Source organism: Protopterus annectens, chromosome 4.part1 (assembly GCF_019279795.1).
Source record: "Protopterus annectens isolate FY-2018-M chromosome 4.part1, PAN1.0, whole genome shotgun sequence".
NCBI lineage: Eukaryota > Metazoa > Chordata > Ceratodontiformes > Protopteridae > Protopterus > Protopterus annectens.
In genome coordinates this window covers 450,946,959-451,019,047 of record NC_056734.1, presented here as the reverse complement: position 1 = coordinate 451,019,047, position 72,089 = coordinate 450,946,959, and positions in this window count along the sequence as shown.

Genomic DNA, 72,089 nt, shown 5'->3' with positions numbered 1-72,089 from the left:
ATGTGCAATGCCCAAGGCATTATCAACAATGTGTGTGCTAGCAGCCCTGGCAGTTATCACGACTCCCATACCTGGCATGCATTGCAGCTGTACCAGATGTTTGCTAAGTGGGGACATCCGGCACGGCCATTTATTGGGGGATTCTGGCACTGGAATTGTGGATGATGACACCCATCAGAAATGCAAACACACCCATGGAAGAACTCCATAATGAGGCACACGCACAAACTAGGAACATCATAGAGCATGTGTTTGGGCTGCTGAAGTCATGGTTCTGATGCCTTGATTTTTCTGGTGGAGCCCTGCAGTACGCTCAAGCCACATGTGCACAGGTGTTCACAGTATGTGCCATGCTACTCAATAATGATCCTGTTCAAACAGCTGCAGCAGGATCAGCAAAGGTAAGTGATATTCAGTCCTCCACCACTCCCTAGGTCCTCACAGCCACAGGAGGACTCAGGGGAGGAACCCCATGATGATGTCCCTTTAGGCAGACGTAGGTGCACCTAGTATGCCCTGGCCTTGGCCAAGAGACAACGCATAGCACATGCACTGACAACCTAGTGTCGTAGGGACTGATACCTTACTCCAACTTGCATGTATATAGTTAAAATGATACCAGCCAGCCCAGACAACCTGTACCTAACCTTGTATTGGCTGCGTACTGCATGCATCAGACAGAGTCAGCACCAAACTGCAGGTCTGTCAACTGCTGCATTCACAAGATAAGTCACTTACCTATACACCACTTGTAGGGAGTACTAGAATATGGTAGCATATGTATGGACCTGCATCATGTATGCAAAGGAATATAGTGGGCTACTGGGCCACATGGGACAACAGGTACCCAGTCGAATAGTATGTGCTCCATAATATTCACTAGGCTGCATGACTGGAATATCCACTACATTAGTGAAGAGAGATGGTAAACAGTAGGGTCACAGGGCAGTCACACAACTGTTTATACCAGCAGATCATGGCCTGCTCATCCCCCACCCACATCACATCAGTGTTTCCATACAATTGCTGTAACAGCATGTCAGCAATGATATATCAGCAGACCAGCTAACCTCAGGGCTGTGACATAGAAGCTGGGTACACGTTGGATGTCACATGTAATGCAGGAATGATAATGTATGTCTGTATGCTGTTGATTGTGTGATGAATGACACATCCCTATCTGGTGGCCTGTGTGGCTCATTGTGCTAGGGATGTTAGCATGGGTGATGGTGTTGAGGGTTTGAATCTGACATTATCCACATCTTTTGCACATGAGGTAGTCGTATGGTGGTATTCCCACAGACTGTCATACCCCTTCAATCTGCTAATGCAAGAAAGCTGAACAAAGTCAGAGACAATGGGGAGATAAAGGGCCATAACTGCAGACAGACATTACACATGCTCTGATTAACCTAGATGGTGGCTAGTAAAACAGCTGGTTGCATCACAGCAGAATATTTGCAGGATGTAAAGTATGTCACTCAAATGTGTCTGTAGGTAGTACTATTCAGTGACTAAATTATAAAATAAGTCACCGGAACATGACTAATGTATGAGGAACAGACCAGACATATGGAGCAAAATGCTGGACTTTCTGCAAAAACATGTACAGTGAAAGGCATGCAGACTGTCACCCTGTGTGTGGTGTTACATTATGTACCCCAGTCACATATTAAGTAAAGCAAGCAGTTGGGGAATGCCGTGGACAGGTTGAGGGAAGTGATGTACTGTGGAAACAGGTGCAGCTGCCATTGTCTGTAGCACACAAAATCCTGAACTGGAGTACAGGTAGCTCTGGCCTGGAGTCACCTTGTAAGTACTGACAGTCCCACTGGGCATGCTCTTACACTTAGCAAACTTGAGTGCAATTCTGTTGCCTCTCCATCACAAAGACCTGCTATGTGGAAATATGCCTGTACATACAGACAGCTACATATACGTTCTGTCAGTCCCTATCCCCCACTCATATGAGTAGTGTATCTAGCAGTATGTATCTCTGATATATATAATATATATATATATATATATATATATATATATATATATATATTTAAATATATTACAGTGATCCATAGACTCTCTACATGTATCAATATAATACATATACATAACGTACATATGCAGTGACATTTATAGAGATATCCCTGTTATACATATTTAAATAGATACATGTGGGGATATATGAATTCTGCATATACCTTATGAAAGCTGTGGTTATTTGTACTCCCACATCAATGCAGTTACCCAGAGGAACAAAACCAAGGCTGCAACAGTATATATTCCACTCACCCTCAGACCCCTGTGCCTGCGGAATATCACCCATGTAGACAGACACAGGTGAGCAGGTGGAAAAGTGTCCCTGGCCACATGTTTGCCTATATAACTGCAACCAGCCACACCACACTTGCTGTCCAACACAAGCCTACTTTGTGCATTCCACAAGTACACTGCCTGCAATCACATATTCAACTAATATAATCTGTGGTGGATGCTGTAAGTATTGAGAGCTATAGTCTTCTTCTCTTTTGGCTGTTCCCATTAAGAGTCATGACAGCGGATCATCTGTTTCCATTTCTTCCTATCCTCTGCATCTTGCTCTGTCACACCAACTACCTGCATGTCTTCTCTCACCACATCCATAAACCTTATCTTAGGTCTTCCTCTTTTTCTCTTACCTGGCAGCTCCATCCTTAGCATCCTTCTCCCAATATACCCAGCAACCCTTCTCAGCACATGTCCAAACCAATGCAATTTCACCTCAATGAATTTGTCTTTAAACCGTCCAACCTGAACTGACCCTCTAATATACTGATTCCTAATCTTGTCCATCCTTGTCACACCCAATGCAAATCTTAACATCTTTAACTCTGCCACTTCCAGCTCTGACTTCTGCCTTTTTGTCAATGCCACCGTCTCCAACCCATACAACATAGCTGGTCTCACTACCCTCTTGTAGACCTTCGCTTTCACTCTTACTGGTATCTGTCTGTCACAAATCACTCCTGACACTCTTCTCCACCCATTCCACCCTGCCTGTATTGTCTTCTTCACCTCTCTTTCACACTCACCATTACTCTGACTGTTGATCCCAAGTACTTAAACTCATCGACCTTCACCAGCTCTACTCCCTGCATCCTCACCATTCCTCTATCCTCCCTCTCATTCACACACATATATTCGTAGTCCTGCTGACCTTCATTCCTCTCCTCAATAGAGCATATCTCCACCTCTCCAGTGTCTCCTCAATCTGGTCCCTACTCTCACTACAGATCACAATGTCATCTGCAAACATCATAGTTCATGGGGCCTCCTGTTTGATCTCGTCTGTCAACCTGTCCATCACCATTGCAAATAAGAAAGGACTCAGAGTTGATTGTTGATGTAATCCCACCTCCACCTTAAACGCATCTGTCACTCCCACTGCAGACATCACCACTGTCACACTACCCTTGTACATATCCTGTACAACTCTTACATACTTCTCTGCCACACCCGATTTCCTCACACAATAACACAACTCCTCTCTAGGCACCCTATCATATGCTTCTCCAAGTTGACAAAGACACAATGCAACTCCTTCTGACCTTCTCTATATTTCTCCATCAACACTCTCAGAACAAACATCACATTTGTAGTGCTCTTTCCTGGCATGAAGCCATACTGCTGATCACTAATCATCACCTCCCTTCTTAACCTATAGTGTGTAACAGTAATAGGTACATGTTCTAATCTCACAGCAGACAACTCAATATGTGTGTGTGTGTGTGTGTGTGTGTGTGTGTGTGTGTGTGTGTGTGTGTGTGTGTGTGTGTGTGTGTTTAAATATATCCCCTTGCAGCACAATGGACATGCCCTCATGGGCTATCCCCGTGTAATGCTTATTCAATTTTTGGCCCTGTAATTAGCTGCTGCCCTCTAAATTCCCCTTCTGTACATGACCCGCTGATGACATCCACTTTAAGAGTGCTGGCTGACAGTTCAATGTCAGATAAACTTTGTGGCACATGCGATAAATCCTACAAGCTCTGTTGCCTAAGAGTAGATAGATAGGGGTTCTAATCTCAGCAGCCAACTCAGTGTGTGTATCCATATGTGCACATGGATAGAGTTTTGCATAATTGTACTGGTTGTAGGTGATGCGGCCTCCCAAATGAATGACCACAACATGGCCTGCTTATAACAACAAGCATTATGTGTCCTACATAGATAGTACTAGCAGACATGAGGCATGGTGTGTATATCCAGTATTGTCCTCTGTACTGTGTACCACTACATGAGTAAGTCTTCCACTATGCATGCAGCCAACATGCACTATGTGTGTGCCGTGGCATGTCCTGCATGCAGTGAGTGGAAGTGCTGCTAGCCTGAATGTGCCCATGTGTGCATGTCAGACTGTGACAGCATTGTATATCATATCAGAGAACAATAGGAGATGTGCACATCACTAGTATGATGGCCATACAGTCATCACAATTGGTGACATCACTACCCCTCAACACAGGAACAGCACATATTGCCCAAGTCCACAGGAGATGAAGCAACACCCCCAGTGTTGAGATAACATCTGCCACGCCAATCACACAGATGACATGTGCAAATGTGCACTGAGGTGTTTTCTGTACTGTACCAGTATGGAGGGTCTGTGTTAAGGGTGTGTTACATCTGCCACACAAATGTCACAAACAAGCATCTACTACTAATGTCACATAGTGGCTTAATGTCCTTAGGGTGACTAATCCATCTACTATACTTCCTAGAGATAGGCAGAATATACAATCAAGCAGGGTCACACCTTGTCCTGTATGCACAGCACAGATTATCTATGAGTATGCTGAATGGCACAGGGGGCACTGACATGCATTGCAAATGAACAGTGGTGAGCACATATTGATGATGTGATAGGAGGGGCTATACTGTTATCTGCATGTGCCAAAACAGTTTGGAAATTATGTCAACACATGACCATTGTAGTCAGATAGTGACATGATGAGGGAGGAGTAGATGGGGGTATGGGTATGTCACCTACTGGTAACTGTGACTACAGCTATCCCATATGAATCCTGCCATACCATAGTACAGGCATGTTGATGTGTAGAACATAAGCTGTACACATGTGGCTGGCTCTGAGTGACTACCCCTATGTATGCACATCATATGTAGGGACTACTGTGCTACTAACCGGGAACATAGGTATCTCTGATGGCAAGGATTCGATTGGGGTTTATGGTCATCACTATGTCACTAGGTATGTATTTGTAATACTGTCATGCAAGACATTGACATAACAGAGTGACTGAATGAGTGCTCACAAGTACCATACAGCAGCCAACATTGTTAGCCACAGTCAGTCAGAACCCATGTATACTGTGGAGACATGCAGTCCAAGCAGTAGAGGACCCACAACTGTGCACTATTGAGCACTGTTGCTTACAGAACAGATATTGGAGCTGGATGCCCCTATGTTGTGTATGTCTGCCATTAGTGGGCCATTTAGTGATCCCCACATTGACAGTATCGTAGATGCCTAAGTGGGTGCTTTGCACATTTTGCCTGAACAGGCAGTACAGTGAGATGGCTTGGCTCAGTCTGGGTGTTGTATACCCTGATGTACCCCCACCCATGTCTCTGCTGACTGCCATTACAAGGTATATGGCAATAGTAGGGCAGCAGGGCATGCTGCCAAATGTGTACGCCATGTACGGACTGTTATGTCAGCTGGTGTATACTCAAGTGTCTGAGAGTCAAACCCTGGGAACATAACATCCGGACACAGGATACTTGTAGATGTGTTAACTCCATCACCGCATCTTGTAGATATAAGTTCAGAGAGCCCAAGTGATATGTATCAAGGGTAGCAGACCTTATCATAAAGTATGAATGCATGATTACACAGATCCATTGTCCCTGTTAAACTGTTACAAACCTATGCACCTATTGAGCCATGCACATATACTGCCATACCTTGCAAACATCATATTTCTACTGTGCTGCCATGCCATCTTATGGTGCTGTATTGCTGCCATGTATCCATAGTTTATTCCCTCAGACTCCTAGAATAGAAACATACACAGTTCTGTGAGGCACATGTCACCATATAACACTACCACCGGTACAACATCATACAACATAACATACACAATGTTTGGTGCATAGTCATGACACACTCCAGCATACAGTATCTGTTGTGTACCCCAGCAAGTGGGATGGCAAAATAATAGTGTGTTACACACATACATGTCAAGTAATGTAGTCATCCTATGCGTTAGACACATAGCTTCATTTCCCTGCATCGACGGCAAATATGACAGGGATGTGGCACAGGTATCATCACATGCACAGGGTGTGGTGTGGGGGTGCTGGAGACCTAGGGTATGCCAACAGTTGACAGCATGTGCGCGAGTCAAGAAGGGGTAGGGATTAGATGGGCCATGGAGAGGTGCTGTGTGTATCTGTAGGTGTCCTGCATGTGACAGTGGTGTTTGAGTGTGTGCATGTACATAGTCAAGCCCAGAGCTAGCCCTACACATGTGTATGTAGGACAGCTGTGAACCATACATGATAGAGTGGGCAGTTCACCATCTCCAGCCATGAACATGGGAACTGGCTCTGGCAGGGGTTGCACTGGCAGCACCATGTCTGGTCAGAAGTGGTTTTTAGTACCTGACAGTGACTGCTGTCTGCTGGGTCTGTGTCCCCTGTGGGACTGCCCAGGACCACAAGCCCATGGTCTGCCATATCATAGTGTGGACAGCACATGTCCATATGTAGCTCTGGAGGTACTGTCACTATGGGACCATAACTACTCATGGCCATGTGGACTCTCAGCAGTTGGTGTTGCTGACCTACATGCACTGGTCCGATGTCCAACACCGGCCAGACGTTACAGTACAGACAATATGTGGCCCAAGACAGTCACTTTCTCAGCCCACCATCTGTCCACTGCATAAGTGAACTGATCCAGGGTGCCCCCATTGTGGTGGAAGCAGTGACGGATGTCAGACTGTGCTGCATCCATAACCCTAATCATACATCTGGTGTTCCATTCAGAATGTGCCTGTGCCTCCATGATGGCCTAAAATATATGTTGAGTGACTCAAGATGTGACACCAGTAAAAGGTGGTGGACAGACAGCAGGCCTCCTACAAGCACCCTGTCAATTTGCCTGTGTGGGATGTCATTAGATCTCTGGCTATGGCTAGTGTCTACACTCACTGGAGCCATAGTTGTAACATTTTCTTGTTCAATGTGTCCACCCTCCGACTGTCCAGTATCTGTGACCTCTGGGGAATGGAGCAGAAGAGGGATGTCATCCTCTGGGACAGATTTAGCCACCAACAACCCCATCTGTGCCTCACTATGGTCACTACCATCATCAGAGTCCAATGAGACACTGACAGCAGGTTGCAATGTGGCAGACTCCAACCTCCCTGGTCACCTATGAAAACCAAGACAAAAGCAGTACATTACTACCTGCACTTTCATGTATGGTAATCCACTCAGCCTCATACAAATGAGGATCCACAACTGCATTACCAGTCTTACATCTTCTCATCTCTGCTCCCATGCACAACAGACATCCTCACAACAACGTACACATACATGTCAAAGCATTTATAACATACACATCAGCTACATTCAGTTAAAGTTGCCAGTACAATTTACCTGTAAGGCATGCAATATGACACTATACATGATATGACTGCAGATTAAACCCAGTGCACCTATCCTGAGAATGATATGCCAGTACTAGTGTCACTGCCTCAGATATGTAACATCTACCTTTTGTGTTTTAACAGGCATCTTAGATTACTTGCCTCATGTGTACCAGGCTGTGTTATTCACTCATAACTATAAGGACAAATGTGTTAATGTTCATTCAAATACACACCTGTGATTACCCAGTCTATGAACTGTAGTCAACTGTTCCAGATTGGTACATACAAATATTCTAATCTGGCTTAATATAACATTTGTACATAGTGCAGTATAGCAGCCCTTAACTTTCATAGGGTATATATAATCCATAAAACAAGAGTATTATACTTATCAAGTACAGGACCATGGGCTTGGGTAACTCCTGATGGACCTATGAAAGGGAGAGGGAGAGGTATTGTAAGCACCACCATATTTTGCAGCACTACAGGGTAATATGTGTATATATCCACTTGTACAGTAGCACTGTTACTGGCAGCATTGCTGAGAATGAGAGTATGTGTGCACAACTGTGATTAAACCTCAGCCCCCCAATGCAGAGAGACCTGACACACATGTATAGGTATGTACAGCCTGCCACAATGACTTATAAAGTATTAAAGTGGTGGACACAGTAAGCTTACCTGGACGATCTTCTGCTGGGGGCACTGTGGCACCCACCTCCACGATGTATTGTGTGATAGGTGCCTGGGAGGTGTCATGTGTTCCTAGGTTTGCCAGGAATTCTTCTATGGCTGAGAGTGGCTGTACCACTGCAAGCCCTCCACTGGTGGCAGAATGATCACTGGCAACATCAGCTGCCCTTCTTCATGCAGCATTCACCATATCTGTGGCTCTGTGTTGCACGTGCTCATAGGTCCTTTTTTGCTGGCCAATCTGATTGACATCCTGCACAAGGTCTTCCCACAATGCTGCCCCTTATTCATGATCGTACCCCTGGACAACAACATCCGATGATGCTGCCTTGGTGCATTCACTATTACCTCATTCTCTGCTTTGTAGAAGGGGGCATGTCATCTGCAATACATGGTTCCTGAAAGACAACAAAAGGGGAACACATTACAGGACCTGATACATGGATGTCCACTGTGTATAGATTCAGCATGCCCATAATGGCCCGCACTACCCACTGCTCCCACACACATCATACCCCACAGTCTGGCAACATACTATGTGTGTGGATTCCAGCAAGATAGTAGCACTATAGGGTATGTCTCTGTGTGCTGTGACAGATTATGCTGTATGTTGCTACACCCAACACTGCAGTGTTACTGAGTCACTGCTGTAGCAGGAGTATTTGCAAGGTATATGTGCAGACATATAGGCTGTGACACACATTGTCTGCATCCATCAGTATGTGCATGGCTTTCTTTGGCTGTATTTTTGCACCAGGGTCCAAGTTGAACATGTTCTTTGCCATTGATGCCTTAGCAGCTGTCTTTCTACATGTTGTTGAATCAAGGGCACATCCATTTTTATGTCTTTCACTGTCTAGTGGTGTATTTTTGCACCAGAGTCCAAGGTACACTCCCATTTTTCCCATTCAGTTTTAATTCCAGTTTGTGCGGTGCAGTGTGGTGCACAGCTGCGCTGAGACATGCCTAATGATTGTATATGGCAATCACTATGTTTTGATGAAAATACCTGCTTAATTAAGATCTGTGTTGTCTGGTGGGTTAGGGCTGTGGGTTTGAAGGACTAGGGTTTGAAACATGTCAGAGGTGTCTATTTTATTACACTTGTTTAACAATGTTAGAAACACATTTATTCTTTAAAGCTTTATTTAGCAGAGCTAAGTGAAGCTGCTTGGTGCGGAGCACTGTGCATCTCTGTGCTAAAATAAATATAAAGAAAAAAGTGGAGATATGAAAGTGATGAAATGGGGGCAAGCAGGGGGAAAAGCATAGTGAAAGGCAGGTAGGGATGTGCAGGAAGGGTGCAGGAAAGAACTATAGCTATCCATTTCTTGTACTACTGTATTTTCAAGATATGTTAATATACACCTATAACTGTGCACTTTGACAGATTTTGTAGAAGAATTTGGACTCAAACCCCAGAGAGAGGGGTGAGAACAATAACTGCATTGTCAAGCCAATTGGACCAAATTACTTGTGTCCAATGGACATGTGTGCAAAATGGAGAGCTAAGTATGGGGCAATTTTTTTTGGGACAGGTGCCTATTTTTTTTTTTATTAAGGTAAGAGTGGAATGTTGGGGAAGGGACATAGGTACATGTGGGGAGGTAAGTTGGGTAGGAGAGGATGCATTCACAGACAGGCAAGACAGATAATACAGCAAACAGGGGCGGTGTGTGACACATGAGGTGGGTGAACACCTTGGATGGGGAGGGTGTTGTGTAATCCAAGTCGCACATGCCTCCAGATGGCACCACCATGACTCATGTCCCCACCCAAGGGACTAGTTGCCACTGCTCCTTCATTGACCCGAAGGTGGCTGTGCTGGAGGCTGGCCACCAGGGTGAGGCTTCCCCACCAGGTCATCCAGAGTGCTCTCAATCTGGTGCAGGTGGCATTCATAGCTGCGATGTACAATCCTTTGCACCAATGAATGGCAGTTGATCCTAGGTGATAATGGCCCCTCTGCCAACACTCTAAGGGGGAGGCTGGGCCCCATCTCCTGATGTGGTCCCACTCAATGTTTCAAGCGGTACAGGGGCAATGGAGGTGGCACCACCGGTCTGGGTCCCAGACGTGCCAGGATCTGGTGCCATGACCAGTTGAGGCAAGGTAGGTGGATCAGAAGGAACCATCCTACTCTGATGTGCTGTAGTAATGGAGGTATAGCAATAGGTATAGGTCGGTTGTGAACAAATCATTGTTAGTAATAACTGCATGGCAGAACACTGAAAATAAGCCAGTTACATATCAATGCACATTATGTGAAACAAAAACAATAAATAACAGAATAGTCAGTATATTAACAGCATGCCAGCAACAGTTACAGCATAATACCAACAAAATAGGTAATTTAACAAGATATGTTAATATGCAACCATTATAATATAAAACAATAATAAAACACGTCCCAAAATGCAGTTAATGTAACAACATATGTTAACAGTAAACCATAACCAATGAATAACAATAAGAAATAAATGAAGATAGGGGGTGGGGATAGAGAGAGAGAGTGAAAAACAGTCCATTAGTAACATTTCAGGTTATTTCGTTGACAACAGTACTACTATCTACTCTACAGGTCTGTATTTTCTTTATGTGTATAATGACTACAAGTCTCCTATAGCTGATGTAGCACTTACACACCTCTCAAGCTATTTTCATGGGACACTATGGGCCAAGCAGTAACAACTTCAGGTACACAATTACACAGAACACTTGCACATCAGTTGGACCTATATAACTACCAAGGTATTCTGTGGGCTGATTTGGTGATACTTTGCAATCTAGGTAATCATTTCCATGATAATCTTGTGACAGACGGATTATGCACTACTAATTACATAATGTGGAATAATGACACTTGAGAGACATGTATGTGTACAGTACAGATACTAAACAGCTGTCATGCCTTTGTTGGCAGGCATGGGAATAGAACCTAATAGCAGTGACTACAGGGGACATTTGCATAGAATATATTAATTGACTGAAGCAACTTTTAAAAGACAGTCCAGGCATACAGCCATACCGGGATTATACATTTTATTTCTGACAGAACATTACTGATGAATATATTCTTGCTAATGTTTTTAACAGTTTGTGACATCTAAACACACAATTATCTACTATTAATATGGGCTACCTCACCCATTTACCTGTAGTTGCTGTGGAGAGAGAAATTGTGAGCATTACATGACTGTTACTATAATATTTACTTCTACATACCACTGTATTAGAACCCTGGATTGTGTGTGGCAAAATGTAGTATATACAGAGCATTTAACAAACTGAGCTACTGAGTCATTGCTGATTACTGACTGACTGAGTGATATTTACCTAGACCTCACCTAGAACCAAAATCTGACCTGGTAGTACTACTACGGTGTTATACTAGATTGTAGTGACAGTAGAATGCACATGCATGAAATACAAGCATAACACAGATAGTAGGTAAGCTATATTTCAGTATCATATCTGTGAAGTGAACAAACAATAGCTCATGGAGTGGGTTACCTCACCCATATACCTTTATTACCTGGTGTCTGTGGAAAACAGAGCATTATGTGACCAATACTGGCCTAGAGACAGCCTTGAACAGTACTATATGAGTTAACAATACAATTTGCAGCCATTAGATTTGCATTCTACAGTTATTACAGTGTTATACTTGACTGCAGCTCCTTACCTTACAGTCTCAATGCATACAGCTCTACTGCAATGGTGACAACACAATCCTGATGTACACCATTTTCCTTGGTGTTATTGATATTGTTTCATGTTTTTATTGAACTATAGTTGATGTTATTCATTTATTGCACTACAGCACTAATTCCACATTTATTGCACTACAGACTTTATCATATATACTTTAATGCAGTTATTGGTATTGTGTCATGTTTTATTGCACTACAGTTGGCATTATTCATTTATTGCAATACAGCTTGAATTCCACATTTATTGCACTACAGACTTTACTGCTTATACTTTAATGCAGTTATTGGTTCATGTTTTTATTGCATTACAATTGGTATTATTCATTTATAGCACTACAGCTTTATGTCCATATTTATTGCACTACAAACTTTACTGCATATACTTTATTGTAGTTAATGCTTTACTCTTTCTTGCTTATTTCACTACAGTTAGCATAATACATCCGTACTCACCACACTCACAGCACAACCTGGCCAAGTGCCCAGCATGTGACTCAACATTGCAAGCCCTCCCACCTGCAACTGTTGGGACAGAAGCACACCATTATGCATACCAGTTTTGCAGACATTCAGTTTACATATTGGTAACATTACTTACATACTTGTGGAGCATTCCCTGTCTTTGCTTCTTGGATCCAGGTGTCCAAGGTTCCCCTCTTTTACCTTTTCAGGTCATCATGGTGGTGACAACACTGCTCACCTGTGCAGTAGATACCAGCAACATTGGTGAGTTCTCTGACCAGCTGGCCCCAGGCCTCTGCCTTATACTTTGAGCCCTGGAAATTTCCCTGCAGCAGCATGTCATCATGTTTTGTTATGAGGAGCCCAACCATGACCTCAGACACCAGAATGCCACAACACTAAACTCAAAAGGGCGCACTTTACCAATACCACTAGCCATATTATACCTTCAGTTGACAGAATGCCAATGGATTCTGCTGTATTCCTGCCTATTGGGCTTAATATAAGCTGTTTTCCTGCCCTTACATATCATTGGGCTACATACAAAAAAAGCACCGCATCACTTAGCACCGTGCAAACCAGCGCAGCTGAGTTGAGAAGCATGAACACTGGTAGAACTGTAGGCTTACCAGAGCTTAGCAGCACGCAAACCAGCCAAGCAGTGCACAAACACTGGCAGCTGTTACCATGTTTATGCAATGCTTAGCTGGTCTAAGCACAGTTGAGCGGAGTTTAGCAGTGTGCAGCAGGGCCATCTTTTAATATTGTCTGCATAATATGTATATCAAAGTTAAATACATATTTTCCCTTCCATGTATTCAAATCTTGGCCCTACTGGGCATGGAGCCATAACTATACCCATTTAGCTATGTGGATATTAAAAAATCCAGTATACCTTCACATACACCACTGAGCTACATATAAGCAGTGCTGAGCACCGAGCAGTGCCATGCAAACATGCTTAGACACGCTTAAACACACCTTTAAATAAATAATTAATTACATCCGGTTTCTATTTCAAGATGTCTGGCAGGTGTCTTCTATCTTATATGTGAGCACAGCTTGGCATTGCTGCATTCCATGCCACACCATGTAAACACACTTTTAAAAAAATAAATAAATAAATATAAATAAAGCAAAAGGACATTGCAGGGAGCCTCATACTCATCTGCAGCCATGGTTAGCACTACACCTGTCCCTACACTGATTCAATAGCCATGTTCCTTGGATCTCCTTTGGCAATGTGCCATTACTAATATGCATGGTGCATTGCTGAGGGGGATCCATGACCACAAACACAGATACATTCTATGTAGGCTCTGCATGGTGCCTACACGGATTTTATTAAATCCTGGGGATAATGTTACAGGAAAATGAGAAGCAGCATGCTCTCATTATATTACTGCAGTTTATGTTTGTGTCCTGCTTGAGAAACCAGTATACAATAATGCAATCCAATTGAAACAATACACAAGAGCAGGCAAAAGAATCAATGAATACCATATTTGTAAAATGACTTTTATACTCAGTCATTTTATAATTTCATACCTCTCATCTGTCCAGGTATTTGCTTCATAAATTTATTCTGTTCCTCATAACATTTGTGGTTTTCTGGCAAATTATTGAAGACTGATGTCACTAAATGATGACATACATTTCAGTTTCAGACTTCATATCCTTCAGAAAATGCATGCCAAAATAACACTTTTTATTTTAGCAACTTTCTAAGTTTATCAGATTGATATTTAAAGTTTGGTCTTATTGTTGGGCTTTTGTCACTTTGTTTTCTGCTTTGCCTAGATTTCTTCTGCCAAGAGGTTGAGAGGTTTATATAATTGTGCTGAAAAGACATAGTATATATAACCCGCCCTTACACTATGATATAACTAATTTCAAAAGCACCCTTATTAAAAGAGTTAGAAATGAATACAACTACAACAGGAATCGATACGATAGTAACCTAACTGATGAAGAAAATAAATTACTTGAACTTAGAAGAAATGAAAGAATTCGAGTGATGAAACCAGACAAAGGTGGGGGGGTGGTCCTTTTGGACAAATGGGATTTTACAAACAAAATGCTTGAAATACTCAACAATGATAGTAGTTATTCACTAGTCTCTAGGAACAAAATTAATATTGCCTACCGAAAAATTGATTATATTATAGAAGACAACCTACTACAAGGTCTTATTGACCTGGATTTATATAATTTCTTGAAAGTTAGAAAACCTGTTATCCCTGCTATTTTTGGTATACCCAAGACATATAAACGTATCCACAATCCCCCAATGAGACCCATTGTTTCATCACAAGGATCTAAAACCCAACCTCTAGCAATATACATAGATACTAACCTTAAGAATTTCTACACCAAGTATCCACACATTCTAGTTGATTCCTGGGAATTTTTGCAAAAAATAGGTAAGGATCCATATGGAGATGAAATCAAGTTTATTACTATTGATGTTAAAGATTTGTTTTGGTCATAGCATACTTGACTGGCATGGAATGGTTTGAAAAAATGTTAATAGAGATGAATTTGTTGACATCTGATGAATTCAGATTAGTGTTAGAAAGTATGGAACTTGTGTTAAAAAACAATTATATATTTTTTCAAGGGGACTGTTACCATCAAAAAGAAGGAGTTGCAATGGGGGCGGCATGTGCCCCTATATATGCAAATATTATTATGTTATATTGGGAAAGACACTATTTATTTGTATCTGAATTTTTTACCTTTATTAAAAGTTATTATCGTTTTTTGGATGACATATTCATTTTATGGGATGGCCCTGACGAATTTATAGATAAATTTATAAAATGTATTAATAATAGTACTACTTTTCTAAGATTTACACATGAAATCAATTTACACGAAATACACTATTTAGATATCAAATTACAAAAGAATTACAAAACTAAAATGTATAAATCTACTATTTACAGAAAAGAATACCATTCCAATGCATATTTGCACTTCGATAGTGACCATCTAAATCAATTAAAAAGGAATGTAGTGAAGGGAAAGATGATTAGAGTAGCCAGAATGACATCTGATAAGGAATATTTCCTTTGTGAAATAGACACGGTACAAAGTATGTTCTATCAGAGAGGCTACCCCTTAGAATTAACACAGTCTATCAAAGAATATGTGATAGACAGATGGGGTACCACCTATATACCTTTATTAAACAAACAGAACAATACCAATGGAGTTGGGGGTGATGATAATCAAACTACCAAAATGGTAGATAAGAAGAAAATATTACCATATTTGACACTCACATATTATAAGGATATAGGATGGCTTAAAAATGTATTAATGAAACATGGGAAATGTTCAAAACCATGCCTACCAGAGTCACAGTTTTTCAAAATGAGTTGACATATAGCTATAGGAGGAATGAAAATTTGAAGAACATTTTAGAGAAAAAGCATTATCAAGGAGGAGAAGAAACTGTTAACAACAAAAATGGTACCTTTAGATGTGGCAGATGCCCACAGTGCCCCTTCATAGCTGGAGAAAAGGAATTGAAAGTCCCAAGTCTGAGAACGATACTAAGGGCAAGAAAATATGGTAGTTGTTATACTAAGGGGGTTGTATATCTGCCATACTGCAAATCTTGTTGGGGATATTATATTGGCAAAACTAAATGACATTTGAGAAAGAGAATTTATGAACATATTAGAGATATCAATCAAAAAATGAAAATAATGCCCTTTATAGACATTCACTTATATGTCAAGAAGCAAATTTTAAGTTTTGGGTTCTGGAGGAAGTGGAACATTTTGAAAGAGGGGGTGATTGGGAGACCAAATTAGAATATAGGGAAATGATTTGGCAGTTGAAGCTGGATGCATGCAGTGGCAAGGGTCTGAATGACCATGTTTCTATTACACCAGCCCTCAAAATATTATCAGAAGACCCAAAAAGACACAAAACCTAAGGTTGGTTATACCTTATATTTTATGAGGGTACATTTTTCTTATTTTTATTTTTATTTACTTATTTATTTATTTATTTTTTTCTTCTCTTCTTTGTATGTATAAGTTGTATGAGTTCTCATATAATATATTTGCATATATATATTCATACACATATTCATTGTCCTAGATGTATACTTTTTATATACATATTTTTCATATATATTTCAACATAATATAAGAATTTTAACAATTTTCCAACATATTTTTAACATATTTTCAACATAATTTTAGAATATTTGTTGCCACTGTTATATACTGATATATTATAATATATTTACAATACTAATATTTCTGATTCATATTTTAAATGTTATATTAAATATACTATTAATTTATTTACAGCTATATATATATATATATATATATATATATATATATATATTTATATTCACATTTACATATTTACTTTTGTACATTTATTATAAATATCTAATCTATTTTTATAGGTTTTACATATTTTAAATTTTTTTTAATTTTTTATATATTTCTACAACATATACATATTACATTGAATGCTGCCTTATTGACGTTGTTCGCTTGTATTTGTAAACTAAATTGCAAAAAGTATACACATTATTATTAGTTGAATGTTTAGTATTATGAAGTACGTAAACAAGAATTCTGTATATCTCAGGGACTACATTTTTTGTATTTTTTGTATATTTTTTGCCTTTTATATGTAAATAAGGAGGCATGCGGAAAAATATTTGTTTCAACACAGAAGAAAGCACTGATGTTACTTTCATATAGATGTGGGTTATGCTTAGATTGTTGGATGTACTACACTGATTTGTCTTTTTCTTGCTTAGTATGCGACAAAGGGGCACAATTTTTATTTGAGCTTTAAACTTGTTTATGTAAGTTTTTGGTTGTGTTGGTTTCACACAAGCATCACTACCTATTTTTGTAGTGTTTCTATGTATAGGAAGTATACAATGCTAAGGTTGCCAAGAGATTTTTATTATTATGGCCAGCCAATGAATTTATTTGACTCAATTTATTTGACTAAATTTATTTGACTCAATTGATGTTCAATAATTATGTTAATTGGTTTTAATTGTTTCTACCAATTTTGTATAAAAGGAATGGCAAAAGTGCAGTTAATTGATTTTGAGGAGGTCTCCGGTGTGGAGTTGAAAGCGCTAAATCCAGTTATTTTTACACTTGTTCATGTTTAGTTAATAAAGAATTCTGACTTCGGTATTTTGGAAGTGATTATTGCTGAAACGAACATTTATTTTGGAAGACAGCCATTATTGTAACTGAACTACCTTTTTGTGTGTAGGTTTATATAATTCCTGTATACTTCAATCTTCAATGGTTCTAAATAAGAAAAGATTTCCAGAGATAGTGAGATACCAAATCAAATAAATGTACATTAGTTGAATGTGTAATATTAAACCATCTTCTTTATGGAGAGTGATCTCATAGGTGAACCCACAAGCTAATATCACAAGCAGGGGCAGTGGCTAATGCAGTCTACTTATGTGCTCTCCTCCAAATTATCTGCATGTTGTCCAAGTGAATCACTTGGCTAAGAATTTTTTAAAGTAGGAGAAAAAGGTCACTCATTCACTCCAACTGGAGTACATGCTGTGCAGGTAAGTTCAGCAAAGACATGCCCCTGGATTTACTAATCTTCCATGCAGGACTAGTCTAGTCCTGCATGGAAGCAGCCATTTAGTAGGAGGTCAGCAGCGTGCCATGTATATTAATGAAAGTGCGCTGCCTGAACCCCCAATCCTACATGGAGAGTGTACAAGTGCAGGGGGTGTGTCTGAGAGCAGAGCTCTCAGAATAACCATGCCCCTGCAAAGTAGAACAGCAGGAAGTGTAAATAAATGAGCAAGATGGCTCATAGGTGTCCGCATATCCTCATCAACAGTCCCCATGTGTACAACAGCAACAGGACATAAAAATAAAAAGAAGTAACCCCCTTGTTCATTTTAAAAACCCCGAGTACAGCTAACCATAGGTGCGCAAATGTGCCCATCGCTTAGCTACAGTTAAAGCAGCTTAAAAGGCTGAAGAGCATAAAAAGAAAGATATATGCAAATGAAGCAGCACAGCAATAGTGTAGTGGTCAGAGCATCCACCTAACAAGCAGGCATTCCCGGTTTAAGTCCCACTGCAGCACATACCATTTTCCATGTGAAACCTGTATACGAACATTTATTTACTTTTTATTGCTGTACAACCTACTAAATAACATTTAAATGTTAAATGGAGTACTGCATTAAATGCACATGTGAAGAGTCAGTACCATAATGAATAAGTCAGCAGTATGCAGGTTTAAGCACAGATGAGCAGTAGTAAGCATATGTAAGCATCAGTAAGCATGTGCAAGTGCGTTTGTGTGGGGTGAAGCACTGCTGACACAGATTAAGCAAAGGAGAAGCTAATTGGGTGTAAGACACTAACCAGAAGCCAGCAGTGCTTACCTCTGCGCAAACCCACTGAACAACCACTTGAAAGTGCCTTAAGCACACCGTATCCAACAGCCAGTGTTCTGCCCAGCAACAAAACAAACAGATTCTGCAAGTCCGGAACCCAGGACCATGCACACCATACACTAAACGATCTACCACTAAGGCATGCCAGATATGCACAAATTGTATGTTGTCAGAAATGTAACCACAGCCCAGTCATGCAACAGCACAGATAATATATACCAACAGCTAGATGGGCGTGTGTGTGCAAATATATCACTATCTAAATGGATACAACATATCTATAGATGTAGTCACATATATACATATATATAAATATCCAGATATATATATATATATATATATATATATATATATATATATATATATATATATATGTATGTATATATATAATGCATATATATATATATATATATATATATATATATGTATAAATGTATGAACAGATATACATGCAGATGCTGACAACTAAACATATATATGTCAACATCTATATGTCCACATATATACATCAATTGACATATGTATGCAGATATATGTCTCCATGTGTATATTCCAACATAGTTAGAAATATGCAAGCAAATATATATACCCACAGAGGTATATATGGCAGACATATGTAGATACCAATGGTAGATGAACAGAAACATATATGTCCACATGCACTGTCAATGGACCTGAGAGGCCCCAAACAATATACGTCACGTATGAATTTGCATACCTCCCCGCCCAGCCAAACACATCCGCCCTTCAAGACACTACCAAGCTCATAGTATTGTACGTCTGTCATTGAACTAGGGAATTAAATTAGCCCTCTGTCATATGTCACATGTCAACATCACATACCCCTGTCCCCCACCCATTAGGCGGGCCGAGCAGTACAGGCCCATCCAACCCAGGCCATCCTCAACCCATACATGCATAACCCACAATTCTGCTTCCATCCACCTACAGCACACACACAGCCACCATCCCTATTCCGGTTACCGACCCTAAGCTACCACACCACCACACATTGCTTCCCCCCACCCCCCTCGGGACCCATCCTGTCTGATGTTCTGACCCAAGTATCCTAGGTGTGGCACATGCCATAGACCATGCATATAGCCAGGGGTACCTATGTAACCCTGGGTGTAGACGAAGGTCGAATACCCAATGTGTGGGTTGTCCCACATGGGACAAATGTATTCTTGGTACTAACAATAGATGTCACATGTGACTCTGTGTACACTAACGGATTTAGTCATAGGTATTGTAAAGCATGCATGGCACACAAGGTTGGCCGGGATCCACACGGAACACAGAATCCAACAATACCAGTCAACATTACAGGATATGTACCTAAATATTTAGAGATATATGTGCTTGTATAAATACACATAACTATATAGACATATACCTCCCCCTCTCTGTAGTACAAATGTATACATACATAGAAAGACATACAAATAAATACACACATATACATATATACATATGCAGACACCCATACATCCAGATGTCATCATATATATCTCTATATATATATATATATATATATATATATATATATATATATATATATATACAGCAATATATATATATATATATATATATATATATATATATATATATATATACAGCAATATATATATATATATATATATATATATATGTATGTATATATAAATTCAGACTTCTTTTAGGTGTAGTAATAAATACTGAGCTAGTAGAAAGGAAATAAAAACTCAGACACTGAATAGATGATTAAGTGGAAGAGCTTCATCAGAATAACCTATATTCAACAATACTTACATTATATGTAACTAGAGTCACATGTAAACAAAAAAACAATGAACTACTTATAACTTATTAGTACAGTAACCAATAGTACAACCAGACAATATTTAAACTGTGCCAGTCATCTAAACACAATAACCATGAACATACATATGAATGACAAGGGCATGAATATTAAATAAACACTCCCTTGTGTTAGCTAATCATTGAACAAATGTACAGTGTGCACACTAAATATGCATGTAGGAGACATAAATATTCATATAACTGCACAAGTGGTGACTAACAAGTGTGCCAAAGGTCATGGATGGATGCAAATATATTTTGTAGAAAGAAAGCAACTGTCAAAATAGAACAACTGTCAAAATAGAATTAAATCTTCCGTTTTAAAGTGCATATATATATATATATATATATATATATATATATATATATATGTATGCAGACATACACATATATATATATGTATTATATATATGTGTGTGTAGATATACACAGATATATAGCTATGATAAGATACAGCACGTAAGAATGACGTATGTTCACAGGCCATACCAATGGAGGTGAGGGGCCCAAGCAACAAACGTGTAACATGTAGCATGACTCCCCCCCCCACCCAGCCGGACAGGGGAAACATACAAACAAACCCACAAACAATGTAAACAATCCACTGCTCTCCAGACCACAGGCAGGATAGAACTTGGAGGGGGGCACAGTGGACCCAAGAAGTCTAATCTTGGAACAGAGACAGGAGTGCCCCTTGCAGGACACCCCAAAAATTGTCTTGTGATAGGAGGAAGCCTGTGCAATGACCTATCAAGGCAGAGCGTGTACATACCTGGACTACAAGGGTGGGAAAGCCTGATGACCCATGGGTCGAAACAACGTATGAGATGGGTCCCGTGAAGTGGAGAGTGGGCAGTGTGTAGTGGTGTGTTTAGACCAGACATGCACCCAGAGTAAGGATGAGTGCTGTAGATGAGGTGCGGGTGGGGGAACTATGGGTATGTAATTATGGGTCTAGGCATGCAGGTGTTGCTGGAGTGGACCTATTCGGACTAGCCCAGGGGTGTAAGCAATAGTGTTCATTGGGCAGAGCCACTGCCCAATGAGCAGCCTATCCCACTATGAGTCCCACTGCAGCACAGTCTAATTTACATGTCAAAGAATGGTATAACCAGATGTAGATGTAAATATGTAGAGGTATGTGTGTGTGTATATATATATATATATATATATATATATATATATATATATATATATATATATACACACCCGTAACTCCATGCAGATATACCTCTCCCTCTGTGTAGTACAAATGTATACATACATAGACAGACATATATATAAATACCCACATATATATATATATACATATGCAGACACCCATACATCCATGTCGTTACATATATGTATATATATATATATATATATATATATATATATATATATATATATATATGTATGTGTGTGTGTGTGTGTATGCATACATATACAGATATATATATATATATATATATATATGTGTGTGTGTGTGTGTGTGTGTGTGTTTGTAAATATACACATATACATAGCTGGTATATGATACAGCAGTTAAGAATTACATATGTTCAAAGGCTGGGAAAATGGGGGGGTGAGTGTCCAGTCAACAAACGTGTAATATGTAGCATCAACCCCCCCCCCCCCCAAGCTGGACAGGTGAAACATAGAAACACACAATAAAAGTATACAAACCACTGGTACCCAGACTACAGGTAGGATGCAACCAGTGGGAGAGACCCGCCAAGTCTAATCTTGAAACAAAGACAAGAATGGCCCTTGTGGGACAACCCAAAAATTCTATGCATATTCAGGTTTCCTGCCATTACACAGATGTCTAATGGCAGTGCACACATGTTCTCGGACTACAAGGTTGGGGAAGCCTGATGATCCATGGGGTGAGACAACATACGTGATGTGTTCCCAGAAGTGGGGAGTGGGTAATGTGTACTGGTGTGGCCAGACCAGACCTGCACCCGGAGTAAGGAAGAGTGCCAAAGAGGAGGTGTGGATGGAGAACTATGGGTATGTAATTATGGGCCTAGGCGTGCACGTGTTGGCTGGAGCGGTTCTATGTGGACCACCCCAGGGATGTAAGCAATATTGTACACTGGGCAGACCCAACACCTAACGAGCAGCCACTCCCGCTATGAGTCCCACTGCAGCACAGTGTATTTTATATGGCAAAGAAAGGTATAACCGGATGTAGATGTAAATATGTAGAGGTTTATGTGTGTGTTTATATACCCAGAACTACATGCAGATATACCTCTCCCTCTCTGTAGTACAAATGTACACATACATAGACAGACATATATACAAATACCCACATATAGATATATACATATGCAGACACCCATACATCCATATGTTGTTTTATATATATATATATATATATATATATATATATATATATATATATATATATATATATCTATATATCTATATATACATACAGCAATATATATATATATATATATATGTGTGTGTGTGTGTGTGTGTGTGTGTGTGTGTGTGTAAATATACACATATATAATAGCTAGGATATGATACGGCAGTTAAGAATTACATATGTTCACAGGCCGTGTCAATGGGGGTGAGGGTCCAATCAACAAATGTGTAACATGTAACATCAACTCCCCCCCCCCCCCAGCTAGACAGGTGAAACATACAGACACGCAATAAAAGTAAACAAACCACTGCTTCCCAGACTATAGGCAGGATACTACCAGTGGGAGAGATCCGCCAAGTCTAATCTTGAAACAAAGACAAGAATGTCCCTTGTGGGACAACCAAAAATTCAAAGCTTTTTCGGTTTCCAGCCATTAAATGGATGTCGAATGGCAGGGCATGCATGTTCTCGGACTACAAGGTTGGGGAAGCCTGATGATCCATGGGGAAAGACAACATACATGATGGGTCCTGAGATGTGGGGAGTGGATAGTGTGTACTGGTGTGGCCAGACCTGACCTGCACCCGGAGTAAGGAAGAGTGCCGAAGAGGAGATGCGGGTGGAGAGCTTTGGGTATGTAAGTATGGGCTTAGGCATGCAGGTGTTGGCTGGAGTGGTTCTATGTGGACCGCCCAGGGGATGTAAGCAATAGTGTACATTGGGCAGACCTGACACCTAACGAGCAGCCATGCCCGGTACATGTCCCACAGCAGCAATGTCTAGTTTACAGGGCAATGGGCGGAATAACCAGATGTGTCATTGCAAACCCACTAAATGACACCAAAGAACACATGGTTGCAACACCCCACTGTAGGCATGTAAGCTGAACTAATTGGCATCACAAGGTATTATTGCTGTCTCCACCCCCACCCAGGGGTGTGAGTGTCCAGACATGCACTCAAATGCAGGGTATATACACAGCTGTTGCTGTAGAAGAAATGGCCAGCTGTGGACCTTCCCATCAGCCATCCTGCACAACCCTGGACATGTCCCCTACTATCAGCCCCTCTGTGTGGCCCAATACCACCACTTATCTATTGACCCCTGTTGCATCTGTAGTAAATTTCACAGTCACAAGTAGGTGACACCCTCCACACAACTATATTGGCATAATCTGGAACCCCCAGTCCAGGTGTATTATCACAGCTGTCCTAGACTACACATGTAAATAACACATGAAGGAAAAACCCAAGCACATGTGGATCACCACCTGCTCACCACCTGGTGAAGTCCACCACCCCCCAACACTCCATACCCCTACACCAACTACTGACACTGACACCTCCTATCCTGCCTCACATACATATCCCAACACCCTGCAAACCTGCACTACTGCTCCCACACTAATAAGTCGAATGGCCTACTATACAGTTAAGATGTTCCCCCCTCCACCTACCCACCTAAACCTCCACTATTTACATCTACTCTAAAACACAGGTATGGCATAACTAAACCTAACCCAAATAATTGAGTATAACCTATCCAGAAATGTTAAACTGGAATCCCATGTAACATTTAACCTTACACTGACCTTCGTGAACAGTCATACCTGACATGTACACCTAACTTAAGCATGTATAATACCGACATGTACATGAAGTAGCATGGGGGTATGCAGCAGCAAGTGGGAGCATGCCTGTTTGGGCAGCGGTAAGCAATGGCCACACTGGTTAAGCAATGTGGAGGCCTACCCAGTGTAAGACACCATAAGCAGAGGGCAGCAAGTCTGAGCCTAGCGCACACCAGCACATACCCACCCACACTAGCCCCGCAGTGCCTTAGGCACGTTGCAGCCCACAGCCTTCATCATGGCCAGTAACAACATAATCAGCACTCCCAGGCCCCCCACTGCACATTGTAGTCCAAGTGAGTTACCATGAAAGCATGGCAGATATACAAACAGCTGCTGTTATCACAAACATATCATCTGGCACAGTCAGTCAACAGTATAGGAAATGTATGTAATTATGTACATTAATACCAGCAAACATGTGCACAGTGTTCAGTCACAGTATTCTGAGCAGTCTATGAGTATCAATGAACAGTTCCTGTCCACTCATACTGTGAGAACAGTAGTCTTGTATAATACTGAAGAGAGGAATGGAGAACGGGGCACGGCAGGGAGCGTGTTTCATCCGCAGAAGTGGGAGATGAGGCTGGTCTGGTGTGTGTGTGTGCAAACCACTGCTTCTCAAAACCCTGACAGGATGCTACCAGTGGGAGAAATAGTATAGACCAGCGAAGTGTACTCGTGACACAACAACAGGTCCATCCCTGCCAGGATGCACTAGATTTTATGGGTCACAATGATGTCCCCATCAGTATCGGAGGTGGATGAAGGAAAGGCTCGAATGTACGTGGACTAAATGGATGAAGAGAAGGCAGAAGGTTGCACTGAGACAGTAATATGGAGGAGTACCGAGACGTGCAGAGAGGGAAATGTGTATAGGTGTGATATGGCAGGGCTAGCAACTGCAGAATGGATGGATGCTGTGTACGTGGAGCTTGGGGGACTGGGAAAGGGAGCATGGGTATGACATTAAGGTAGAAATATGCAAATTACACAGAACTGCAATTGTGTAGTGGTCAGAGCATCTGCCTACTACGCATGCATTCTCGGTTCGAGTCCCACTGCAGCACATTCTATTTTCTGTGTGAAATTGGTATAACAACATCGTTTTGCTGTATAACCTACTAAATTACATTTACACTTGCACAGGAGTACTGAATTACACATAGCCCACTCACTGTTCAAAGGACATGAGATGACACACAGTTATGTATACACAGACAACCATTAATGGTGTATTTTACAGTAATGTATGCCATTACCAACAGCACATAGATCTGCAATTATTTAATCAGTGAAGAATGCAAGGCCCACACAGAAAAGTAGATGCAGACAGTGCAGATATACAACATACAATGCTGTCCAGGCTGGGCCCGTCAATTTGTACAACTGTGGACAAAAGATTTGCCATCAATATAGGTAACAATAAACAATAGCAGATGTAGTTCAGCAGACGCCAGTCACATCCCATAGTCAAGGCCTATGGGGACATTTCTTACCTGTGATAATGTCTATGTATCTGTCACATGTATGGACCCTGACCAACAAATGCAGTGGGAGTCCACGATATGACTGGGATGTTAGCAGGAATGCTAGCAGTATATTATGATAGGTCAATACTGAACAACCCCTAACCATATCACAGCAGGACAAAGCCAGCCATATATGTGGAGGACAGAGGTGGGAACACAGGGCCATACTCGTAATATTGCTGTTACACACCCTGCACATTGCTGGTGTTACAGGATTCATTGCAACATACCCTTATGCAGGAATAACACATAAGGAGCACAACTGGAAGTAGCCATGTACTGATAGCACGCAACAGACAGATTGCCAGGGATATATCTAGGACAAGCCCTGTGTGTTGCACAGGCAAAAGCAAACAGAAAATCAACTGGCCATCACGTGGATAGGCCCACTGTTGAGAGCTATGCAGACAGACTGCATTCCATCCTAAACTTCTATGTACATGCAAACACTGCAAGACCAGCAATATACAAAACATATAACAACACTACTCACTCTGTCTGTAGGTCTGGAACTTCTTAAAATTGTGTAGTTGTCCTGTGTCTGCAAGCCCCGCTGTAACAGGTACTGCAACTTGCCATCTGTAACACTGCTGCCCACATACAGGAAGGATGTCCTCCATACTGGGAAGGTGAAGGGACAACGCCCACATGAGTAAGCAATTTATAGTACTGGGTTGCCATGATGATGGTTAACAGAATCACTACATAGCATGCTGCACGTAGTCAGCAAATGTTGCACACTGATTGGTGCAGATCCCATCACATGATCATGTGCATCACCTACAAAAGCCATGATGAAATCCATTCAAACCAACTTATTTGCTCTATTGGAGAGGAAGAGAGAGAGAGAGAGAGAGAAAGAAACAGAAAAGGGGAAACTAAAACATACCTATAAAATGGAGTGGGGAACAAATTACAAAAGGCTACAACCAGGACACCTGTCCAAACACTAAAAGGTATGTAAAACACAACTGTATGTAATTTAATGTAGTATGAGGTATAGCTTATTAGGATTTATGACGTAGAATGTCTGATATGTGCCTTCTGTAGTTGTCTCTGTAATGATGTCCCACAGAGCAACTGCTCTGTACAATACTGTCTGTCCCTGTAAGCAGTGGGACATACCCACCAACTGTGCAAATCAGCAATGAATATGACAAAGATGTCAGCCATAATATCTGTGTATGTTATGCTAGTGTGTACAATAGCTGTTGATGGATGTACTGCTGTCATGATAGACACATGGGTGTCAGAGCACACACCACTTGCAGGACAGTCATGTGAATGTGTAATGTAGCATGCAGAAATGCCACAGGTGTGTAATAGGTGTACCAGCACTCTCACACCATAGTTACCACCCTTATGTTAGGCTGTGTTCACATTTGGCACCTGTCTGTATTGCAGCAAGGCAGAACAGTGCAGCTGTGAATGAAAGACAGTGACAGAATGCAGACCGGATATTTGTATGCACTCCACATATCTGTGTGATACAGAATGTGATGTGTATGTGAACAGATACAGACACTCATATAGACATAGGTATAGCCATAATGTACAATATATATCTACACATATATGTACATAGATGTATATTTATACACACATATATATAGAGGCACTGACAATGGCATGCAGGTGAAATAGTCTGTAACAGGCCAGCGAAGATAAGTGTCCCCACAGGGAGCATGGCTACAAACACATAGCACAAAGCATGGTACATACACATAGCACAGAGCTTGGTACAATGCAACATATGTCCCAATGGTAGGTAAGCAGCTGACATACCAATTGCAGTCTGTGAACATGTTTTTGTAGCTGATATGGTGGGGGGAGACATATACGTGTATTAAGAACTATGGTAACCCTGCTGTATGGGTGGCTCAGACCTGTTTCCATCCTTATGTCTTCCAGGAATTATGTTGCATAGTCACCTTTCCGCTTACAGTGCTGCTGAAACGGCTATCATCATCGACCACCTGGTAAAGCACTACGTACTTCTTTTTGGCCGGACAGCCCATGACCATCAGGAGAGAACCGCCCTGTGGAATGAGCTAGTCCACAGGGTCAGTGATGTTGGACTGCATAACCGCAGCTATGAGCAGATTCGGCATCATTGCACCGACCTGTTTTGCTATGTATGTCAGCGTGCAGCTTCCATAAGGGGGGACCACCTCACAACAGGGGGGAGCAACCCACCCATCCACCCCTCATCCGTGTGGAGGAGCTTCTCAGCAGCCTAGTGGCACCTGTCTGTCCACATCATCAACACCTGGCAGGGCACATCTTGGAGGTGGGTGCCAATGACACACCAGCTGAGGAGCATGCAGGTAAGGCCCCAGGGCACATCGGTACACCACTCATGTGTATGCATCTGCATCTGTACAGGTACATCATGCAAAACTGAGATGTCATATACTTTGCTGCTGTGTAGTAGTAATAAACTGTTGTGTATAAGCTGTAATGTTGTGTAATTCTACTGTTGATGTAACGTAATGCTGCACTCACCTGTTATGAATGCCACAGCTGTGGCCAGTGACATCAGCTTTCTCACACTCCTATGTAGGTCCCTCCAGGATACAACCATGGCAGCCATCCATAGCCGGTGAGTATGGTTCATGCTCATGCATGATGATAAACTGGGCATGTAATAGCTATGGACTATCCCCCATGCACACGTCTAACACACCTACCCATACTGCATGCTGTACACATTCACGTTTTGTTGCTGAGAAATGCACTGCATCACAGTAGAGACCATGCTGGGGTATCGGAAGGGTACAACAGACACATGCAAGATAACTAATATCCTGTCAATGTGCAATGTGCCCACAGGGATGTTACATGTGGCAGGACACATGGCCTACAGTAGGGACATGTGTGGCTCAACACCACCATGGCTGCAGATGCACACAAGCAGGTTAAGTAAACATTGCAGATGTAACCCTGACCCCACAGCACTCATGACAGCAGTGTGTGCCCTCCAAGGGATGTGCACATGAGTAGACCTTGCAACCATGCTGAGGTCTGGGACATGTGTAGGGCACCCCTCACAGCCATGGTAAGGTGCACTGGTTGTCAGTGTAATAGTCATGTACTGGTCATACATGTACTGCTGATGTTGTGATCTGTAGCGCAGACATCAGGCATCCACAACTGATAGCTGTTCACATATCATCCCAGGTATGTGTTGCTACAACACACAGGGGCTGTGAGCATTGGAGCTGACATAACTGACGTAGTACTACAGAACCATCAATGGTTTCTACACCTGCAAGGTATGGTGCACAGTACAAGGCAAGGTGCGGAACAGGCCCCAATAACACTTTGCACATGGGTGCAGTGTTAACACGGGGTGGGGCCATCACCTACCAACAAAGCCCATGCCTCACACACATGTATACTGCTGCTAGCATGATGTCACTAAAGTTGCACTGCATGCTGTTGAGCTCCAAGGCTAATGGGAGGACTGTGTGCAAAAATGTTGTGCAACTCAACATGTAGGAGTGTGTGTGTGTGTGTGTGTGTGTGTGTGTGTGTGTGTGTGTGTGTGTGTGTGTGTGTGTGTGAGACTCGGTTGTGTTCATAAGTGCAATCTAGTGGAGTGTGGACAATGCATGTTAGATGTGTGTGTGTGTGTGTGTGTGTGTGTGTGTGTGTGTGTGTGTGTGTGTGTCCATGTATGCACAGGCGATAGTGGGATTGACCACATGGCGGTACTTCCACTGTGGATTGTGCTGTACATGGATTGAGACATGGGACACCAGGACAACCTGTCAGGTATGTGAACACAGGACAGCTGATAGCATAACAAAGTATGTAGCATGGAGCATGCATTGGGAGGTGCAGTACATACCAGGTATACACATCATATTGCCAGCAGCAGATAGGTAACTGGCTACCAACATATGCAGCACTACAAATGCAATGGGGAATTACCACAGCACATCAGTGAGTGTATCTAGGTAGTACTGTCGTCCACATGATGGGTTGCTTGTGCAGCAGATGTGGCATGGACTGAGCAAGACTGTAGTATGAGGCTCTAGTGTGTGACATATGTAGTGAATGTAGCAGCCCCAACCATATAGGGGCCTCATACACCATTATTTCCCATACACAGGGTAATACAGGGTGACAGCAGTGAGGCCATGTACAACCTACCCCACCTAGGTCAGGGAGGCAATGGAGTAAAAGGTCAGGTGTGGTACCACACGTGTAGGCATCGAGAGGTATGATATGTTAATGGGCTGTAGTGATTCTTGTATATTAGCAAGTGCCATGCAGGAAGGGGAACATATGTAACTGACTGTGGGACTGTCTGCAAATCCAGGGAAGGTGAGGTAGTAAGGCGGCTGTCAGTGTGAGTGTGTGTAGTGTTATGCACTGCTGTACAGGTCTTAATATGTGTATTTATTTCCCTCACAGGTGGCAAGGTGGGTCAGGGTCCCTCCTGCATGCATACTGAGGTAGGTGTCCCTACAGACACCAATGATGGTGGAGGTACAGGTGAGGCACAGGTGGGGTTGTCAGAGGCCAACACTGCACCAACATGTGTCATCACCCTCCTAGCCACCCCAAGCCTGCACACAGTTACAGTGCCCCTACAAACCCCATCACATGTGGCCATAGCAGAGGGACAGTTGTCACTTGGTGGCAATGGCCAGGAAAGTGTGGTGTCCATACCAACTGTGTCAGGTCACAGTCAGCATAGCTGGATGTTACAAAGGCCACCACATCAGCAGATGTACTGTGGTGCTCATGGGGGGACCAAAGGTCATCCTGCCCCTGGCAGAGGTGCCACAACTGGTACCACTAGGAACATGTTTCAGGCCATAATGGAGGCACATGTACATATGGAAATGCACTCCAGACAGGTCCTGAGGCTGCAGAGGTCTGCTTTCGTATCTGTAAGTGGCAACCTCCATGAACTCGCTGTTGCCTTCTGTGAATATACTGAGGTCATGGATAGACGGTAGGGTGAGATGGTTGGCCTCCTCAACCGTGTTATGTCTGTGCTAGAACGTGTGGTGGGAATGGTGCAACGTCCGCATGGACACAGGCCAGAGACACCAGCAGCTGGCAGTCAATGTGGACGTGCCAGGATGCACAGCCGCTCCTGTAGTGGCAGTACCAGCCCCAGCACACCACAGAGGCTGATGTCCACACCACACCACAGCAGGTCATGTGCATGTGGCCCTGGCCAGGCCCAGGCAGGACATGGTTCCAGCAGACATATGTCATCCTCAGGGGAGAGTAGCACCTCAAGGTCTGTACCTGCACATGCCCATGGAACCCCCAGCATGTCCAACATTACCTGTGTGGAGCAGCCACATGGCAGAACTGTGTGCATGCATACCCACACATTATGCAACCACACCTAGGGCGACGCCATACTGGCACACACCACATCACCATGCCCCAATAAAGGAACCACACCCCTCACCCACACACATGGTGACACATGTTTGGACCACCCATGGCCTCTAGCACACCTGCAACACAACCTGTGCATATGATGATACCTGTGCCACATCCCTGTCATCCATAACATCGATGCAGGGACAGACTAACATGGTTCTGATGCACATGGTGACTATAATGGGATGTCACAATGTACCGCAGTGTAGAATGTGTACTGCATACATGTCAGATAGTGTAGCCATACAGCTAGGATGACATTCACACACCCTGTGCATATGATGATACCTGTGCCACATCCCTGCCATCTATAACATTGATGCAGGGACAGGCTAACATAGTTCTGATGCACACAGAAACTGTGATAGAGTGCCGCAATGTACTGCAGTGTGGACTGTAGTCAGGGGTAATGTGTACTGCATACATTTCAGGTAGTGTAGCCATGCAGCTAGGATGACATTCACACACCCTGTGCATATGATACCTGTGCCACATCCCAGTCATCCATAACATCGATGTAGTGACAGGCTAACATGGTTCTGATGCACACGGTGACTGTGATAGAGTGCTGCAATGTACTGCAGTGTAGAATGTAGTCGGGGTAATGTGTACTGCATACATGTCAGGTAGTGTAGCCATGCAGCTAGGATGCATCTCAGCTGTTGGTAACACCAGTTGATATCCCCATACTGTCATCCATTTGTGCTGTAGGCATATATGTGTCAGCAGGAGGATGGTCCGCAGTCATATTCCACAGGGGTATGTCAGTCTGGTGACACCAAGGCCGTGACATATGTGGTGTACAGTTGCACACATGCCACAGGTATGTATAACAGTTATTGGCCATGCAAACGTGACTGGTGGCCTGCTGGTACAGATATAATCTGCACCCTTATGTCAACCCATCCACATACACACACATCCTGACTTGGCAACACTGTGTCTAGACCCCAACCCGGGTATGTAGTGCTACAGAACTGTGTGGCTGTCATTGCACACATGATACCATCTGTAGGGTGAGGTGTGTACCAGGTCATGCGCTACATGCAGACCATCCACAGACACGTACAATATGGTAATGGTGGATGTAATGTTTGTATATGGTGAATATATAGTGTCATACCATCATATACATATTGTACACATTGACCGACACATAACGGGTAGACACACATCTTAGAGACTTGGTTGTATAGTTGCCAACTAACTAGTGCATGTGTCTAATGTCTTACAGGTAGGCTGCACACAGCTCATGTGTAACTGGACCGTATCCTGTTATCTGTTACCTGTATGGGTGATGGTGACATTGGTCACCTGGGAGTGGCATGTGGGCCATATTCTAGGTGTACCATGGTGTAAAGACAGTGTACACAGCACCCACATCTCCACTGGATATTGTACACACCAGAACCCATTTAGATACTCTGACTTACCCACTATCACACAGTGGCCATGACATAAAAACAACCCATTGCATATCACAACAGTGGTACCACAGGGTTATGTACGTGATGCACATGTCACAGGCATAGTAGGGTGTTGCATTGCATTGCCACACCTATGGCCAACACCAACAATATCCGTACTACTGTGTGGCAATGTGTATTGTAATAGAAGTATGTGGACTCGGACCGGTGTACCCTACAGATATGCACACATGCACATATACACACATGTGGCAGACCTCAATGGGACTCCCATGCCTACCGACCCATTGGTGCAACACTGTTGTGCTGGTCCTGCAAGGCACATGTAGCTGTTAGGGAGTGGAGTGTAACAGGCTACATGTTACGTTAATGGGGTCGAGAGGCACCACACACTATACGAGTTGTACAAATAGGCATCCCCCAGCCAAACACATCTGCCCTGCAATACACTACCAAGTGTTGGTGATCCCATAACCAGGGTCAATGGCAACATGGGCACACAATGTTACCTGTACTACATCCTGTATGATGTCAGGCTGTTACTGGTAACATATCATGCAGTACGTTCTGGCTCCTATGCGGAATGTATTATGTGGATACCATCAACATTACCAGGCTTCAGATACACAGACACAGATATGCAGATAGAGGTACACATATGCATAATTTTGTGTGTGTGTGTGTGTGTGTGTGTGTGTTTATATATATATATATATATATATATATATATATATATATATATATATATATATATATATCTACACATATATATATGTGTACATATACATGTGACTACACATATGCACGCAGTTATATGTACAGTAAGAAACATAAGTGTTCGGTGCACACATTATGGAACAGCCAAAATGTCTACAGTTGACTCCTGAACGACTGGACACTGTATGTGTCACCCATACAAATGGCAGTCGTTGCCTGTAACATACACCAACAGAGAGGTCATAGGCGAAACAACACCCACAGGTTTGCTGACATGGTAACCTGTCATTGTGTACTATTACAGTTCTACATGCTATGCCATATAGCTGTTCAGACACCGACAACTATATCAATGGAGTGATGCTACAGTGGACCAGTTACACTCATACAGTAGGCTGGAAAGGTTCACAGCTGTTGCTGTCCAGGCCAAGCCATTCACATTATACAACAGGAAAGACACACTGGGCCACAGGATACCTAACAATCAACAGTATGTACTTCCGGTGTGTAGTTCAGCAGCCTCTATCTACACACTGTACAAACACAGTAGGTGGTATAGACGTCTTATGACCACATGGGTTGTAACTGCTACATAACTTGGCATAACTGACACCATTACTTGCACACCAACACACAAAACAGTTTGTATGGTAGGGGGCAGTAGTCCTGCAGTGCCCAGATCCATGACAGTAATGTGTATATAGGTGAGGTATATGGTACTGTACATCAAGATACCTTAAGGCAGCTCAGCCCTGATAACCCCACATTTTGTAGCAGCCTAGGTCTTTTCTGGTGCTCCCCATAGACTCAATTATACAGGGCCATAAACTATTGTTACATACACTGGGCTTTGCAGTGCATAAGGGCACACATGTATTGTGTAGGTGGCGCCCACACATATATAGCCCCAGCCCCACCATATGTGTGGGGGTTACAACAGCAGTGGACTGATGGCAGACATGGCAGTGTGTTATACTCCCAGCCCACTATGGATCCAACACAGACAACATGACATATGTGCACTGCTTGGTATGTAGGTGATGGACAGAGGCTGGAATTCAGGCACAAATATGGACACCTATTGCCATACACTATGCAAGGTGCAGGTTTTACAGGATAGTCTGTAACAGACCATTATTCAGGGAATTTCTGGTTTGGACGGCCATGGATGTAGCCATGTACCGGTAACATGCAACACACACACACACACACTGCCAGTGTATTATCTGATACAAAACCTGTGTGGTGGACAAACAAGACATGATAGGTACAGCTCTGGCCGGCATGAAGGTAGGCCCACAGTTGTGTGCTATGCAGATAGACTGCATTCCATGGCAAACTTGTATGCACACCCACACCCTGTAACACCAGTACTGTACAAAGCATACACAACTCCACTCACAGTCTGTCTGTGCTCCCTGATCCTCCTACAAATATGTGGCTGCCCTGAGTGTGCCTGTTCTCCTGTATGGGTTATTGCTACATACTGTCAGTAGCACTGCTGCCCACACACAGGATGGATGCCCATCACACAGGAGATGTAATGGGACCACACACACATGATGTGGGGATCAATAGTGGGTCATTGCCATGACAGTGTTTAATGGGTGTAGTACACATGTGTAATCATATATCTGGCTATTTGGATATGCAAATGTACATATATTCCCACCATAGTTCCTGGATATGATATATAGGCCAACCCCAGCCAGTATGTTCCCAATGTTGTAGTTGCAGGGGATGTCAGGTATCTCTAGCAGGTATACTAGTAGGTTATTGCTACTGTGATTGGGACTGTCTTCACAGACATGGTGTGTGTGGCAGGTCACATCTGCTCATAACATGTGTGCCATTGGTTAGTGAACTACATCCAAAATTACATCAGTGTTCAGTACTGCTGCTAGCATGTAATGCCGCTGTGGACGGCAGCGGAAATATTGGCCAATATATGTGGGGGTCTGACACAGTCTGTACATTCCAGAGGTATACACATATGCCCTTAGTGCTACACATGTGTACCATGCCTAACAATATGGATGTGGATGGTCATGTAGATGTGTATAACACATTACGACAGGTATATAATGTCCACCATAGGTCATGCATTCACACACCCCTGCCTGGCCTGTAATGGTATAACCACTGGTACAGGGGTGCCATGGCCACATACTACACAATAAGCATTGACATACATCTGCACTGCATCCCACTTCCCTGCCTGACATACATGATTGTTAGGGGAGGTCCAGAAGCAGGACTTCTGGCTAGTATCTGCACATGACATCCCACTGGGTAGGTACACTCAGCTGTTAGGCATGTCACAATGCACTGTGCAGGCTGCAGGCAGACTGGCTCAACACTGGCCTACACCTCCCAAAGGGGAATGCACATATACCTGCATATACAGCAGGCTCCACAAGCATGTCACAGCACAGGGTAGGATATACCTGTGTGACAGTGCATATCCACAACCAATGTGAACGAATGCCACAGCGACATATGGTTAGCTAGCATGGTATGACAGTATACGGACTATGTGTTCGACACCATCCTCATATGTGCCACTCACAGACTGCCCTACATATACTGGCCTGCTACACAGTTTGGTCTGGTGGCTGTCTGTGGTATGGGACATGTGTGTTATGGCTCTGCAAACATGTACGCCACTACAGTACCATACAGTGAGGAAGCATGTAACATCTGAAAGTAGCGGAACTAGAACAAAGTCATCTGCACAGGCTAAGGTACATATCCACACTCCACACACTGTCGACATTCACCATAGGGACACAGACCTCAGTACTGTACAAACATCCTCAGAATGTGCAGGTAATGTAATGTAATGTAACCCCTACTGTACATAACATGTGTAGCAGCCAGATATATCAGTGGCCTGTTCTCAGATATGGTGCCACAAAGTATGGTGTACAGCACATATGCACCACTTCATGCACAACATATGTACAAAGGTTGACAGAGGTGTGGCTGGGAGCATGTACACAGGGCCAATATTGACATGTTGCTGTGATGACCACATGCGTTAACTGTTGCTACAGGATTGTTGCAACATATGTCCTTTGAGGGGTATGATGTCTGTGACTACCACAGCTTTCTCCATCTACTGACTGCAATCCTCACACTACCTTTAGCAGGTGACAGCTAGATGCTCCATGGGTGACACATGCAACCAAGGACACAACACTGCCCTGGCTGCAGATGACCCTGCAGATGGAGATTCCCCATCAACATGGAACTGACATGGCAGGTATTGAGACATGTACATCAGCCATATCCACACAAACACTGTGAAAGCAACGTTACTCCAAATGCAGTATAGCGGCACTTACAGGCTGTAGTCAGGTCAGGCACATCCACCTCCCATTTGATGCACTGTTTCCACAGTGTATGTTGTTAGACGTACACCGCAATCCATCTGGGATGCTGATTGGCACACAACAGATCTAGTTCCAACTCACAGTGGGTGACAAGGGCAAACACCACCATGATGTTCCTGGGTATTGGAGTGTGTTTCCATACAACTGGTGGTGGGGATGTAACACAGTTATTTTGCATGCAATCAGCTAGGGGAGGACTGCGATTCATGTACAGGCCATCAGCTGATCATGAGCATTATTTACATTACACATGCTGCTGCCTAAGCAAAGCAGGTGTAGGTCTCCACGTCCACCTGAGAGGGTATGGGGGACATAGACAGAGGCTAATACATGTCAGGGAGGGGTGGGAGGGTAAAACTGAGGCATGGTTGTGTCACACACCTAGCAGCACAGGGTATCAAACCCCTGACAACTATGTAGTGCTAGCACAGTAATTATTGGATGTGCCACATGGGTTACCTGTTGTGGAGCACTCAGAACATATACGTGATAGTGAGTGGCATCTTCAACAGGCATACAGTAGCTGTACGGTAGGTGACATACACGTGCCTGTCAGCATGAACAGGTGCCAGCGTCAACACAGCCACACTCTTACAAGAACACACACACAATGACACACATGGCAGGGCCAGGTGTACAACTCATCGGTTGTGGGATTGCCACATCACATCACTGTGCAGGTATCCCATGCACCATACAGGTCATACAGGGGCTGTATGGATGAATGGTATGGGAAGGTAGCTGACATCAGACAGAATGCTGCAGTATGCCCATGGGGGTTGTAGGGAGTGTGGATGTGAGCATCTGCAGCATGCAATACACACACACAAACACACACAGGGTGCCACTACTGACATGCATATGTGCATGTCTACACAGGTGTGTGGTGTTCGACTGCACCAGACGTCTGTCCATGGCTAGGCGATGGGTGTACCTTGGCATCAGGCCACATGACGAGGGTCTGCATTTTGGCTCAGGGATGTAGTGTCTGCATTTGCCCACACAGGCGGGTATTGTATCCCCCATTTGGTCACCTGGGTGACTACTGTGTGTGGGCAATGTTGTGCATCGCTCGCCATGTCTGTGTTCCTTTATCCATGAAATGGACTGTGTCTGGGATGTGCACACCTCCCACATGCATGTACAGTGACATGTGGAACTGTACCTGGGGTGTCCAGCCCATGTTGTGAACACAGATTTCCATCAGATGTGCCAGTCCTGCCCACCTGTGGCAGGAGCTGGTAATGGCCAGCAGCTTTATCATGCACCTACATGGTGTGCATGCTATCAGCATTCCTTGGTGTCAGTGGCATCTGTCCATACAGGCATGTTGTCAGGCATAGTATGTCCATTGTGGGTCACATGTGATGGCACCACTGGTGGTGCAGTTGTCCAGTGGAGAACATGGGGGAGATGCACTGTCTGCTTGTATGTGCATATTGGACAGATGGACTGGGTGTTATGCCCTCTGTGGCCCACTGCTGTCACTCTATAGTAACTATCTGTGGCCAATATGCAGTGCATTACTCACATATTGGCTGTTACCTAGGCATGTGTGTGTGTATGACACATTGGGTGAAAGTGTGCTCTAGGTAATACTTGGGTTGTTAACTGTGATTGTCTGGCCTTGATGTCACATGTCTGGGTATGGCTCTGCACCCTGGCATCTCAGCCATATCACATGTGTTATCCCTGTACAGTGGACATGGTGATATATAGTATGGCCACCATATAAGAAAAATGCAAAACTCGCTCCACATTGGACACAGGTGTCACACCCACCTCTACACAGGATATGGGTTACAAACACATACTCACACACACATCTGTCATGTTTGGGAGTAGAACCCCTACCTAACTAGTGTATGACACTACAGCACTACGCAGTTATAGTACGCCCCACAGATATTACTGAGGTAGTCCTTGCCCAAAAGTGTATTTCACACTGACTGACATCAGAAGGATTGCCAAAGTAGGGCTTTGAAATGACTGCAAGAGACTAGCCTAAAATGCATTGCTCCCTACACAGACAGTGACGCACACAATACATCCAGAACTGCCATGTGTGGGGATGGAACCCGACCACGCGTCTAAGTCACAATACAGCAGTACACAGTTACAGTATGTGCTATGGAGATTACTGGGCTACAGATTTTCCAGGGGAGTATTTCTAGGTGGGGGATATCAGCAGCCTTGCCAAAGTTAGGTATGTGAAGTGTACAGGGTGTGAGTAACCTAAAAGAATTGCTCTCTACACAGTCAGACATGCATGCATATACACACAGTTGGCAGTTTGGGGGCTAGAACTCCCACCTAACTCCTTAATCACACTATGGCCATACGATGTTACAGGACGTGCTACAGAGATTACTTTGCTATGATTGTCCCAGAGGTGTATTTCACGTTGCGTGACATCAGCAGCCTTGCCAAAGGAGGGTTTTTGACTTGTAAGGGATGTGGGTAGCCTAAAAAGCATTGTTCTCTACACAGTCAGTGATAGACAGACATGCACACACAGACACACACATGCACAGTTGCCACATCTGAGTTTGACCTCCTACCTAACTACATTACCACAATACAGCAGTACACAGCTACGGCATGTGCTATGGAGATTACCGGGCTACAGCTCTCCCAGGGGAGTATTTCTAGGTGGGTGACATCAGCAGCCTTGCCAAAGTTGGGTATGTGAAGTGTACGGGGTGTGAGTAACCTTAAAGCATTGCTCTCTACACAGTCAGACATGCATGAATACATACGCATTTGGCAGGTCGGGGGCTAGAACTCCCACCTAACTCCTTAATCACACTATGGCCATACAATGTTATGGGGCATGCTATGGAGACTACTCGACTACAATTGTCCCAGAGGTGTATTTCAGGTTGCGTGACATCAGCAGCCCTGCCAAAGGAGGGTATTTGATTTGTAAGGGGTGTGAGTAGCCTAAAAAGCATTGCTGTCTACACAGTCAGTGACAGACTGACACACACATACACACTCACAGACTCACACCTTCACAGTTGCCACATCTGGGGTTTGATCTCCTACCTAACTACATTATCACACTACAGCAGTACCCAGTTACAGCATGCGCTATGGATATTACTGGGCTACAGTTCTCCCAGGGGAGTATTTCTAGGTGGGTGACATCAGCAGCCTTGCCAAAGTTGGGTATGTGAAATGTAAGGGGTGTGAGTAACCTAAAAACATTGCTCTCTACACAGTCAGTGAGAGGCAGACACACACAAGAACAGTGACACACACTCACACACACAGTTGCCGTGTCTGGGCTTAGAACTCCTACCTAACTAGTCTATCACACTACAGGAGTACACAGTTATGGGATGCACCATAGAGATTACTGGCCTACAATTCTCCCAAAGGTGTATTTCACATTGGATAACCTCAGCGGGCTTGTCAGGGTACTGTTATGGTATGGCTAGTGTGTGCATGGCTGATACACCATTCATGTAGGCGTGACATGCCACAGACAGCCACACACAGGGTCATATTTCACAGGTACGTGTCTAGGGCAACTAGCTGACTATGTCCTTGTATAGCCATATTGCACAGCTGGCACGTGGACCACATAGTCTTTGGTGCTGACAGGTACTGGTCGCTAGTAACTGCAGTGTGTGACATCTGCAACTGATGTGTTTGGGGCCCTTTGGCTATGTGTTTCTTGGGACAGGTGTGAATGGCTCCTTGTCATGGTCACCCTCTTCCACACATCTATAGCCACCTACCTTTGGTGTATTATGGTGTGTTTTCCTTACATATATGTCTGTATTCCTATTCACTGTGTGTGCAAGGCATGAGTGGTGCATACTGACATGTCTGCAGTAACTATTGCAACTGCTGGATATGTCTGGTCCACTGGTGTTTGCATACATGGCCTTCATATGTTTAAGTGTGTGAGCATGCCCAGTATGACCTTCTAGTATGTTGATGACTGGCATTGCCTTCATTTCTCTCCAGTATGACCTTTCAGTATGTTGATGACTGACATTGCCTTCATTTCTCCAAGTGTGAGAGCATGCCAAGTAAGGTCGTCTGTTATGCATGTGTGGAGCATGTCCAGTGGTTTGTACTGCACAGCTGACCTTATTGTTGTACACTGACTGGTAGCATGCTGTGTCTGCAGGGTATCCACCGATCATTTGGCATTGACTGTTGCAACATGTCTGCATAGCTCAGGTTACACCTGGCTATTTCTATGTTTCTACACAGGATTGGGGTGGGTGCACCTGACTGTTACTGTATTTCTATGTGAGGTGGGGGGTGGCACAACTGACAGTTGTATACATTTGCTAGGACTTTACTGGTATGTCCTGTAGTCCAATTCTGTCAGTAGTCTTACCCATCATGCTGGCTATGCCATACCGTTGTACTTCCGTTCTTCTCTTTTGATTGCATACACATTACATTCTGACTTCCTAGCTGTCACAACTGACATCCCACTGCCTGGCCTGCTGTGGTCTGTCCATGTATGCCTGGGTGGTGGTCACCCATACCCCTTATTCAAAGGCCATAGTACAGCATTTGTTTGTTTGTCTACACCTGTCCTGCTGGCTGTGACTGTTGTTGGGTATGTGACCCATCTCCTGACTGGCATGTGTGAGTCACTTATCCTGTGGGTGTCCCAGTATTGTGGGTGGTACTGCAGGGCTGCCTATGTCGGATGCACGTAGTACACTGCCTACTCATGGCTAGGCACAGGTAGTGTAATGTTTGGCATCCCTTTTAGTGTATGTGATAGTCAGAGAGAGGTGCTAGTCCATGGGTCCTTCCCGTGTCAGTATATGTGCTATACATTGCCTCTTTACCAGGGCCAGGGCATACTGGGCATACCTCCTTCTGCCTACTGGGGCAGGCTCAGGTTGTTCCGCCTCTGAGTCACTCTGTGCCTGTGCAGGCCTTGGCATTGGTGGGGGGCTATATGGCTCTGCCCTTTGCTACTCCTGCTGCAGCTGTTTCTGCAGGATCATATTGTGTAGCATGGCACATACAAGGATGATTTGGGTACATGTAGTTGGTGAGTACTGCAAGGCTCCACCGGATGTATCCAGGCACTGGAACCGTGACTTGAGCATCCCAAACACATGCTCTATTATGATTCTTGTTTATGCATGTGCCTCATTATGGAGTTCTTGTTTGGGTGTGTGTGCATTTCTGATGGGTGTCATCAGCCACGGCTTCAGTGCATATCCAGCATCCCCCACTAGGTGACCATGTGGGATGTCCCCACTGGCAAATGTCTGGTACAGCTGTGTCAGATGCCAGATGTGGGAATCGTGATAACTTCCAAGTCAGCCAGCACACATGTTCAGTATTATGCCCTGGGCATCGCACACGACCTGGCAGTTGATGGAGGGGAAGCCCTTGCGGTTGATGTAGACCCTACCCTGCTCACTGGGTGGTGCTTTGATGCACATGTGCTTGGAATCTATTGCACCCACTACCTCAGGGCATTCTGCTATTTGGTGGAAGAGACGCATACTGCTGGCCAATGCCTCAAGGGTGATGGAGAAATATACGTGCTCACCGGCATGTGCTGCCATGGCATACAGGAACTGGTGGAGTACCTTGGATGCTGATGCCTGTGAAATCCCCATCATATCTCCCAGTTGGCCTATGGAAGGTACCTGTAGCTAGTATTCTTAGGCCTACACATACCTTCGTTTCCACTGGGATGGGTTCCCCTCTGTTAGTTCTGTGTGTCAGCAGTGGCCGGCACAGTTCAACAATCTGCTGTAGGAGGTCCCTGTCCACCCTATAGCACTCCACTATCTCCAACTCATGTAGCCCTTGGTAGGTCATCCTGGGTCTGTACACCCTTCTCTGTCTCCTCACTGTGGATTGGTCGACAGCACTCCCATCCTCGCCACCCTCAGCCTCTTCCACAAGTTGTATGACAGCTATCGCAGCCCCTACAATTTTGCTGTTGTGAGTGTTAAAAGTCCCCCGCTTGTTTACACTGGTGGTGTAGGATGTGGGAGAAACCGGAGGGGTAGGTGTTTGCATAGTTTATAGTGGCGTTCTGGGCTTGGCTGGTCTGCTGCCTGTATAATTGTCTGGTTCCGATTTGTTTCACCTGGCAGTGAACCTAGTACCTCTTAATTAGCTTCCTACTGCTGCTTTCCCTTCCCATTGCAATCGGTGTACTGCAATGTGCACACTGCTGCTATTTCCTGGGTTCACTTCCTTTATCTTCCTGTAGATCCTGTTGCATGGCGCGGACACCCACTTACACTTTGTCGTACATCCTGGGCAGGTTTAGACATACCTCCTGGCTTTGCTGTGCTAAACTGGATGCACTGCTGAGCCACAGGGCTCCAATCTGCCGACAGTATGCCTGGCACTCCCACACATGATGTCATCTACCTCCTAGTCTTGCACTCAGCTATTCATACTCATACACTGTTGGGACCTGCCTCACATGCTGGGGAAAACCGGGATTCACTATCCTTCCCATCATTTGCATAGTATTGCCTGCTAATGCATAGTTACATGTGTCACACTGTGCCTCCCCCCTTAGCAACCACTAATCACTGGCCAGGTTGTCTTTTGCCTGCCATTGACTTACATGGCAGAATACTGATTTTAGTTAGACTGTTTGTTTTAGGTTTATTTTCTTATTTCCCCACCGGTCCCATTTGCGCACCACTGCCCTATGCTTCAATGGCCGTGATCAATGGACATATCATAAAAGTTGTATTTTGTACATTTGGCATTGTTTGCAATACCAATGGCCTTCTACTTGGCATTCTTCCTCCATGATATGCAGCCTCATAGCTCCGTTTTGGAGTTTGCAGTACCGTACTCGGTTACTAACCGAGTGCATTTCTGCATATTATGCTAGTCCTGCACACCCTGATTCCCGCTTCCTGGATGGCAGATTTACCTCATTTGCATAGTTTTCACCTGCAAATGGGGTGATTTGCATAAAGGGGGCTGGGGATGTGCAACACTAGTGCTACAGCACTTGCACACGTCAGACGTGCACGTACGTGGATCGCTCGGCCACCATATTGGCAACATTTCATCTTACACTAATCATGCATGCCATGCAAGCTTTTGAGAATCCAGGGGATGGTGATGACACAGAGGGGTAAAAAACAGATATGTAAGCCTTCTTAAAGAAACATGGGCCAGTATGAAGATTACAAGTGCAGTCAAGTCTGAAAACAATTGTGAATATTTTAAATGACTGTGGGCTGGCCATCCTTAGAGCAATGATAAAAAATAATGAAGAAGTTATGCTTGAATGTAAAAATGTTATAGATAAATTGAATGAGGAAATTAATGCTGATCTTTTATTTGCAGTTGTTGAATACAAGAATATGTATTTTAAGACCATGCACGACATGGACAATGTGATTTCAAAGAGTCATTTCAGGAAGACACAAAAATTAGATAGGGACCTGAATGACTATAGGAATGGGAAAGCATATTTTTGTGACAACAGGAATTTTAGAAGGAATTTTCAAAATAGAGAGGGAAGTTATGATAAAGGAAAAGAAATGGAGTTTGGTGGGTACGAAGTTTACCATGAGACATATAAACATACATACAACCAGCATGTTGACCAAAATACTAATAATGGGATCCCTTTAGAAGAGGAGGGACCGAGAAGGTCCAAAAGGATAAGGAATTTAGACCAACAGCCGTCCTACACAACAGTTATGAGGAACCATGTTGTACCACCACAGAGGAGGGGGGGTGTCAGGGAGATACAATAAACATTTGTACTCCCAAGACCCAGGAATGTTTAGAGGAAGTCTGTAAAAATGATATAGAGAGAAATGTTGGGTTTAAGGTAGTTATTTCATCTAAAGACAATTTTTTTTATTTACAATTATACGGATGTTGAGGTGAAACAAGAACATTTTAATTTGTTCACAAAAGGTTTAACATTTGTTCCAGTTAAAAAACCTGGAATTGATGACATTTTTTTAGATATTAGGTTATTTACCAGGAAATTGAATTTATTTCACATGTTTAAAGAAAGGAATACCAAATACAAAAAAACTACTCTCAAGAAAGCTAGTACTTTTAATCCCCCCGTTCAACAGGACATATTGAACTTTGAAAGATGTGTTATGGGTACCATAAGGGAAGGTTATAAAAAACATTTACCTATAGTACACAGTTTGACTAAGAGTGAAACTCACACCCTACAACAACTTAGGGATAATGTTAACCTGCGGATAATGAAACCCGACAAAGGTGGAGGGGTGGTGCTGATGGACACATGGGACTACACTAGGAGAATATGTGATATATTGGATAAAGATAGTAGGTATAGCCTAGTATCTAGAAATGAAGTGAACATTTCTTATAGAAAAAATAGATATGATTTTAGAAGACAATTTACTACAAGGTCTCATTGACAACGAATTATATAATTTTTTAAGAGTAACAAAACCAGTTATCCCAGCAATATTTGGCATACCCAAGGTGCACAAGGACAAAGAAAGCCCACCCCTAAGACCAATAGTGTCGTCACAAGGTTCAAAGACACAACCACTGGCAATTTTTGTGGACATTAAACTAAAAGAATTCTACAAGAAATTTCCACACATTTTAATAGATTCATGGGATTTTTTATCCAAAATTGGTGCTACCCAATATAGGGATGGTTTCACCTTTTTGACAGTGGATGTGAGAGATTTATTTTCAGTCATTCCACATCAAATAGGGTTAGAATGGTTTGAAAAAATGATAGTGGAGATGAAGATTTTGACACCTGATGACTTTAAGTTAGTAATGGAAAATATGGAGCTTGTACTGAAGTACAACTATTTTCAAGGAGACATATACCATCAAACAGACGGGGTGGCCATGGGATCAGCTTGTGCCCCTATTTATGCAAATATAATTATGTTATTCTGGGAGAAACAATTTGTCTTCAGTTCTACTTTTTACAGATACATTGTGGGATATTATAGATTTTTGGATGATATTTTTATTTTATGGGATGGACCTGAAGATGAAATTAAAGAAATTATTATGTGTATTAATCAGAGTACAGAATTCCTTGAGTTTACCTATGACTTAGGTTTAGAAGAAATACACTATCTGGATGTGAAACTGACAAAGGATAGAGTGAACCAAAAATTTAAATCCAGAATTTTCAGGAAGGAATGTTACTCGAACTCTTATTTACACTTCAAGAGTGACCATCCCTACCATTCAAAAATGAATATAATAAAAGGACAAATGATTAGAGTAGCCAGAATGACTTCTGACAAAATAGATCTAATGGAAGAAATGGAGACATTACACAATATGTTTAAGGAAAGGGGATACCCCGACTATATGATTGAGTCTAATAAAAAAGTTGTTTTAGATAAACTGGACACATTATACACACCCTTACTAATGAATATAGGTATTATGGAGGTGGAAAATAGGCCTATTACTAGAGAAAATAAAGAAGAAAAACTTCCTTTTTTGGTTTTGACACATTTTTATGGGATTGGATGGATAAAAAATGTATTAATGATGCATGAGGAATGTTTAACAAAATGCCTACTAAGACAGATGTCTTTCAACAACCACTTAGATATGCTTTTAGGAAAAATAGAAATTTGAAAAACATATTTGAAAAAAAGAAAAATATTTTGAGTGGAGCATGTAGTAAATATGGTACTTTTAAATGTGGTAGGTGTGCACAGTGTGTTTTTATGGCAGACACCAAAGAACTTGAACTTCCAAGTATTAATTTGAAACTAAATGGAAACAAATACTATAGTTGTTATACCAAAGGGGTGGTATACTTGTGCTATTGTAAGAAATGTTGGAAATATTACATAGGGAAAACTGAACGTAACTTAAGGGCATGCATATATGAACATAATAGAGATATTATTAAAATGAACGACAACAATGCACTATTTAGACACACCCGTACATGTAGAGATGCAGATTTCAAATTTTGGATCTTGGAAGACGTGATTAAGCAAGAGAGAGGTGGGGACTGGGAAACCAAACTCGAATTTAGAGAGATGGTTTGGCAACTAAGGTTGGATGCATGTGGGAATTATGGATTAAATGACCACATATCCATTACCCAACCCTCAAGATTCTCGCTGATGATCCAAAGAGACACCAATAGATGATTATGGTTTTGAGCTCCATGTAAACACACCCTGGTAGAGTTTTATAGAATATGTACATATTTTAACATATTTTATTAACTTTATTGCATATTTTAGCATACAGTTTTACAATATAAAAATAGGTACAGGAACAAAAAATGTTTTTATATACCTTTTAGTGATTTTATATGTTTTTTAATATGCATTTAACAAGTATTATATATTTATTCAATTTCAATTTTAATTTAAATTGCATTATTTACATAAGTTGTAAGAAACAAATACTTTGAAATGTTCTGACTATGAACTTTTTATTACATTTTTCAATAAAATACCAGTGCAATAAGTGTTTTATAGAAACAATAATGGTTTGTCTTAGAATCACCTCAACAGCAATTTGTAACAATAAATGGACAGCCTATTAGAATCTAAGATCAATTAACTAATGGTTTTACCAAGATGTATTTAAACTGAGGATGTGTATGTACAACAGATTCTGATGAAGTCTCCATATGGGAGATGAAAGTGCTTAATCTGTTGAATTTTTATTTTTTATTTATTTTTTATTTGGAATAAATTGATGCTTTGCAAATATTAATCTGGTGGCCTGGTGGACTTTTGGACTTTGGTTGAACAGAACTACTGGTTTTACGTTCTACAGAAGAGGAAAGCCTTTATTGTTGCTGGAGAACAGCGCCAATATTTTACTTTTTCCTGTTTGAGGTTGTGTGTTTTTTGAATACTGATTTTAGTTAGACTGTTTGTTTTAGGTTTATTTTTTTATTTCCCCACCGGTCCCATTTGCGCACCACTGCCCTATGCTTCAATGGCCGTGATCAACGGACATATCATAAAAGTTGTATTTTGTACATTTGGCATTGTTTGCAATACCAATGGCCTTCTACTTGGCCATTGGCATTTTTCCTCCATGATATTCAGCCTTTATTTGGAGCTGTCATAGCTCCGTTTTGGAGTTTGCAGTACCGTACTTGGTTACTAACCGAGTGCATTTCTGCATATTATGCTAGTCCTGCACACCCTGATTCCCGCTTCCTAGATGGCAGATTTACCTCATTTGCATAGTTTTCACCTGCAAATGGAGTGATTTGCATAAAGGGGGCTGGGGATGTGCAACACTAGTGCTACAGCACTTGCACACGTCAGACGTGCACGTACGTGGATCGCTCGGCCATACTAACCGAGTGCATTTCTGCATATTATGCTAGTCCTGCACACCCTGATTCCCGCTTCCTGGATGGCAGATTTACCTCATTTGCATAGTTTTCACCTGCAAATGGAGTGATTTGCATAAAGGGGGCTGGGGATGTGCAACACTAGTGCTACAGCACTTGCACACGTCAGACGTGCACGTACGTGGATCGCTCGGCCACCATATTGGTAACATTTCATCTTACACTAATCATGCATGCCATGCAAGCTTTTGAGAATCCGAGGGATGGTGATGACACAGAGGGGGAGAAAACAGATATGTAAACCTTCCAAAAGAAACATGGGCCAGTATGAAGATTACAAATGCAGTCAAGTCTGACAGTACTGTGTATGATTCAGAGACATGGCAATTAGCCATTAATAATGAGCCATTAATAATGAGGTTTATCTCACTGTAACCAGTAGTATTCTAATTTAACAATTAACATAAGTGTTGAGGATTTTCGTGAACCTAAAGGTATATATTTTAATTTCTTTGGCCTTCAGGGCATCATGATACTCAAAACGTACATATACTGGACAGTAAAAACAAAAAAGTAAATAAACAATTTTAACAACAGCTACATTTATAATTACTGATTGTGAGAAATGAGTAGAGAACCAAGAAAAAAGAAATAAAGAAAAATTTTTCCAAGCAATCCACAACAAAAACAGATTATTTATGAGAACTGTGTAGTCAACCAAGAAAAATAAAACAAAAACATTTCCAACAATATACAGCAAATATAGCCTTACCGAGAGTAGGAGTATGTCAGTTGCAACCCTCATTTTTAATACAATCATGTTCAAGGCTTTGTAAGCTCTTTATGGCAAGACATGCAATAGTCCAAATGTCACTGATTATTTTACTGCCTGAAGTCAGTAAATATGAGTGTATTTGGTAGCAGCTGTGTTACTGAATATGTGAAAAATATCAGGCTTAGAAAACTTTGTCTTATCAAAATAATATGCCTCTGGAATGACTTGCAGAGGACATATATGCATACATACGCAGATGTATATAGAGATAGAATTAAAATAACGTAAAAACAACATGGGCGATCACTTTAAGTTAGCATAATCATACTAACAAAGCTGGTTAAAACAAAGGGAAAGGTCTTGTCCTGCACATTCTTCTCTAATAAATGAATAATAAGTAGAAAAACCTTAAGTAAACTAACTTGACCTAAAAGATACCATCAAAATCAATGTGTGTGTGAGGATTCAAATAGATTTTCAAATCAAACCCTCCTTTAAGAAGTATGTAAAACAAAGATGGCAAGTTCATAAACAAAATCCATACAGGTGAAGCAGCATCAGTCTGCCTAGGTTCCAACTTCCCGGGAGCAAACCAAAGAAATCAATGATGACTATGCAGAAGTCAGCCCTCCAGGAAGAGGCAGACAAAGTGAAAAGGACACACTCCACTGACCAGCATAACAATCCCAAGATGCACAAAAACCTCATCTTCAAGAAACATGAAGTTTGATAAAATAAGTCAATTCACTAGATCAATACCAGTTTGACGTTCAAGAAAAGATGAGCAGCATTGTGACAAGAGAAGCACTGTAATCATCCTGAAATAACTCCTGCTAAAGAAAGAGTAGTATTTGTTCTAATGTGAAATAAAAGTGGATCAAAATAATATAAAAACAGTCCAACAAATTCTGAAATGAGTACTATCCCTGCATTTTACAAAATAGTGAAAAGTAAACAAAGAATTAAAAAGATCCACAAATGAAAGGAATCTGAATTCAAAAGAAACCACAAGGCAGCAGTCACTATGCATATATGTGTGCAAATGGGATCACTGCGAAATACTGAACGCCCAAAATCCCAATGCTGAAAACAACGAGACCAGATGACCAAAACCCGCATTACCGAAAGACCAGAAGTACAAAATGCAAAATCCCAATGTTAAGGGATTTTGCGTTAGCGCTTCTGTGTTGCGGTTCTGTTAAGTCTGCGTGTGTAAGTGTGTTTCTGAGGGGTGTAGTGTGTGTTGTGACTGTGGTGTGTGTGTGTGAGGGACTGTAATGTTGGCTGTGAGTTTGCCTTGTGTGTCTGTTTGTGCAATCTCGGAGTTAGAATAATAAAGTAGGGGGGTGTGGGGGTCACAGCCCCCCACATGGGGGGTGCAGGGGGGGCTTGCCCCCCTGCCTATGTCTAGTGTAGGATGCATTGTTTAGTTGTGGGGGGAAGGTGTGTGTGTGTGTGTGTGTGTGTGTGTGTGTGTGTGTGTGTGTGTGTGTGTGTGTGCGTGTGTGCTGTTTGGTTGTGTAACTTTCGCGATTTTGAATTTTGCTCTTTTAACTATTCGGTATTGTGGGGTTTTGGGCATGTGGTCTCGGTGTTTTAAGCGTCGGGATTTTGGGCATTCGGTATTTAGTAGTGATTCCATGCAAACATATGGTAGAAAACAGAGCCATGGTTTACACTGTAATAGTTTTAGCATCATTATATGATTGTGAGGGATAGTAAGAGGATAGAAAAGAAATGGGTAGATGGTCACAGACATATATTGTATCAGAGAATGGGGCACATAAATGAGCCCCTATTTGTAAACTGTGCACCATAATACCGAGTAGCAGATACTGTCCCAGTCACAAGCATGTAGTACTTGGACAGCTACATTCCAGCTGCAGTCAGTCATTTAACAGTCACTGCTCATCCAGTTCAGTGCTGCAGGGGAGGCAGAGATAAACATGCACAGGTTTTCTACCTGCCCATCCATTCACCCCAGCACTTTGAACTTCATTCTGCAATACAGCAAAACAGGAATTGAGGCAGATTTATTGTCAGGTATGCCAAGATGATCAGTTGCTACAGGCAGTAATTATATGCAGGAGCGGGGAAAGGATTCATTGCATTTTGTGAAGCAAAGGAAATTTAAGCATGATAATTATAGAAGTGTAAGGCATTGTAAATGTGTGCCTGGCAGCTTTCATGTTCCCTTTATAGATCATGTTTTCAGACAGGACAGCTGTGCTGACATTTATGAATAGTCACCAGATCCTGGCTGCCCTACTGATTATCTGTGACAACACTAGATTGGCAAAAGCTCATGAGTTCCATACTGTCACTCCTGTAATATATACATAAGCTGACTAGAATGACCAATTGGAGAAGGGCGTTACTAATGGACATGAGCATTTATCATGCATTTATATGTTCATCCATCCTTTGTTGACCATGTTAGTCTAATTTGTCTTGTGGCTCCTTTTCAGTGGAAACACAAGGTCCTAATTATACTTCAACAGGAAATCTGACCGGGGCATCAGGGGACTTGCAGTACTCTTTGTGATAGGTGCTGTGCGATTCTTTATATCCACCTGAGCTACCATTAACTCAAGCAGATGGGACCTCTGTATATTGTCTCATCCAAAGAATGTTACACGCAGGTGTACAGCCCCCCTCCCAAGCTACATTGCAGTGACAGCAATTTGAAAATGAATCCATTTACCTGGAGTGGATATAGAACTCAGTGTTCCGGCCTCAAAGGCAAGCATGTTATCTGCTGAGTCACTTACACACACATACATAGATAATATGACAGTTTACGCATCACAGCAGGGTTCTGATAGCAAGGAAGAGAGTGTATTCAGGCAACAGCTGCAGGACCTGCTAGACAGAGCAAGGACTATACAAGTTGGTGCTGATGATGTTGGACTTGAATGCTTATAATGGGATAGACAGGATACAAGGTTTTCCTAGGTCCACAAGGGTGGGAAAATAGGATCAGAGCAGGATAGGTCATTCAAGACTTCTGTTTGGCAAATGGATTGAAGGTGGCCAACACATGGTTCAGGAAGAGAAACAGTCACAAGATCACATACAAGATTGGCTAACATGCAACTCAGGTAGACTTCCTTTGGTAAGGAAAGGGCATTGGGGTAGAGTCAGAGATTGCAAAATCATCCCCAGTGAAACATTCATCCCACATCATAAACCACAGGTGGCCAAAATCAGTTGCAAGCAGTGATCAGAAAAGGTGCTAAGATCAACAGAGACTAGGCTGAAGACTTGGAAGTTGATTGTTGAAAAATATCAAAAGTTTAAGGAAACACTCCAATCTCTAGAACCTCAGTAAGAAGAAGAAATAGATAGCTGGAGTTGAAGAAGAATGGTAGCAATGTGTGAGTACTACAGAAGAGATATGTAGTCGCCAAGCCAGGTGTGGAAATAAAGTACAGAAGGAAAGCTGGTGGTGGAATGCAGAAGTCCACAAAGTTATCAAAAATAACAAGGAATGCAGAAAAAAGGTGGGAGATAGAAAAGATGGGCCAAGTGAAGAAGGAGTACAAGTTGGCTAATAGAGCAGTCGTAATTGCAAATAACACAACATCAGAGGCACTTTACCACCTTTTACAAACGTACTCAGCAGATGGCATACAGAAACTCAATCAGGTTGCAATGCAAAGACATATAGATAATCATCATACACCCTTAATAAGGGATGCCAGCAACAACCTGTTCACAAGTCCACAGGACATTAATGGCAGATGGAAGGAGTACTTCTAGCAACTTTTAAATGGGGAAATATCACAGAAGCTGTACTGCCCCATATGCAGCCTATAATGAAGGAGGAAGAAGGGCCCCCCTCCAGAAGTAAGAATAGCACTAAGGAAAATGAAGTCAGGGAAAGCAGCAGGCTCAGATGAGGTTAAGGCAGATATCCTCAAGATGTAGGGTGAGTTAGGGGAGAAATGGCTCCATAGGGTACTCAGAGCAGTATGGAGACAAATGTATATCCCAGATGACAGTAGAATAAGCTTTCTCATGCCAGAGTACAAGAACAAAGAGGATATTCAAAACTGTGAGCAGTATAGAGGTGTCAAACTCCTGTCACACTGCATGAAATTGCTGTAGAAAGTGATTTATAAATGAATACACAGAGTAGTAGAAATTAAAAGGGGGGATGAGCAGTTTGGATTCAGAGCAGGTTACAGCAAAACTAAGCCAATGTTTGCACTGAGACATACAGTTGAGAAAGACATGTGAAAAAGAGTCCAAGTGTGAAGTCATAGATTTGGAGAAAGCTTATGACAAGGTCCAAAGAAAGCTGATTTGGGCAGTAGAAACATTGGCAGAATTAGTGCAGGCTATGTACAAGGACCCAACAACACAAGTATAAACAGTGTTTTGACTCACACAGGAGTTTCTAGTGGGAGCAGGTGTACATCATGGTTCAGCTCTGAGCCCACTGCTGTTTGTACTGGTGTTTGACAACATTAGCAAACAGTTCATGGTAGGGCAGATCAACAAAACTGCTGTATGCAGATGATGTGGCATTACAGGCAGACTCTGAGCACGAACCTTATTAAATGATAAGGCAAATGGCATGAAACTGAGTACAGACAAGACTGTTGGAGGAAATCAGACAAAGCTGAAAATTGTTATAGAAAGGAAAACAGTGAAAAAGGTTAACAGCTTCAACTATCTGAGAGGGATGGTGGAAGAGAAGGGAAGTCTGAATAAGGAGGTCAAAGCTGAAATCAGAAAGAATGCAGACAACTGAAGATAGTGTGTGACAGAAGAATTCCAAAGACGTTGAAAAGTAAGGTTTACAAAACAATGGTTAAACCAGTGCTACTGTATGGTACAGAAACCTAGGCAGTGAAGGCAGAGCAGTTGAGAAAGCTTGAAGTGAAGGTAATGAAGTGTCTGAAATGGGTGGCAGGATGCACACTATGGGACAGATGAAGAAATGAGGACATCAGAGCAGAAGCCAAAGTAGCACCAGTTACCATGAAAATCAAAGAAAATAGATTAATAGTGGTTAGAGCATATTTGCAGGAAAGCAGAATATGATCTGGTGAAGAAGATTTTGGAGAGATAGAAAGATGGCAAGAGGAAAAAAGGATGCACAGAAAACAGATGGATGGATGGATTGTGTGAGAGAAGACCTGTGACAGTCAGACATGGTTGTAACAAAGGTAGAAGAGCGGCACGGAATTGAGAAAGATGGCAACAGTTGTTACACACCCTGACCTAGTGTAGAAAATGGGAAAAATAGGGCTGATGATGATGATGATGTATATTACCATGTCTGTTTTGTGTCTCCAGTTGTGGATTGCAAGGAGTCTGCCATAGACAGATCCACCCCTATCACTGTCTTGTGGATTGCAGGAAGTCTGCCAGAGACAGATCCACCCCTATCACTGTCTTGTGGATTACAGGGAGTCTGCTACAGAGGGTTCCACACCTGCCACTGTCTCCAATTATGGATTGCAGGGAGTTTGCCATAGATAGTTCCATGCCTGTCACTGTCCACAGCTGTGAATCACAGGCAGTCAGCTACAAATGGTTCCATACCTGTCACTGTCCCCAGTTGTGTATTGCAGGCAGTCTGCCAGAGACAATTCCATACTGTCACTGTCTTCAGTTATGGACTGCAGGCAGTTTTCCACAGATGGATTCATACCTGTCACTGTTCATATCGGACAGTCACAATGGATGCAAACTCTAGTAGTGAGAGTAGAACTTGTGCCATCTTATTTGCATGGCCATGTTATGGGTCCTTTGTACCTATTACAGAAAGACAGGTATGCTGTCAGTACTCCATGCTCTTGACATCAGTCTTTGTATATATGGCATATATGGCACTACACTACAGCCCAATAACTACTGTTGCTTTGGATTTATTAATTTTATGGTGCTCTTTGCATTATCAGAATCATAATGATTCATTCATTATGAATGGTGCTTAACTATACTTCTAGAAAGTAAGCTATAGGTTCTCCTGGGGCTGTGCTGTCAAGCCAGCCAATTAAGCTTTTTAAATACACAGTAATAAAAGAAGAAATATAATACACACACACACGCATACACATACTTGAACATGTGCACGTGCGCGTGCACGCGCGCGCGCGCACACACACACACACACACACACACACACACACACACACACACACGCTTTGTGCAATGAACACTGATTAATCAGATTTTTAGCTAGCTGCCTGTACATCAACTTTGTTCAATGCATGACAAAAAATTAATGCAGGCCACTGATGGCATGACCTCACATTTAGTCACAGATTTATACTCCATCACAGACATCGAAATGCAACAACCTACCATCATCAGAAGTCAGTTAGAAGGGAAAATTATCAAACACTGAAATACTAAAAATAAACTAAAATAAAATAAACCAGTAAATACCAGAAACACTGTGACAGAAATTAAACATAGTTTTCAGCAATAAAAGCCTAAAAAACTCAAATTTAACTTTATCACCTGATCAGAAGCAGTGAAAGATACTCAAAAAGGAAAGCATCTCTCTCTCTCTCTCTCTCTATATATATATATATATATATATATATATATATATATATATATATATATACACACATATATATCTATGTTTATATAAAGCATCCCAATGAAAGTGAAAGTATAAACTACACTGAATATACCAGTGCAGGAAGAAGTGAAAAGTGAAACAAATCCAGTCCTAATAGCAAAATGAAATAGTCATTCTAATTTGGAGTCAAATTACAGACTCACACTAATAATAAGCCCAAAAACTGCATAGAGCCATAAGTATCAAAACTGCAGAACATCGAACCTTTGATCATTGAGAGCCAGAGGATCAAAATTCTGCAAAAAAAAAACTTGAAAACTTCTTATTTGACATTTTTGCAGGGGGGCAACCCCCCACACCCCCTGCTACTAAAATATACCAACTCCGAGATTGCAGTGCAGTGAAGAGAATGCATGGAATGGGAACTTTACCATTCTCTTCACTGCAGTGCAATTTTGGAGTTGGTATATTTAAGTAGCAGGGGGTGTGGGTGGGGTGCAGGGGGGCTTGCCCCCCTGCAAAAACTTACAAGCAGAGTTTTCATCTTTTTTTAATTTAGTCTACTTTCATGTTCAATGCTGTAGAACATCAGTCATCTCATCCTCAATGATGTGTGGTTCGATGTTCTGCAGCTTCGAGCATTTGAAGAAGACCCTCTGCCAAACATTAAACAGTGCATTAATGCAAATGTGTATTAAAACAAAAATACAACACAGAAAATTATTACAGGAACCCAGTCATATAAGGGCAACAACCATTCCATCAGCAAAACCAACTTAAGAAAAGTAACAGGAGTGGAGGAGCATTGTTGAGTAAATGCATTTTTTCAGCTCTTGGAGGATGCAGCTAAAATGATTACCCTTGTAAAAGAGTTAGGAAACAGCAAGCATTTCATCAGCTAAAATCACTAAAACCAGTGGGTGACAGTATCACTGCATTCATGTCTCAGAATATTTTTGAGGCTGTGAAGTCCTGTACTACTTAATGCATCAATACCTTCATCTGGACTCACTCATGGGCCAGAAATCATTTGTGGTGTTATGTAGTGTCACCACCTTTTTATAAACTGGGCTGTGCAGTAGTACAAGGCAGTTTTACAGAAGGTCAAAGTCAAAAAAGCAGCCAGCACCAGAGTGAATAAATCCAAATGTTTATTTTGACCAAACAACCAACAGACCGGTTTCAGCAACAAGCCATCCTCAGTGATAGTGTGACACTCCATCACTTGTCTTAATATAGCCGTATGATAATTGGCTGATTAGTTAATAACAAAGGATTATCAAATGTTTAAAGGCATATCCTATAAATGACAATTATACATAAATGCTGAATGCAGAAAAACTAAATATTTTTTATCTTGTTCTGATCTTCAAACTTAAAAACTGTAAGCGTTATCGAGTACATATTATATGGAGACCATATTATAAATGATCATTGAGGCCTGGGTTAAACAATGACCCCCAATCTAATGATCCAGGCTTTTTCTTTCCTGTTGAGTATATCATGCCATTCAAATTTATTGGTTCTATCACCCCAGATAGCGTCAATGATTTGAAATTTAAACTTAGCACTAGTGTGGTGCAACACATGTTTATATAAAGCACTAGAAAGACGTTTGTTCCTGATGTCACAAAAATGTTCTGAGATCGTAATTCTCAATGGTCTAGAAGTCTGGCCAATATAAAATGCCAAACAGGAACAAGTAACAAGATATATTACCCAGTTTGACCCACAATTGCCAAAACATCTAATCTCAAAAACCTTAGCTGTATTTTTGCTGAAGAATTCTTTAGACTTCATCATATGTATACAAAAGGAACAATGGCCACAAAGAAAAGAACCCTTTAGTTGGTCCCCGGAAAGTGTAATTTGTGTACCCCCCATCTTCACATGTCGGCCCTTCTTGTGTAGATTCAAATATGACCCCAATGTTACAGCCTCTCCTATAGGAAAATTGGCACTCAGATGCAAGAATATTAGCAAAATGTGAATTAGCTAATATAATGTTCCAATTATTATTAATAACATTTCTTATAACATTGATATTCCTGCCAAAGGTGGTCACAAATCTAAACGGGGTTAAAACATCATAACCTTAGACAGCAATCTCTCAAAACAGGCAGATTAATTATTTTACATTATAATACACTACAAAGCATTCAAATGCCATAAATAAATTAATAAATTAAAATTCAAACTGAAAATAAGTACATACAGCCATCTTACAAGCACAATAATGCACTTGAGTTTGCAAGGTACATATATTATGGCATCCAGGGAACTGTAAGGCACTGGTATTTGCAAGGTACATATATTATGGCATCCAGGAATAGTAAAACACTTGCCCTTTGGGACATAGCAGTGTGTGTGCATGTGTGTGTGCATGTGTGTGTGCATGTGTGCGTGCATGTGTGTGTGTGTGTGTGTGTGTGTGTGTGTGTGTGTGTGTGTGTGTGTGTGTGTGTGTGTGTGTGTGTGTGTGTGTGTGCTTGTGTGTGCATGTATGAGTGTGTGTGTGTGTGTGTGTGTGTGTGTGTGTGTGTGTGTGTGTGTGTGTGTGTGTGTGTGTGTGTGGTATAGAAGAACTATGGTAGGGCTAGCCACTTAGTGGTGCAGGCATTAGATCTAGATGATTATCACTACTGATGTGACACCCTGAACCCATGTACAAAATGGGAAAATGGGGCTGTGGTTGGCTAGATCAAGAGACTTTTCATCCAACATCATCATCAACCACCTTTTTTCCATTTTCTACACAGGGTCAAGGTCTAGTGTCAAATATTACCATCTCTCTCAGTTTAGTGCCACTGTCATACCTTTTTCAACAGTCATACCTGACTGCCACATACAATCCATCCATCTCTTTGTTGGATGCCTACTTTTCCTCTTGCCTGCTTCCTGTCTGTCCCAAAATGTGTTCACCAGCTTCTCTTCTGCTTTTCTGCACTTGTGCCCGAACCACCATAATCTAGTCTCTTTGACCTTTTCTGCAATTAGAGCTACTTTCACTTCTGGTCTGATTTCATAATTTTTTCATCTGTCTTACAGTACGTATCCTTTCAGCTTTGTTGGCCATGAAACTGACACTGATAAATTGCAATTTGATCATATTAATTATTTAGTTGTACAGAGAGTCTAAGCCCTAGCTGTGACTCAAATTGCAGTCTAGGGGCTGGACAACTTGGTTTCACATGAAGGAGTAAGTGAACAATGCTGATTTGTACATCCAGAAAGGTGAGCAACCAGACACACTTCATGGCTAACATCTAGTGAAAAAGAATTGGAATAGCATGTGACAGTACAAGCCAAATATATGCCTGCTCACCAAGATGCACATTCAACTGTGGACACTAATAAACTAATGCATAGATGCAGGCATGAATCACATGGGTGGAACCATGGGATATTGGTAGCATATCCTAATATCTCATGGGATATTGGTAGCATATGCTATTGCCATGGAGATGGAAACATCACCATTTATAGTGTTTGGAAGATGTCCCTTCCACCATGCGGCACTTGCCAGTTGCCAATGCCCAGCAATCTTTCCCAGTTGAAAGCCTAAGGTTATTGCTCCTTTGCTGGATACCAGGGTTTCTGTAACTATCAGGAAACCACTGGTGAGAAGACCACCTGATGGTGTTGGTAGTAGAAGCACACATAGAATCACACAACTGCAATTCCCATTAATATTGCTAAATGTGGAAGTTAAGTAATTTAAAGCCGTAATGAAAATGCATGATCTCACAGTCTTGTTTTTCCTGTTGCTGATAGACATGAACTCGCATAGTCTATCGTTAATGATTGCCCATGTAGCCAAAGCGAGTGTGTAACAGCACAAATACCTCCACCCCCCAAAAAAAAAAAGTAGTGCATGATCAGCTTCCATGATACCAGGTGTTACCAAACAGTACACTCAAATGGTTTTGAAACTCATCTCAAAATGGAATATGTCTTTACCACCTGATTTTTTGCCAATTAAATTAATCCCTACTTGCTGCTACTATTACTTAAAACTCTGTAGGTATCCTTATTTCATTTAGTTATTGTCCTTTATCAATATCTGTCAATCAACTGTGTGTGTATGTATGTATGTATGTATGTATGTATACATATATATATATATATATATATATATATAATGAGTTATTTGTTTAAATGCTGTGAGGGTTAATGCAGTAAAACACTGATTAAAACAATATAACAATATGAGCTTACTCACTCTTTACCTGTGTCTAGGATAAGGTTTGGGCTATTTCTACACAAGCCACTGCGGTACATATGAACTACCTAACTGGGCCGAGAAAATGAACAAAGCAATAAAGCATTAAATAACAGTACTGATAGTACTTCAGCTAGTGAAGAGCAGATTCCAAGTTTCCAGGTCTTAATTTTTTGAATTAGGAAAGGCCAGCCTTTTGTTTTTGTCCTTTTTCTCTCCACTGCTGCCTGATACCCTGAAGTAAGCAGTGAACTCAGTTGTAAGCTGCTATAAATCTCGGTAAAGGTGCATCTGGAAAATGAACTGCAGTTCAAATTTCTGAAAGTCCCAGCTAATCATATGAGATATAAAACTGTTGCCTCCTTAGATTTGTCACAGCCAGATTCTCCCACCTCAAAGTTAGAACCTTTACTGGAGAATGAACAATATTTTCCTTGGCAGTAAATGCAAAGCAGCTGCAAAATACAGAGGAATAAAGAAACTATTTTTCTTCATATGCTGTTAGCAATTACTGGTGGGATAACCCACCAAAAAAAAGTTATAATTCAAGTTTGACATGAGAACTCTCAAGCTACTAAACCAGAAATAAACTTGTTACTGTGCCTTCTTACTATTATATTTTATAGTTATAACCCTGATGTTTTCCTTTTCATACCTTTATGCATTTAACTTTAAAAAAGTTATTTCACTGCACTAATGTCTTTCATGTTTTCTCATCTAACTACAGACTTAATTTTCTCTATTCAATTAAATTTGTCCCAAAGAACGTATTAGTTGCACCAGCCTAAACCAATATATCACTATTCTAAAGACACTAGATGATTAACAATGTATAGAAAGCAATACCTATCTAGCCCTATGTGCTCAAAGTATGTTTTATGCATGGAGTTATCATGCAAATAGTCATCAGTGCAAACCCATCCCTTGTGCTGACAAACAATACCATGACCTATTTGTATTTTAGTCAAGTAAGTTTTCAGAACAGCACAATGATCTTGCTAACATGTCAGATTTTATTATGTGTGCTAGTAACTGAAGTGATCCAGCTGGTCAGACCTTGTTTACTGTCTACATCTGGGGATAAATGCTCTTTTACCAAAACAATACAGTAAAACAACACATAGCCAATACCAGAAGTGTTTAGAGTTACAGGAAAAGTAAAGGTAGCTATCATCATCAGTGTTTACAATTCACTACCATTGCAAGAAAACTGTGCTCTTCTCCTAGATACCTGGCTCTATAACTGCTAAACCAAAATATACCCCACCTCCACCCCCACATCCCTGTAGCCCTGTGTGTCAAACAAAACATGTCGCCACCAAAACTGCCTTATTTCCATCACAGACAGATTTATGATAAGAGAAAGGATAAACACCCTTAGCTCTGACCCTCCTCCCATCACTTTCCTGTTGTTGTTGTTGTTGTTGTGTCTTTCGTCTTTTCCTGGTTAGGGGTCACCACAGTGGAACTCCGGTCCGCTAATGATTGGTAGTTGATTTTTACATGCTGAGTTACCAGCCCTTAACTGTGTCAAATAAAAATGTAGCCACCAGGGCAAAAAACTCAGCCAAATCATCCCATCCGAAATGAGAAATGAACCTACTATTCCAATGTTCAAAAAGCTTAAACAACACCCACAGAAAAAAAGGCCAGCAGTAACTGCTTTAACTGTTCTGACATAAATGTCCTATTTGACTGAGCTATGCATCCTTTAACACAATTTAATTATACTAGTGCAGTCTTATGCTTAGCCATTTCCATATTTTGCCCTATTTCCCCTAACTTCCTGCGTTCTTCTTCTTGCCTTCCTTGCTTTCCTTTTCTTACTGAAGAAATTGAACAGACTACACTATTTGCACAACTGCTTGTCAAGGATTTATGTCAAACATTTATTTTTAAGCTAAGTCTCATGCAGTAGCATAACTAGGATGGTGGGAGAGGGACAACTGCCCTGGGTGTAAAATGCTGGGGGGGCATGATCAGTCGATCCCAATTTCTCACTTTAATGCAATATCGGCTTTAACAAGTCAGTATTGCAACTGCAGTGAAACCTGAGTGGTGTAGTGCTCAGTGTGTGGTCTAAACTGCAGCACTGTTTGCTACATTGCAACAAGCAGTTTGCTACAGTTTATAAGTTAAAAAAAAACATTCCTTTTTTAACTAAAACCTGAGTGCTTTTGCTCTCCATGCAGTCAGGGTATAAACTGCAGCTACTGTTTACTACATTTGTAGAAAGCAGTTTGCTTCAGTTTAAAAGATGATTTTTTTAAAATAAAATATGTTGAAGGAGGGTTGGGGACAGTGCACAAAAACAGGACCTGAATGGCTGCAAGAGTGGACTGTGTGTCTTGTATCTGGCCACTTAGTTGGTAAGCCAGTAGAAGGAGCATCCATTTTTTTATCTTCAATGGCAGAATAGCATTGGGGCATAGATCTAACTGTAATAAAAAAAAAAAAACAGGCATGTAAACGGGATGGGACCTGAATGGCTTTGGCAGGAGGGGAGTGTGTGTCGTAAAGGAAAGTCCATTTTTTTTTCACTTGAAGAGATGAGGGGTTAGGGCACTGCTTCATAGTACTGGCCCAATGTATTGGTTGAACCAGCTACACTTCTGCTGTAGTGCTTCTTCAGGGCTCCCTAATGAAATGCTGATACTTAAAATGCCAAGTGCTGACAAGCCAAAAGATAAGACCTAAAACTTGAGAGAACAGTGAATCTCTAAGGTTGCTCTAATCTTTTAAATCTTTTGAACCTCTTTCTTGTGTACCCTCTCATGTAAGTTTGAGCTTACCATAACTTAGACAATAGAGAATATTCCTGGAAATGGCCATCTCTGACTTAGTATATATTAACCTGTTTTTTAGCCATTCTGCCTCTGTTTCAGGGCTTGCTGTAATGGATCCCAATATTTCAAATGGTTACTCTCCTTGGGCTGAGACTTGAACATTTTTACTTTTGTAGATATTATAGTACTCTAATTTATCTGTCATTATAACTATATGTAATGTTTTATAGCTATTGACTACAATACAAAGCTGTAGTATTCCTAAGTAATGTAATGATTCTTGTTTGTTTTATTGTATGGTATTGTTCAATCTGGTTGAGCCTGAGATAGGTCTAGTTTGATCAGTACTCTACCAAGGTTAACAAATTCAAACATACAAAGAAGCTAACACTTATTTGATATTCATACTTTGCAGAGAAAATCAATCTGTTAACCGTCTTGAATGTGTGTATTCTTTCAGACTGAACATGCAATTTGTCAGGTACTGTGTTTAGTGAAATTTTCAGCTGATTTGTTGAATTTTCACTTACATTGCTGTAGTATGACTATGGAACTAAAATAGTTATGTTAGCGGGACAGAACTTCCTCACATAAATAACATTTTGTAGTGGGTTCTCTTTATTTGTTCAGATGATTTGTGGTTACAAGAACTGACTTTCATTGTGCATAAACCAGTTCCTATTACTACTGATCAAGAACACAACTGGCCTAAAACCACACATGTGCTCACAAAAAAGTTGCACTTCACCACGTAAGGAGGTTAGAGCCCCTTGTTTACATTTACTAATTCCATGAATGTACAACAGTAGTTAACGAAGAAAATCCCTACCACAGTGTGCAATCCTGTCCCACACACAATGATCACATATTCACTATATTACAGGGAGATGACCTATGTGCAAGTGTAAATTTGAACAAATATGATCAGGTAGTTAGAAGCTGACTGAATGGCCATGGGGCAGTCAAATAGAACCTGGTACTATGTATTTGCCATGAACACACTATATACCACTATACCACTATATTATCACTAATAACCATTCTGATTTTATACACAATTTGCCATATTAAAATTAATGTATTAATCACTTGCTTACATTTCCAGCATGAAATACAATTACTAGTATTCATACTGATATAGTACACACAGTTTGGCATATTAAAATGAATGCATTATTTATATGCTTCCTTTTCCGTCATCTGAGCCTCTGTCATATTTAGAATGCTTATGGTACCTGAGACTGCATTTCAGCCACATCTTGGACACTTAGTAGCTAAGCCTGTTATCAGTTTTCCAGAGGAAATGCCATCTACCTGTGATGTCAGCCATTAAAAATGGATACATGGAATGGAGAGGTTAAGTCATTCTAACTGAATGGTGTAAGGGCCTGCAAAGGCATAGTAGACAAGTTCTTTTTCACAATGTAATTAGCTTACTTTTGCAAATTTGCAGATTTCCCATCCAACACATCAAGGACCCAAAAGAAGAAACTGAATTTGCAACTTCCACTGTGCACTTCATATTATTTTTAAATAAAGATGCTATAAAATATAGAAGGTAGAAAAACACCCACAAGGGCAGATACCAATAATGCAGAAAACCACCGCACGGCACAATCCACCTTCAATTTAGCAGCATTGTAAACACCAAAGACACTCCTTGGATATAAAAACAGTATGAATTTAATTTAATGAAACATATAAAACGACTAAGCGCTTTCGCCAACAATATGGCTTCTTCAGAGTCGTTTGTTACATCTTTGATCACAAATATATACCCCATACACAGTTATTTCATTGGTCAAAGACTCCCTGCTACTAAATAATTAAACAGACCTAATAATTACTTCATTGTTTACATACTATAACTTAAATTAGATATTATGTTCACAATGTAGAGGTACATCCTTGCCCATTTCAATGTATATATCCATTACTTAACAATACACATTTGTTACTAAACATCTAAAAAAACAATAATCTAAATTACAAAATCATCTATTAAAACTTTAGTTAAAAAACTCTAAGTTAAAAACTTTATTAAATGTGGTTGACAAACTGATGGAAACTTCAAATCTGCTGGGACCTGAGTTTTAACATGGGTTTGAGGGAAATAGAGTCATTCAGGCCAGGTGGTCTACAAGCATCCAGCCTTAACTGCCATTCTGCCTCTAGAGCTCCTACTCTATTAATTACATCACCTCCTTCACCATAGTCCCATACCCGCCCTATGACAAAAAATATAAACTTTTTAAAATGGTAGTGATAACACTAACAATGTTGGGTCAAATGTTGACTGTCAAACAGAGTTTGTGGACAATGAAGATTTTTTGGACAACGAATACGGTCCTCGGAGATCGGAGAGACTGAAAAATCGAGAGAGGACTGTGGGAGAGTCACAACAACATATTCGGGGGGGAGGATGAACAGGAGGGGGAGATATTGAAAGATTTATTGAATGTTAATGTTGGGGCAGTTCACCATTCTTTGCTCGAGACTAGCTATGACCTTAATGTTGCTGATAGTGAATTAACTTTTATTGTTGTTGACAGTGAATTTTCTCATGTTGCTGAATGTTCGGAGTACAATGAAAGTTTTGCATTTGTAAATGGACATATAGGGAATGGGTCATCTGATGTTAGGGACGATGAGCATTTTATTAGTAGAAATAATGTGGAAACTGTGGCTACCCCTGTTGAAAATGTTAATGGCATAGTGACAATTGATGGTAATAATCATCAGTTGATGAAGAAAAAAGGCTTTTGTATATATAATTACACAGATTTGATTATAGGCGAAACACATTTTGAATTGTTTTGCAAAGGTGTCAGTTTTGTACCTATGTTTAAACTTGATATAGCACATGTACTGTTGGAAGTGAAAATGTTTACAAGGCAAATGCACCTTAAGATGTTTTTTGCTAATAAGGAAAGGTCAGCATTGGAATTAAACATAGACCCTGTCAACAACACAAGTATTTTTAAAAGAAAGAGTACTTTCATACCCCCTTTTAATGCTGAAATAGTGAGTTTTGAAAAGTTAGCTGAAGTACAGATGCGGAAAACTCTCAGTAATGTTCATTATGTGAATGATAATTTGACACGACAAGAGAGGGAACTGCTAGATGGTCTTAAAAAATCTGGACTGTATAGATTCATGAAGCCGGATAAAGGGGGAGGGATGGTAGTGATGACCAACACTGATTACATTTCACAAATTTCTGCAATCTTGAATAGTGATGATACCTATGCTACTGTTTCAAGGGGTGACATTAATAGGGCTTATTACAAAATAGATCTTTATCTGCATGATGCACTTTATCAGGGATGTATCAATGAAATTGAATACAATTATTTACATGTTGAGTTTCCGAGATTACCGAACCTGTTTGGTATTCCAAAGGTTCATAAGGGGGCAGATAAATTGCAATTCAGACCTATTGTTTCTGCACGAGGATCGAAAACGGAAACCCTTGCAGCATTTATAGATATAGCTGTTAAGAATGTGATTAGTACAGCTCAACACATCATTAGAGACTCATGGCACTGCCTTGACAGGCTGAGGAAAGTAGACACAGGGAATTTGACTTTTGGTTTTCTTACAATTGATGTTGTAAACTTATTCTCTGTCATACCGCATGAGCAAGGATTGGATATGTTTTATGAGGCTATGATTGAGAGTGGTTTGATAGAGGGGACAAAAGCGAATTTTCTGCGTGATTTAATGGAGCTTGTGTTGAAAAACAATTTTATACTGTTTGAGGGGGAGTTATTTCAGCAAGTGTCAGGAGTGGCCATGGGTGTGAGATGTGCCCCAGTGTTTGCAAATGCAGTGTTGTTGACATGGGAGAAAACACATATTTTTTCATCCAAATATTATACGGACCATGTAATTATGTATAATAGATTTTTGGATGATATTCTGATTTTATGGAAAGGGGACGAGCAATCAGCAATTGAGTTTGTTAATTTTTTAAACAAAACAACTGGATTTCTGAAATTCACTTTTCAATGGCACGAGGAAAGGATAAATTTTCTAGATTTAATGATTGTTAGGAACAATGGAGGATTCGAGAGTAACATTTACAGAAAGGAGAATTACTCCAATTCATTATTACACTATACCAGCTGTCATCCCTTTCATCAGCGCAAAGGAGTAATCAGGGGACAAATGATAAGGACTTCGAGGTTGATTAGTAATGATAGTATATTTAAGGAGGAGTTATTTAAATTGGTGGGGATGTTTTTGGATAGAGGGTATCCCTTGAAACTACTACTTAGCATAAGGAAGGATGTATTAAGGGAAAGAAATGGCAGGTATGCACTTATTTTGAGGAGTGGGGTAGATTTGATTAATGAACAACAAAAGGAGAAAAGTGGTGATTTAAGATGTGTAATGCAGTACAATCATAGGTCACCTGAATTGTCCAACATTTTGAAAGCTGCATGGGACACGGTATTGAGTGAGGAGACTAAGAATATATTAGGAATTGGGCCGGTGATTGTGTATAGTAGAAGCCAAAATATGAAGGGTATTTTGGAAAAGAAAAACAGGAAGATATATAAATCTGTCATGAAAAAGTGTGGGATGTGTAATTGGTGCAGGTACATTAACGAGGGTACATATGTGTGTGTAGAAGGACACAAATACACAATTGGATGTCCTGGACAGTGTAGTTGTGTGACAAAGAATGTAGTCTATCTGGCAACCTGCACATCATGTGAGGCCTATTATGTAGGTAAAACTGTCAGGAGACTACGTGACAGGATTGCTGAACACACAAGATCCATTAAGAAGAAGGATCCGCACAATGCGCTTTTTTTGCACAGCAAGAGATGTGCAGTTTTTAAAAAGTTTATATTTTTTGTCATAGGGCGGGTATGGGACTATGGTGAAGGAGGTGATGCAATTAATAGAGTAGGAGCTCTAGAGGCAGAATGGCAGTTAAGGCTGGATGCTTGTAGACCACCTGGCCTGAATTACTCTATTTCCCTCAAACCCATGTTAAAACTCAGGCCCCAGCAGATTTGAAGTTTCCATCAGTTTGTCAACCACATTTAATAAAGTTTTTAACTTAGAGTTTTTTAACTAAAGTTTTAATAGATGATTTTGTAATTTAGATTATTGTTTTTTTAGATGTTTAGTAACAAATGTGTATTGTTAAGTAATGGATATATACATTGAAATGGGCAAGGATGTACCTCTACATTGTGAACATAATATCTAATTTAAGTTATAGTATGTAAACAATGAAGTAATTATTAGGTCTGTTTAATTATTTAGTAGCAGGGAGTCTTTGACCAATGAAATAACTGTGTATGGGGTATATATTTGTGATCAAAGATGTAACAAACGACTCTGAAGAAGCCATATTGTTGGCGAAAGCGCTTAGTCGTTTTATATGTTTCATTAAATTAAATTCATACTGTTTTTATATCCAAGGAGTGTCTTTGGTGTTTACAACGCTGCTAAATTGAAGGTGGATTGTGCCGTGCGGTGGTTTTCTGCATTAATGCTATAAAATATACTGAAAGTCACAAACAGTGAACTAGGACCATTATAGGTTCATATGGAAGTACTAGGCTGCCCTTGCTGGTCATTTTAAGCCTAACCAATTTCCCTTTCAAAGGTGAGCATCAAACCCTGTACCTTGTGTTTGTGAGGTAAACAAATTAACCATTCTAACTCTCCCAATCCAAAGTCATTGACAACAGTTATTCCAATCCCCTTAGTGAAATAATCTGTAATCTGGATTCAAATCCTGCATTACTTCTGCTGTTAATGAAAAACTGTAGCATTAACATGTTAAGCCACAGAAAACGTTTGTATCATATTGTATATGGCATCTGCAATGAGACTGAAAGCTAAAATGGTAAACATAATAAAGTTAGAGTAATGCCTAAGTGTGTGTCAGCTTATTTATTTATTTAACATTTGTTTACCTGGAAAATCCGGCTTGGAACGAAGCCAATTTTCAGTGAAGGCCTGGAGAGAAATGCTCCAGACACATGTCTTTGAAACATGGGAGGAAACTGGAGCACCCAGAGGAAACCCACACTAATGCAGGGAGGACAAGATAGCATCAGTGAAACAAACATCTAAGGGATGACTTAATATGGGCCATCTCCTGTTAGAAACTGGTCAGAAAGGCAACCAGATTTAATTATTTTCTAAAGTGTGTGCACTATATGAAAAGAAAGCAAGAATACCTTAGGAAACAGAATAGGCTTCCCTAAAGCCTATCTGAGCTTAAACTCATATAGTCAAATTCATCTCAGAGAAGCTGAACTCTAGTATCACTGGTTCCCATTGAAGATCACTGCAATTGTGGTTGACAACTGTGTCACAACACAAGATCCTTTCATTTGGAAAATGCATTAATTTTTCATATTAGTGTGACTGTTGAGTTGGTAAAAGTATGCTCAGGGAATAAAGTTTGCTACCTGCAATTTTTTTTTCTGTTTGGTTGTAACCTTGTCCAGACGTAACTTGATGAGTCATATTACAGCCAGACTAACAACAGCAGCATACAGCCGGGAGTTAAACATGACTGGCAGATACAAATGGAACAACCAAACATGCCGCAATGTACACAGGTTTGGAAGCATAACTTCTGTAAGGATACTGATAATACAAAAGCAGATCACAAGAAGGCAAGCAGAGTCATATCTGGCTCATCCAGCTCCCATTACTTCTCCCTGATCTGGTGCCCACCCCCTCAGCTCATCATTTGAAAAAACAAACAAACAAACAAACAAACAAACAAACAAACAAATAAATAAACATCTACTTCCATAGTCTGGGATACTTTCCCACATATTTGCTCCTCAGCTCTTAAAAAAAAGATCACCACTGTCTTCTTTTTTCACTCTAGAAATCTGATTGTTATAGTTGTAGCAATTGGTTTGCTGTAGCAGATTAGCGCACAAGAAGTACTGAAGTGCTTTACTGTGGTTCCATTCATAAAGCTGAATGCTCAAGATACTGATACTGAAAACAGCAGTCAGAAAAAGGTGACACTCAAATCTGCTAAACAGCTGTCTAAGCAGTTGTCTGAGATTGCATTAGAGAGGAAACTGTGTTTTTTGCCCTTTCCCCACTGTAATGTGCTCTTGGAGTTGGTATATGTGCTTGCCTCCTGCATAGGACATGTTTTTTTTTTTGTTTCATTTTCATTGTGAGGATCAACATTCTTGAGCTGATCTTTTCAATGTCTGTATTTCTAGCATTTGACTTTCTGTATGGAATCCCTTTACCTTATGCAGAAACCATACTTCCTGATCTCATTCCCTAACACCTATGTCCCGAATCTTGCTATGCTTCTACAGACGAATAACAGAAGCACACTTCTGCACCAGAATAACTACTAAGAGAGGCTGAACAAATTTAAAATATAAACATGTGGTAAGACATGGGAGAATGATAGAATGGGTAGGGGAGAATTACATGAAAATGACTTCACAGGAATTAGTAAGGGGCAGGGGTCATCATTAATCACAGGAGGAAATATTCAGGAAAGAATCATAAAAGTGGAAGAACAACAGGCAACATTAGGAGATTATTAGACTGAAATTCTTAACACAAAGAGTTCAAGTGTATTCAGTAGTCCACTTGAGTAGTAACAGAAATGAAATAGTTGAACTCCCTGAGAAGACAAAAATGAAACAGTAGAACTCCTTGAGAAGACAAAAATGAAACAGTAGAACTCCTTGAGGAGACAAACAACTTTAAATGTTTGTAAGAAGTTTGACTATAGATAAAGGAATTATTGCTTACTTTAAGGTAGAGGCTTTAGTACATCAGGTGCAACTGCTGTTGATTATATATCGGTGATTTTGATGGCTATTATATTTCTTACTACTGTCTTCCTCTGCAGTTGCTAAGTCCATTCATAATTCATGTATATGTGTGACTTTCATGTGCTACTCCACAACTTTGGGTTATGTCAGCAAGAGAGAAATGTGCAACTATAGCAAACACTCAAACCATATAATTTATTATGTGGTGTAAATGTCCCAATGACTAGCTGAATTAAAGACCTACTAGACCTATGGCAGCTTCATAAATTAATGCTGAGATTTCATTTGTGGTTGCAGTTAGAAGAAAAATGTATGCTAGTAACTGTAGAGGAGCACTTATTAAAGAAAATGTGTTAGAGAAGACATGCTTTAGGTCTTGAAGTTTGGGTTGAGGGGGAGAACCAGTCTGGGGAACTTGCCAGAGCACCAGGTGTCCTAACTATGGTTCTGAGATAATGTCTGATCCTGTTATTTTGAAATTATATGTCTGGAATGCACTGCTGGTAGAAATAATGTTAATTTGGGGAACCTAATAATGACATATTATGTCAAATATATTAGTATCATCCAAGATTATGAAATTAGCTTGTGTTTGCTATCAGTAAAAGTCAACCATCAGCTTCCTTCAAAGATATCATGTATATATAAGCATATGCATGCATGTATTCCAAGTAGACAAATGAAGCATATAGTTAGAAGAAAACCAAAACTGTAGGCCACTTGGCTTTGAAGGGCCAAAAAAATGCACAGTACCATAGGCTGTTTTTATATAAAGATCACAATCTACACACTCCCTCCTGGGCACAAGCTGTCTTTAAAACAACACCCCTGGGCTGCAGGCCAATCTCAGTCCAGTTTCCACCTCTGTAAGCAAATACACCCACACTGTATACATTACAGATTAGTCCAGACTGATCTGCCTCATCCTAGATTTACAGAGTCTTCAAACAAATGAGCTTCCAGTTGAGCAACTTAGCTTCTTTTAGGAAACTTCCACATATCCAACCATAACTGACAATTAAAGCATCATCTAGTTAACTACTGTGATTCTATTCCAGTACACCATACTGCAGTATACTTAAAGGCACCTTGCACGTTTCCAGTAAGCATGTTATATACTCATCCTTTGTTGCCCAGGTTATTCCCACTAGGCTAATAATCACATTTCAGGGGATACTCAAGGTGGTATTTATACTTCATGGGGAAATTTGGAAATGGCATTGGGGAACTTCTGCTACCCATTTGTTGCTGGAAGGATGATTTTCATTCTCACACTTATGGCTTATATTCTGGGCACAATGGCAACTCAGAGAAGTTGGCAATAACTACAATGGGGTCACATGATTCAACATGTGGCAGTTTTGGTATTGAGAAAG